At 34.2% G+C, this 72,089-nt stretch overlaps 1 protein-coding gene across 1 annotated transcript; it reads left to right on the top strand.

Annotated features, from left to right (window-relative positions):
* The first annotated feature begins 17,137 nt into the window (after positions 1 to 17,137).
* On the top strand, positions 17,138 to 53,177 carry LOC106131946 (cell adhesion molecule Dscam2). The gene is made up of 29 exons (XM_060951804.1): positions 17,138 to 17,212; positions 17,879 to 17,970; positions 19,392 to 19,543; positions 20,570 to 20,660; positions 21,058 to 21,478; positions 21,764 to 21,899; positions 23,391 to 23,510; positions 23,905 to 24,081; positions 24,377 to 24,521; positions 24,794 to 24,942; positions 25,349 to 25,514; positions 26,486 to 26,622; positions 27,672 to 27,824; positions 28,439 to 28,529; positions 28,924 to 29,006; positions 31,401 to 31,535; positions 36,219 to 36,371; positions 38,038 to 38,167; positions 38,805 to 38,989; positions 39,465 to 39,644; positions 40,245 to 40,442; positions 40,907 to 41,107; positions 41,949 to 42,109; positions 42,918 to 43,110; positions 45,698 to 45,815; positions 47,719 to 47,873; positions 48,359 to 48,472; positions 51,760 to 51,837; positions 53,149 to 53,177. Exons 1-29 carry the CDS (start codon positions 17,162 to 17,164, stop codon positions 53,175 to 53,177), a joined length of 4,194 nt encoding a protein of 1,397 aa, XP_060807787.1. The 5' UTR covers positions 17,138 to 17,161.
* Positions 53,178 to 72,089: the final 18,912 nt, after the last annotated feature.

The raw sequence follows: 72,089 nt of genomic DNA, 5'->3' as shown, positions 1-72,089 counted from the left end.
AGAACGAAGAAGAAATTTCATGTTGTCGTCTAGCATTGCAAGCTTTTTAGTACTAAAGTAAAGGTATTTGCAATGTTTATAGTATCATATTGTACTGTAAACGATTCCCATGATGTTTTTTCATCACATTTGTTATCTATTTAGTAAGTAAAGAAACCAAGTACTTATCATAAAATCTAAAAACCGATTCCAAAGTTATGAATAAACAATTTGTTCTCAAGTAACTCGGCTTGTTTAAAAAAAAGCAATAAAAATTCCGAATCCACATAAACCGATATTTCAATAAAGCGAAACAAAAGAGAAAATTGTGAAACTTATAATACCCTCTCGGAATAATGCGGGGTTGGTTCAAAGTGAAAGCGTCTTATGCGATCATCCTATTGGATATACTGAAATCTACGGGAATTCTAAAATGTTTTCTTTTTTGCCGACTTCGATAAAGGATGGGTTTGTATCTGACTTATATATAAGCCATGTGTCTAGAAATTTCGAAATTGACATGTAAAAGCATGCACATAGAATGAATATCTAGATTATTGTGCCGTGTGGTATGCGGCACATTAAAATAGAACCACTCCATATTGTTCTCATGGATGTCGTAAAAGGCGACTAAGAGATAGGCATATTAACTTAGGATTCCTCTTGTAGGCGACGGGCAGGCAACCTGTCACTATTTGAATCTCAATTCTATCGTTAAGACATGTTTGTCTTGCTGAACGTGACCTATCAGTCTTTTCGCGACTTTTAGCTCTGTCTACCCCGAAAGGGATAAAGACATGATTATATGTATGTATGTTTTCTTTTTACCGACATCGACATAGGATGAGTTTGTGTTTTTGGTTTGACATTTGACTGACTGACATATCAATGTTTAGCTTGGGTGTAGGGATTTCATGTAGATATTTCCAGGATTAAGAGTACTCTTGACCTGGTCTTTCACCAGTTCGTAACCGATTTTCTCATGGAAATTCTTATAACTTAATAGACTATATATTATACTATATAAATTAACTCTCAGCTCGGCATCCATTAGAAAGAGATAGAGTGGCTCTGTCTACCCTGCAAGGGATACAGACGTGATAATATGTACGTTCGTATGTAGAGTGGCTCTTTTATTAATGTGCCGGAATTATAATCCCTTTTTTAAGTGGTAAATCCCTGAGATCATTCATGTTAATCTATATTTCTAAAAGGATAAATCCCGTTAATATCCGTGCCAGTGATAATTTCGGGAAGTCCTCTTTAAGGGCTCTTCAAGAACACATAACGTCCTTACCAACTAATGAAGTCTTTGGCCCTAGTAATTTTTATGTTACTGCCGTATGTTGAAATATGAACAAGTCAGTCATTTTCCTCTTTTTAATTAATTTTTTTCATGGTAAACAGGAAAATAATGTTCTTTCGGTACGCGTGTCACATATAACGTCACATTTATCTTTTACGGTTTAAAAAAAACATTAAAATAAAGTGCCCGAACGACTTTAAGCACAAAATTTTAATGAGCCTTTTAAAATGAAACTGCGTATATTAGCGTCAACGACGCTCTATACGTACCATTTAATACTTGAATCAAAACGGCATCCTTATAAATTTACGTTCGTAACATTATGTACTCGTTCATATAAAAGAAGGGGGTGGGCCGGGTTCAGTTCAACCCCAACGGTAGAACGGAACGCACGCGTGCCTATGCCGAAAAGGCGCGAAATCGCGGAACTTAATTCGAAACTTGAATTTCAAAATTCCCGGCGTTGAGAAAATGGATTTTCTTTTTAAATATCTGACTGTGTGGTGTTTCTGGCCAGTGTGATTTGGATATTAATTTGGACGAAAGAGTTTTAAAATGGATTTGACTTCATGGAGATTGGTTTTAGTGTTTACTTTTTATTTCATTGGTAAGTTTTGTAAACGGAGATTTAATCCTTGGCTCTATAGCTATATATTATTTTCATTAATTCATCACATATAGTTATACGGTTTTTTCTGCAAATAAATAAAATGTTTTTCCACTACATATACATGTAATTATACCAACTCTCGAAGATTAAATATTTTACGTTTATCAAATTTTTAAACTTATTAAATATGTATGAAAATTATTATTCAGATATAGTAATGTATTTTAAAATAAATGTAAATATGTGAACATCGATAAAACAAACACATTTATCATATAAGTGTTGATTGTTCCCAATACAAAACATAGTCATAACAAAATTTCCATATTTCCGATTCACAAATATACGAAATAGACGATATCAGAAAAATGGACCTAAAAAAGTATTCGGTTATATCTGTAAACATCAAACGGAAAAGGGGTCTACTATAAAGTGTAACTGTTATGGGAGCTATTTTTTCGAACGTTAGAAAATGCTATTCGAATAACTAACTCGTGTAGTAAAGTGAGAGCCACTTTGAAAGCGATTAGCAAAATATTTAGAACTCTTGAAATTAATATATACATACACACATACATAAAATCACGCCTTTTTTCCGGAAGTATTGGTATAGGCAGAGACTACATCTTTTCACTTGCCACGATCTCTGCATACTTCCTTCGCTTCATCCACATTCATAACTCTCTTCATGCAAGCTCGCTTTATTAATATATATTTGTAACATTTTTCATAGAAATACCACTAAACCGATTGTAATGAAAATTGTCCTTCGACCGTCATGGAATTGTCCGTAAGCTGTTAAAAAGAGACAATAAAGTTTCTGAACCAGTTTGATATCAATTATTATATTAGCGCGAACATAACAATAACACATTGACCTACAGTAAAAAAATACCAGCATAAGCTAGTAAAAAATCAAACGCTTTATTCGATTGTTACAACTCCATTATAGTGTATACGCCTATCACAAGAGCGTTTTACTCCAAAAAATTGCCTTTTAGTTATTAATAAAGTAAAAAAAAAATGCTAAACAATTTGTTATATTCATTTTTGTAAACAATTAACCAGTAATTATATCTTTAATACAATAGCAACTGATATCATTCAGAAAATAAGCATCCATAATCAATAAAAAAAAATTTCATAACAGTTTATGAAAAATCGCTACAAACAAGACCGCAGCTTTACCACAACGGCTATGTTTCGGAATCAATTGTACGTTAACATCGCTGACCGCCGATAAATCCCGCTCGCAGTAAAACCGAAGCCGGTCTCCCGAAGGCTCAATTCCGGCCGAAATGACAGCAATCGTTGCTGACACACGCATAAAAAGCGGTTTCGGGTGATTTTGTTAGTATTGGAATAATATTATAGGATAGTGCCGTGTGGTTCCCGGCACCAATACAAAAAAGAATAGGACCACTCAATCTCTTTCCCATGGATGTCGTAAAAGGCGACTAAAGATAAGGCTTACAAACTTGGGATTCTTTTTTAGGCGATGGGCTAGCAACCTGTCACTAGTTGAATCTCAATTCTATCATTAAGCCAAATAGCTGAACGTGGCCATTTAGTCTATTCAAGACTGTTGGCTCTGTCTACCCCGTAAGGGATATAGACGTGACCATATGTATGTATGAATGTATTATAGGATAGATAGATAGATAAAACTCTTTTTTGCACCATAAAAGTAAGACATACAAAACAGCACAAAGCAGATAGAGATGGTACAAAGGCGGATTTATCGCTAAAGCAATCTCTTCCAGTCAACCTTTGGGTGGAAGGAAACCAAACAGGAGATTGGCGTTGGCGCAGAGCAAGATAAATAAATGTTTAAACATAATGAAATGCACACAGAATAAATATCTATATATAATACGTATAAATACGCATAAATACACAAAAATACGTATAAATACAGATAAATACGTAATAATATACTTAGGATAGAGTAGAAAGATAATGAGACCTAACGAGTTTTTTGAAACTGTCAATAGTCTAGGATCTGTGAATAGCATTTCTATACATGCATATTCAATAAGGATTTAGATTTTTGTATTTAATTTTAAACAAATAAACTAACTACACCACCGGTTTCGATAAAATTTGGCACTGAGATAAGTCTATTAGGAATATCTAATAATTAATAGGAATATTATAATTATTAGGAATATAATTATTATTATTATAATTATTAGGAATATCTGTGGTCATAGAAATACTCGTAACAACGGGAGGTCCAAAAATGTCCATCGCCTCAAAGAAGAATCCCACGTTTAAAAGCCTATCCCTAGTCGCTTTCTACGACATCCATGGGAACGAGAAGGAATATTCCTATTCTTTTTTTATTGGTGCGGGGAACCACAAGGCATCTTGCGCCGTAGATGCCTTAACAATTCTTTATTTCGATCTCGCAATCACCTTATAAACTAAATACGTATCATTTACACAAGAAAGCTCTTAAGCCGATGGTGACTTAACGACTATTAATTAAGTTGAACGGCCGGAAACGGAAAGGATGATCGTGATACAATAACGAGGATACAGGATATGCTCTAAATACATACATACATATAGTCATGTTTATATCCCTAGCAGGGTAGACAGAGCCAACTGTCTTGAAAAGACTGACTGGCCACGTTCAGCTGATTGACTTAATGATAGAATTGAGATTCAAATAGTGACAGGTTGTTAGCCCATCGCCTAAAAAAAAGATTCCCAAATTTATAAGACTATCCCTCAGTCGCCTTTTACGACATCCATGGGAACGAAGTCGAGTGGTCCTTTTCTTTTTTCTTATTGGTGCCGGGAACCACACGGCACTCTAAATGATAATGATTTTTTATAGAAATCCATTAAACTTAAATATTTTTTTTTGTTGCCGTGTAGTTCTGGCGCTTAAGAAGTTATATGATTTATAAACTTGGGGTTATTCTTGTAGGCAATGGGCTAACATTATGTCACTATTTGAATCTCAATTCCATCATAAAATCATACAGTTTTTAAGGATGTGTGTGTGTGCGTGTGTGTTTATTACTCTTTCACGCATAAACTTAGGAAAGGATTTTTATGAAATTTTGCAGTTGCATAGTATACCTACACATTAAAACACAATAATCCTTCTAATATTATAAATGCGAAAGTTTGCGAGTATATCAGGATGTCAGTATGAATGTTTGTTACTCTTTCACGCAAAAACTACTGAACCGATTACGATGAAATTTGATATGTAGGTAGATGAAGACCCAGAATATCATATAGGCTACTTTTTATTCCGGAGTTCCCGCGGGATTGATAGGGTTTCTATGCGGATGAAGTCGCGGGCGGCCTCTAGTAAGTTATACTTTAAAGAGATTTTAAATAACGTAGCACTGATAACTGCGGGCAATGCGGTTCCCGGCACCAATACAAAAAAGAATAGGACCACTCCATTTCTTTCCCATTGATGTCGTAAAAGGCGACTAAGGGATAGACTTACAAACTTGGGATTCTTTTTTAGGCGATGGGCTAGCAACCTGTTACTATTTGAATCACAATTCTATCATTAAGCCAAATAGCTGAACGTCGCCATTCAGTCTTTTCAAGTCTGTTGGCTCTGTCTACCCCGCAAGGGACATAGACGTGACCATATGTATGTATGTAACAACTGGTATCTATTAAGAGGTATGTTTTTCAAATTTATTTCAGGTAATTATTAACTTCCATCAAAAATTATTACAAATGTACGTCTACAATTTCCGGTTATTAATAACCAATATGGTTATATTCCGATTGGTAATTAACGGCATGTTTCGTCAAAGCAAACACAGTTTTCGATATACGATTCAGAATTAATGATGCATTTCGCTGTCTAGTTGTGTATGTTATTAACTCACTGAATGAACGAATTACTCAGACTGAGTTAGCCTCGAGGTAAGTTCGAAACTTGTGTTACGAGAAAGCGAGAGAGAGTGCCGTGTGGTTCCCGGCAGTGCCGTTTGGTTCTCGGCACCAATACAAAAAAGAATAATACCACTCCATCTCTTTCCCATGGATGTCGTTAAAGGCGACTAAGGGATAGGCTTACAAACTTGGGATTCTTTTTTAGGCGATGGGCTAGCAACCTGTCACTATTTGAATCTCAATACTATAATTATCAATGTAGGAAATTTTTCATAAAATATAATTATCATGTTGTTACTTTAGAAGTATATTCTTTTTGAAAAAATTAATGAGAAAAGTTCGCAATATAACTTCACCCGGGACAGGTAATAACGTGAAGTTTCACTTAGCCTATCAAAATACGCCAGCTTAGCTTCTGAAAGCTTAAAGAAAGTTATCTGGGGTACATCTCTATTGAGACAGCCTCATCTTAGAATCAAAGGGCTTTGCGTTTACTGGCGTCAAGGAGTCTTAGTATTCTAGCTTTTAAGGCGACTACCCAAAAAAAGATCGAGTATGTTTTTTTACTATATTATTTGGAAAATTTAAAAGTAAAAGTTCCGTGTGGTTTTCGCCACTTTAGAATAGAACCACTCATTGTCTTTGCAATAGATGTCGTAAAAGGCGACTAAGGGATTGTGGGCGATGAAAAAGCAACCTGTCACTATTTTAATCTTAATTCTATCATTAAGCCAAATAGCCGAAAGTGGCCTTTGAGTCTTTTGATGACTGTGGGCTCTGTCTACCCCGCAAGGGATAAAGACGTGGTTATTTGTTACCTACGTTATGTTTAATAAAAACAATTTAACTCAAACGTACGCAAATGAGTTTACTTCCGTACTAATAACAGATATAAAAGTAAGTCATTTAAATGACGTGTGCTCAACTTGATATAATTGCTCAAGTTTTAACGACAGCGCTCGTTCCAAAAGTTTCAAAGTAATACTCGTTTCAAAATTGACACGGGAGCTAGCATATTGTATTATTTTTTTAAACGGCCTTTTGAGAAAATGAGGATCCTAGTTTACCTTGAGGTGGTGAATTTACAGGTCAGTGAACTCAAAACTGAGAATGTCAAAGTTACTAAGTATGCAACTTTTAGCAGGATATATGAGAGAGAAATTATACATGGAAATAAAGTAAAAATAAAGCAAAAAATAAAAAGCAATCTTACTTAAAGCGTATGCAAATGAGTTTACTTACAGCACTAGGAACAAATATAAAAGTGAAACACTCAAATGACGTGTGCTCAACTTTATATAATTGCTCAAGTTTTAACGACAGCGCTCGTCCTGAAGTTTCGAAGTTATACTCGTTTCAATATTGACAAGAGAGTACTTACAATGTTATTTTGTCATCTTTAACAGTCAGATTTATTGACTAGTTAAATGTATTTGTATATTTTGGTTTATTATAACCCATGAGATTACTTTTATCAATATTTTAACTAAAATAGGCATTGAGTTACATAAATAATCTATACCTAAATCAGAGTAGTAGAATGTTTAGTCATCAAAATGTTTCTTCGCCACTAAAATTTGACTATATTAAATGTACTTATAGCTTTTTGTTATATAAATGGGGTCTGTCTTGGTCATGAAATATATTTTTCCGGTTTTGGAGATAAGAGATAAATAAAACTTACACTCCCTATTTGATTACCACAGTTGTAAAAAATAATATTTCAATTTCAGTTTTCGATACTGTTGGCTCTGTCTATCCTATCAGAGGTGCTATGATATTATATGTTATTACAAACCGAAATAGTGTAATTATAGATAACATCGACACAACTTAATACTTAACCTAGCAAGTTCTTTAAAACCTAGGACCTTCAAATCATTAAGCAAACTTCTTAACCGTTCGACTACGTAGTCAGTTAAACGTAAAACATGTTAGAAGCGAGTATTGACATGAGCGAAACTTCCAGGAATTTTAGTAAATTACTAAAGTTTTAACAGCGACGTGTGCAAATCTGCTTTAATTTAGATTTCCAACTGCGAGGGGCGAACATGATTTAATTCGGAGTTGGATAAATTTAATTTTAGTTCAGCTTTTATTTTACTAATTAAAATTTTGTTTCTAATTTTTTTTTTTAATTGTCTATTTATTTGAATCACAGATTTCAACTGACAACTTTTGTCGCCATTATTAAATTTTATTCACTGTTAACCGAATATATAGCGTCGCAAGGTGCCAGTCTAACAAATAGTACACAAATTAAAATTCTTCTATTACCAATATCAACCTTACATTAGTATGATTACCAATCAACATCCTTATGGTGGGAGAAAACTTCATGATGAAACCTGTTATCACGACGCCTGGATGTGTAAACATTATACAAAAAAAGTTAGGTGCCCCTGCAAAGATTGTTGAGGGCAGACGGGTGTCATTCCATGTAAAAACAAGATTTACCAAATCGGGGGTTGGATTTGATAAATCTTACTCGTAAATGAAAAACTAAAGCGGCTTCGCTTTTTATTATGACGTGTGAAACGGAACAGCGATAGTTTATCGCGCGATAAGAACGGCGTAGCGCGTGCCATATTCCGGGGCCTGAATCATAGTCATAGGCTCACTTGGGCTTTTACTCCGCAAAGGCGAAGATGCTAACGCCAGAATGCTGACAGCAGATTTACATAACAAGCTTTGTACAGACATTTTTATTAATCCGAACAAAAATCTAATATTGAAGATAATTCTATTTATAGGTACCACTTTGCTTAAATTTCGATGAGAATTTCTTCAGATATTAAATAATTTTCCCTTTTGCCAGGTAATGCGCTGTCGTCACTCGGAGATTACAGCTTCAGTGAGAAACAACTGGGAAGGTAAGAAATGAGAATTCTTACGTTATTGCTATCAAAACGAACCTACATACTCCTATGTACATATATACTAAATATTACAAAGCTGAAGATTTTGTTTGTTTGTTTGAACACGCTTATCTCAGGAACTTCTGGTTGTAATTGAAAAATTCATATTGCGTTCAAAAGACCATTTATCAAGGAAGGCTTGAGGCTATATAACATCACGCTACAACTATAAGGAGCAAAGATATAATGAAATATGTTAAAAAAACCAAGAAAATTATTCATCCTTGAGGGCTTCAATGATGCCCAAAATATCTATTCCACGATACGTATAAGTACATATAATCACAATTTTATCCCTTACGGCGAAGCATATATAACACGCTATAGAAGATGACTCAAGGCAAGGAGTGTCAGGATTTAAAAAAAATGTGTTTCTTAAAATATCGATATCGCTTGTTATGACGCTACACTTCATACGCCTAATACACATGCCGCAGATCTTTTATGTGTTCATACATTCATATAGTTACGTCTATATCCCTTACGGCGTAGACAGAGCGAAAAGTCTTGGGAAGATTAAAAGGCCACGTTCAGCTGTTTGGCTTAATGATTGAATTAAGATTTAAAAATTAACAAGTTGCTAACCCATCGCCTAACAGAAGATTGCCAAGTTCCTGGTCAAGTATCCCTTGGTCGCCTTTTACGACACCCATGGGAAAGCGATGAAGTGCACAGTCTTTACGCCGTAGATTTTTGATGTATACTTAGTCGAATTTATTTTTACTTTATTATTTTATTAATAAAAGTTTGAACTTATATCATTACACACTATATAAAAGCATTTTACGAATTCAAGGAAACTTTCAAGGTTTTCAGTCACATTGTAACTTAGCAAAACAAAACGACGGTGTTAATTAACAAAATAAAAAAATTATAACCGACTTCTAAACTCAAAATAGATACGAGTACTACTAAACTAATTTCCTTTTAGATGTTTAAATTTTCAAAACATTCTTCTTTTTTCAAAACTGTCTAACTTTTTAAAATTTCAACGGACTTATTCGGAGTGTTTCTATTCAATTTAAAAACCAGACGCCTAGTACCTAAAACTAGTCTACTTGTGATATAAGCCCAAACGACAGCACCTAAATATCCTGAATATTTGACTGATCAAACGTAAGGTCCTACAGGAACTCATAGCAACTATTCCTTTGTCAAATAGTTGGGTCCCAACACCGTATGAGTTAACCGCGGTAATACCAACTATTTTAGACACTAAATAGTTTGAGATATGAAATTACACTTGTATGTCTTTATAGCGCTTATAGTTGAAAAGAAGACAATAAGATTATAAAATAAATTAATAATTTTATACGGGACAATTTACACAGATTGAGTTAGCCTAGAAGTAAGTTCAAGACTTGTGTTACGAGATACTAACTTAACGATACTTTATTTGATAATAAATTCTTATAAAGATAACTATCTTAGACCCAGGCCAATCAGAAAAAGTTTTTTTTCTCATCATGTCCTGGCCGGGATTCGAACCCGGGACCTCCGGTGTCACAGACAAGCGTACTACCGCTGTGCCACAGAGACCGTCAAGATTATATCCTTTTTAAATTAAAATTTAAATTACGTTAAAGAAGAATCCTAGCTTTTCGCAAATCCCACCGAAACTATACTTTTTCCCGTGATAATTATGTCTTTTCACAGACTCTTAGTTATATTATAGTTACGAATAAAGATAAGCTTAACGAAACCATACACGCGTTAGGTAATGATAGCACTTATCTCTTTGCTTTACAAGTTGAATATCTTCATAAAAAACTGGATAAAGCGATATACCAGTTAGAAAGCTTAAAACCAAATCGCGTTAAGCGAGGTCTTATAGACGGACTGGGTTCTGTTATAAAGAGTATTACTGGTAATTTAGATCATTCTGACGCTTTGAGATATAATGAAGCTATTACAGTTCTTAAAGAAAATCAGCATAAAATTGCCACAGAATTAAATAGTCATATTAGTCTCAATAAGGACTGGATGGACCAACATAAGAAAGTTATTTTACAAATAATTAAAAACCAGAGTAAAGTAAATGAAACATTATACCTCTTATTACAGACTACAAATTACAGAGAAGATATCATGTTAAGATTGGCTAGATTCTCTCAGTTACTTGCCATTATCAGTGAAAATGTAGAGGATGTAACTATAGAATTAATTAGGATAGAAAATATGCTTGCTTTTGTGACAGCGTCTAGTACGCATCACTCTATGTTAGGTTACGATATATTGGGAAATATGATTAAAAGGTTAAGAGTAATATATAGTAACGACCGAGTCTTAGATATAGAAGTTAGAGAATATTACAATATAATAAAACCAGCATGTTACTATAGTAATGAACAGATAGTAATAGTTTTTAAAGTGCCTATAGTATCACCAGATATCTATGACATTTTTAAGCTCTCTATCATGCCTAATAAGAACAATTTAGTTATCATCCCCCCTTTCCCTTTAGTAGCCACAAGTAGTAATTCCTACGTGTACATAGAGGCTGAATGCCCGAAGTTATAGACTCGTTACATCTGCGAAGAAAGATTCAATCATCAGATCAAGACTGAACCCGACTGCGTATTCAAGCTTATCTCAACTCAAACCTTGGATAAATCTTGCGAACAAACTAACATCTCACTAGCGAAAGAAGCCATAGAGAAGCTGGATGATAGACACTATGCACTTGCTCTACCTCGCCCGACTCAAGTTCAACTTTCCTGCGGTCGTGAAGATTACAGTACGTTACACGGCAGCTATTTAGTAACAATTCCGCGTGGTTGCCGCCTACATACCAGAGATATCGCCATAGTTAACATCAATGATCATGTCGAAGGACAACCCATGAAGATAATACAGATATCTACTCATGAGAAGCTCACAAAGACTCATGAACTCACGTTACATCTCAACTCTATAAATCAGCAAGGACTACAAGCAGCCCAAGAAAGAGTATTACATCAAACACCCATTACCCTTAAAGAAAATTCATCTGCCAGCATTTACCATACCACATTACCGTTCTACAGCGTCACAGTCATAGTGCTCCTATTCATATCCGGAGTACTTATACGAAGATACCTATTAAGCAAAAGGACATCTCGTCTTGGAAATAAGAGCAACAACTCTAAAGATGAAAATGAAGAACCCATATACGCTGAGATTCATCCCAAACCAACTCAAGATAAATCTCAGATACCAGCAACATTTTCTCTTAAAATTCTAAAATAGTTGCTGTTCTAAGGGTGGAGGTGTTACGTAGACATCCCTAAGGCAATATGCTGACGCATCACCAACTTTGCACACGGCACTACGGACTAGATCACGCCACCACGGATTGCGACATTCAACATTCGATGCAACTGAAGTAAACGCTGACAGTGCAGCACGCGGCTGGATACGTGACTTGATGAAACGGCAAGACTTCGGGCCCCCGACACTTCACTTCGTTCCTAACATCGGTCGAACCTAGATTAAGTTTATAATTTGTAATTTCTTTAATTTTAATAAAGTTTTATATTAAACTTTGATTTTTTTAAGACCTCCGGTTGCGGCCTACGTAATTCGCGAGGACAGTCAACCAACAAATAAACTTACTTTCACATTTATTTATTTTAACTTTATGCATGTAAAATGTACAAAAAGTGAAATTCATGCCACAAGGCATTCTCTGCCAGTCGAATTTATAATATTAGTTGGCGTGTATTTTTTCCCATATTATATCCTAGTAAAATTTTATTAAAATAAATATTGATGTCGAAAAAAAAACAACTATAACTTGGTGTAAGGAGTTCCTTACTTAGTTCAAATAAAACATTCAAAAGGTTAGAAAATAAAATATGTTTCGCAATAAGAAACAGTAAAGAAGTTGAAGGGTTTTGAACTAAGCTCTCGAGGGAGTTTAAGATTCCCCTGTAAGCTCAAGTTTTCATACAATGTTCTTGTTAATAATTGTACATACATATATAAAATTTCCCCACTTTCCCCCTGGGGGGTAGGTTAAATGAATTATAGTTTTTATGTACAAATGTATGCATTTCATTCCATCTATCGCTTCAACGCTTAATCTTAAAGTTATTTTGTTAAAGAGATAACATTTAAAATTTAGACTATTATTTGTATATTAGTCCTCAATTAAATTTATATAAGAAAATATTTAGAAATATATTACGAGTACACTTATAAAATTTCGATAAAATTTTTCATATAATTAAACTAAACCTCTAACCTTTTTTCTGTAAAAAAAATCTAATTATATTGTATTATGCATCTCTTCTTCAGCAAATCACATTAAAATCCAATGCGCCACTTGGAACAAAAAGAACAATAGATGCGAAGTACAGGAGAGTCTTAAGAAATACATTGCACGTGTCCAAAAGGAGGAAAATAAATAAACTCCCCCCCTTTAGTACTTCATAAACGTGCCGCTGTGGTGTAGTAAGTATATGGTACATGTAATTTCCATGCCCTTAAAATAAATCTTAGGTTCAATCCATGATTTCTATGACCAACTACCATAGACGTCCTTTATTTTATATATTTATTTAAACTTTATGCACGTAAAATGTACAACAGGTGAACTTAATTTCAGGAATGCCAGTCGAAACTATGGACCAAACTGAGTTGGATTTTATCGCTCAAAAAAATCTATATTTCTTCATGTATCAATGACTATTTTCGAAGTTACGTTTATTAGAATTATAAAATGTTTATAAAAGGTTTTAATTTCCAAAAAATATGTGTTTATATTTATTTAATTGCCTAAAGAAATTTACTGTATCTCTACTAATATTATAAAGATGAATAGTTAGTTTGTTTGACCGCGCTAATCTCAGAAACTACTGATTAGAATTAAAAAAATATTTTTGTGTTGAATAGACCATTTATCGAGGGAGGCTTTAGGCTTTAACACATTACGCTGAAACTATTAGGAGCGAAGAAATAATGGAAATTGGGGGGAAAAAAACGGGGTAAATTAATATCCTCGAGAGCTTCTATGATGCCCTAAATTTTTCTCACGCGGACGATGTCGCGGGCACAGCTTTGTTTAATATAATGTAAATAATAAAATCTTCACTTTCTCCATTCACCTCAATTCTTGCATACTTCTTTTGTGTCATCCACATTCGATGACCTTTGATTTTTTAAATAAACTATTTACGAGTACAAATATATTGAAAAAGATTTATATATACAAATATATTGATATGTTAATAATTATTTTTTAACGGACAAAACAATCATGATTGCGCTTAAAACTATGAAATAAGAATAACATTAATAAGAATACTCAAACAATACTAATTAAAGTACATCATTAAAGGCTTTTTTATGTGTAATTTATATATATATATTGCATCAGGCAGTCACAAAATAAAGCTTAGTAGGTCTATCCTCAGTTCAAAGGCGGTGTGTAATCAGAGGAAATAAGATTCGGGTCATTGAATATGCGAGGTTCACGGAACTAAGACTTCTTGGAACCGAAAGGTCCATAAAGTATTTATATCCTACTAATATTATGTATATTTGTATGTCAGGATGTCCGTATGGATGATTGTTACTCTTTCACGCAAAAACTACTGAACCGATTACGATGTAATTTGGTATGTTATGTATTTGATATGTTTACTGAAGACCCAAAATTACACATAGGCTCCTTTTTATCCCGGAATTCCACGCGGACAAAGTCACGGGTGGCCTATAGTATAATATAAGGAAAATGATATTAAAAATGCCGTGTGGTTCTTGACACTTTAAAAGAATAGGACTACTCCATTTCTTAACTGTGGATGTCGTAAAAGGCGACTTAAGGAATGGCTAATAAATTTGGGATTTTTCTTGTAGGCTTGCAACTCGTCACTATTTGAATTTCAATAACAGCTGAAGAGCTGTAGGTATGGCTTAGTGTTGGCCTTTCATTCTTTAAAACTGTTGCTTCTATCTATCCCGCTAGGGATATAGACGTGATTATATGTATGTTACTGAAAGACCTTACTTTATATTTTAACTTTAATTTTTGGCCCCGTGGGAATTTCAATTACATGCATCAAACCCTACATGGCTTGGGAGACTTTTGACCCAGTAAGCTCTGTCTACCCTGTAAGCAGCAGTTAATAACTTTTGAAGGACGTCTCAATTGGATTTCCATTATTCTCGTAGCTTAGTGTTGTGATAGGTCTACGAAACAGCTACGGCGTAGCATGTTCTACGACAAAGTTGTCTACAAAATGCCTCTTCTACTATATTAACAAACAAAAAATACCCGTGCAGTATTTTCCAATAGTCATTTGAAAAAATAATTCCTACGTTGTACGAGGTTCTTTTTAAGAAAAATTATTTCTCACATAGTGCGAAATATAATAGTAATTTTTAAGACAATTTAAATTTGACATTTATCTGTAACAAGCTTATTTGTTTAGATTGAGATATACTTGTCTTTGTATTTGTTTAAACTTGTCGAGTTATTATAATTATGTGTCATGTCATGATGTGTGTATCACAGCTAAACGTGGCCTTTCAGTCTTATAAAGATTGGCTCTGACTACCCCGTAAGGGATTAAGACGTTATCGTATGTATGTATTAATGGTTAATTTTTTTTAAAAAAAACGAATACATGAATTGAGAACTCCTTTCTAAAGTTGGTTAAAAAGAAACAAGTTATTTATAACCCTCCCAAGTAGAAGACTTACCCCGTCTACTTATCGTCCCGTGCTCAATGATCCGCGAATTTCGTGATCAAACTGTTTCTGAAGCTTAAGGGACACAATATAAAAATATTCAACGATAACCCTTGATGGGTTATTAAGAGGGAATAATGTGATTGTCACCCAGTAGACTGTAAAAACTTGATTGTCCAAATATATAAGGTTACGTATGCTGGAATATCTTACGGGAAAACCCCGGGGCGCAGTTGGTCCCAACTTTTATAATGCGAATGTAAGTTTATTTGTTAGTTTGTTGTCTTTTCAAGCGTTATCTACTTACACGCGTTATTTACTAAACATATCTTCTTGAAATTTCGCGTATAATTAAGAATCTGGACATAGGGTCGCTTTCATCCCGGTAAAAACCAAAGTTCTCGTGGGATTTGCGAACAACCTGTATTCTTTGGAAGGTGGCGCGTGGAGGTGGAGTTAAATTCGCGCAGGCGAAGTTGCGGGTAAAAGCTAGTTCTTAATACATTTAGAAATATTTACAGAAAATTTAAGAAGAAGCAGGGACAATTATAATTGGCTAATAAGACACGGGTGGTGGATTTTGTTTAAGAGTCCGACCATTATTGACGGCCTCTGTGGCTCAGCGGTAGTACGCTTGTCTGTGACACCGGAGGTCATGATGAGAATAGAACTTTTTCTGATTGGCCTGGGTCTTGGATGTTTATCTATATACGAATTTATTATAAAATATAGTATCGTTGAGTTAGTATCTCGTAACACAAGTTTCGAACTTACTTCGAGGCTAATTCAATCAGTGTAGGTAATTTGTCCCGTATATATTTATTTATATTTATTATAAACTGTACCAAATGTTTTCATACCGCAAATGGTATGTTAAAAATTAAATATATAGAATATCGGAGAAGGATACAAAATATCTTTCATTTCGGAAAAAGTACTACTATTCCAAGGAGATTCACGGTACAATGCCCAAACGAAGTCGCCGGAAAGAGCTATTCCTGAACAATAAAGTACCTTTTCTAAGTAGACCCAAAATAGGATAAGGAAGTATGAGATGATTATATTCGTTAAAAAAAATAATTGTTACAATAACGAAATGCTGAAATACAAAACCATTTGTTACAAAAGTTCCTCAATAATATTGATTTAAAATCGCTTTTCGTGATGCAACAGTGTCGGTTTACTCGTCATTAAAAATAATTGGTTTGTTCGCAGGATTTTGCGGAGTGACCAGCGGGGTCCGGATGGAAGGAAGATTTGGAATGGTAAGATTTGTAAAAAAAAAACAATTATTATCTATTAATTTAATTATTTTGTATTTAATGTATAATGTAATTCTTTTAACGAAAATACACAGTTTTAAATTAGTTCAGGAAGAGTGGAGTTTTAGTTGCATTTGTTTTTAAGAACATTCTTCTCGTAACATTATATTTTTAAAGTACATGAACATTGTTACTATACCAATGTTATTTAAAAAATCTTGATTTACATTATGACTTCTAGACTGTCTATAAATAATTTGAAATGTAAAAGGGATTCAATATCTTTGTGTAATGTTGATGTGTTACTGGCCAGTTACAAAAAGATGTTTTTTTTTTCTTTCAACAAGGAATATTTGTGAAAAAATTAAAAATGCTTAATTCAATGAGTGCCTTTTTTGGTTATATTATTATTCAAAATTTAGGCAAAATAACATTTGGGTCTTGCAAGCGAAAAATGAAAAATACCTATGTTATCATTAGCTTTTTTTTTGCAGTTGAGCAATCAGAATTGAGGCAGAGAAGGAGTTTGCAAATGGCTATATCTCAGCATTTTTCGGAGACCAATGTTATGCCTGGAATTGATGTAAGTATGTTACATAAAATTGATCATCAGCCAATACATATAAAACTCTTACATTACTTAGTGACTAACTGACCGATGCTGTACAGCAGAGACCACTGGTTGCAATAGGTCCTTAGCAATTACTTCTTATTATTTTTATTATCCATATAAAAGGAAGCTAAGGTAATATCAATACCGAGTTCGAGTAATATAACTGATTTTCTTTCTTTCTTTTTCATTATCTTATTACCTTTATATTCTTTTAAAAAATCATAACATAAGTTACAACATAGTGTTTTAAATTGAAACTGATATAATTTATATTAAAAACATTTATATGTTCAATGTAGGCAATAAAATAATGGTAAATTGAAATTAAATATTTTTCCCAATGCTTTTTTCTGTAAACAAATACTAGGTTTACAAAAGCACGGGAACTGTTATCAATAGCTATATTATTTTAAATAAAATGAACAAATATTTTTTTTAAACTTTTGTTTTTTTTAAACTGTATTCATCATATTCGTATTCGTATTTTAAATTCAGATTTTCACTGTTGCCAGTTCAATAATGGGAATCATTTTATGATTCTCAAAAGTAATTACTTTTGACGGAGATGACGGAGTATATACCGTCCGCAAGACAATTTTAACTTTATTCATGTAGTAATAAAGTTGAATTTTTCAGGTTAGTCTTCAATGTACGGTGACAGGGCCGCATCCAGTGAGATTCATTTGGGAAAGGGACGGACTTGTTATCTCGTCCAATACAGATTCGAGGTAATTCCAACATTTTTACGTTATAAGGTCATTTCCACAACTCACAAGATATATACGATTTTGATATTTTTTTCAAACTTCGAATGACTGGTGACAAGATTTTATTTTTTGGTGAAAAAGAGAGATGCTATTAGTCCAAATTATGCTTACATTGTACTGTATTTTTTTCCGTAAAATAATAAATATAGATTGGTTTTCAAAAATTAACCGGCTTTTGCTAAATTTCAAATGGCAATTATTTTTTTAAAGCTTCATTATAGATATTAAATCTAAACGCAAAAAGGGATTATTAAGCTAGTTTGAGTCTGAGTATAAAAAATCAGACTAAGTTTTTATTTGTTAAAATAAACTATGATACAATTTAAAAAATCTATTTAGTTTTTAAATAATAATATGAGAGTCTACAAAAATCTACTTGAATAAATTTTTATACTATATTCCATGGATAGAAGTAAAGCCAAAATATGAAGTCTAAACTCAGAAATAACTTCCATTAATTAAATTCGAGGACGCTTAATAAAACATCGTGAACAATAAACTTGGAGGGTGATTCCCTAAGGCAGTAACAGACACGTGAGAAATTAAAGAATAAATGAACATCTTTACTGTGGGGCTTGTTTATTAGACATAATAATAATATTATGATAAAAGATAATTCTAAGAATTTTTTTAGCAGCCATCGCTTACAAAATATCTAGAACGTTTTACGTTTTCTTTAAATTTCCGTTGGTAGGTTACAGGCTTTTGCTTCGGGTGTCTTTTTCTATTGGTGCCGGTAACCACACGGCTATTTTCAATATCAGACGTTATAAATTAATTATAGTTATTAAATTAAAAAAATATAAAAAAATTGTGGGACGCAACGGGATGCGTACAGTTGCCTGTAAAAATACTTGACAAATACTTTTGGCTGGTATATTACCAGTTCGATTCGATTCGATTCGACCAGTGACGCGTCAGAAGAGGAATCTTACTAATGTTATTGTCTTACTTTGTTATGTGTTATTTCTCTTTTTTTTATAAAAGATTTGAGTGCGCATGACCTCAATTGACCTGGCGGTAAGCAAGGTGGTGCACGCAACCTCAAAAAGTGCATACACTCTTTCCTTGAAAATCCCCAAGTTATATGTATCGGATTTGAGAAATGCGGGGAAGAGAGATGGAGATATTTTATTTTTATTTTATTTTACAAGGAAGACCAACAGCTAATTATATGATAATACATAAACACGATACATAGCAAGGAAGCCAATTATAGGTCCTCACAAATAGAAATACAATGGTGATATAAAAGTTGAAACAAAACTAAACACGCCACTTGCAATGCTTGAAAGTCTAAGAATTAACAATATATATATAGGTACTATTTATAAAAACCACTAATCCTGTAAGTGCTATCTTAAAACATATGCCTGTTTTAGATATACCATAGGCCAAACTATGGCGCAAGATGGCGGAGTCATCACCCAGCTGAACATATCACATGTCAGGGTTGATGATGGTGGACTGTTTTCATGTGTGGCTCACCATGGAGATAATATTGCAGCTCATCATGATAGAGTCAATGTGTACGGTAAGTTTCTCAATACAATATTATAAAAAGTCAATAGTAGATGAATACTTTATTCTAGCAAATGTTCCTTTAATTATACTTAGATATACATACATACATTTATTATAATCACGACTATATCCTCCTTTGCGGGTAACACAGAACCAACAGTCTTGAAAGACTGATAGGCCACGTACAGCTGTATGGCTTGATGATGGATTTAAGATTCAAATAGTGACAGGTTGCTAGCCCATCGCCTAAATGAAGGATCCGAAGTTCCCTATCCTTTGGTCGTCTTTGCGACAGCCATGAGATTTTTCTTACTTTACGATTTCTATTAATGGATGGATGGATAGACTCGACCTTGAACAATAACAAACGACTTAGACGAAAATTTCAATTAATATTTTTTATAAATTTTAAAACGTTCCTTGGAGAATATTCAATGGGAGCGACTCTCCAGACATATTTCTAGTTTATTTTGTTACCGTAAACAAACTTAGTATTAACAATAACAATATAAATAAGCTAAAAGCTAACAAGCTTTCCGACATAATAGATTTTACACTGCTGCAAAGAAATAAGATTGAATAGAGCGGAGTTTCTTGAAAATTGAATTCTTTATTATGATGAAAAAATATATACAACATTTTCATTCACATTTTCTTGCTTATCCGTATAGTTTTTCATAATCTGGAATTCTGCGATGATCATCTGTGGTTTTATAATATTTTCTTTACATTCTGTTTTGCTTTCTGCATTTTCTTAAAGTAAGTCATATTTTTTATATGAACATTTTCTAGAATGAATATAAAGTTTATTTACCGAAAGAATGAAATATTTGTTGCTTAAATTGCGGATGTATTATTGTAAATTAAATTATATTAATTTTAATGTCTGCTATCCCACCTTTTAATTTTCACTTATTCCCTACTGATGAAGAATTTATAAAAATGCAGGAAGAAATACGATGAAAAATCTTAATAAATAAGTTTTTAATCACATAAATATATTTGTAATATCCCATTAATTCATTAACTAATTTAGGTCCACCATACATTCGGACGCTACCCCCATTCAAAGTACAAAGTGGACAAAGTGTCACTCTTCGATGCCCATATTACGGATATCCTGTGAGGTAAGTTAAGCTATGGTAATCTTTATGTCTATTTTACTGCGAAAAAATGCCAGTAATCTATAATTTGATAAACAACTTACGTACTTACAGTATTCCTACACACGTTGCCAATTTATTCTTGTTCAGTGTGTTGTTAAAAATAAAATGTATAACTATTACATATATATTATATTACATACATTTTTTTATTAATCAATATCGGGGAGACTAAAAAAATCAAGAAAAAAAAGTAAATGCCCATATATGTATGTTTGTATGTATTTATTAATGTCTGGTGTTAATTCGATCAAAAATAGAAACAATGAAGATAATTGAAATGTTCTTACCTTTCAACAAATCCTTCAAGCACAAACCGTTCAATATAGTAAAATTGTTATAAAAGCCATTAACTTTCCAGAGAAATAACATGGGAATACAAAGGGAAAGAGATCGCATCCGATGTCTCCACTCAAGCGAGTAGATTTAAGAGATTCATTAACAACACTGCTTTGCACATAGAGATATTTGGACGAAAGCCTAAATTAAGAGCTAAAAGAGATTTAGCTTCTGTCAATGATGGTGTTTTAAATATAGCTAAAGTTTCTAAGAACGATAATGGGGCATTATATGCTTGTGTAGTGAGAAGCCCTTCTGGAGAAATGGCTAAAAGACCATTGGAACTGCATGTTGTTGAACCTCCTCAATTAGAAGAGATTTTGCTGGCTTCAGATCTGCAAGAAGGACAAATCGTACAAATTCATTGTAATTTGAAGAGTGGAGATTCACCTGTTTATTATTCGTGGTTGAAAGATGGAAAGAAAATAGCGACGCATTTAAAGGTATATTTTTATTATTAGTGTTTAATTATAATAGTTATACGAGTATCGTAACGACCTAAGGCTATCATTAAAAATACAAATAAATAGATGGGTACAAAGAAAAGGTATAAAAGTACTTTCACTATCGACGAAAAACAGAAATCAATGAACCGATATAACGAAGTAATTCATAGATGTCAATATTAGTTCGTAGAATACTTTTAAAGTATCTATTTAAGGACGAAGTAATGATGTGATTACATCATCTTTTTTATCATCTGTATTATAAATTTGTGTTATTTTCAGATCGTCGAACGGAGTTTAGAAGTATTCAGTGTCCTTATAATAAAGAACGTATCTTTAGAACATTGTGGGACATACACGTGTGTGGCTGCTAACCACGTGGCTAAAGTGAACCGTACTGTCAATTTATATATCAAGGGTAAGTTCTAAATAGTTTGTTTTAATTAAACTTTTTTATAGACTGATACAAAATTGTCTTTTTATATAGTAAATTATACTAAATTTATAAATAAATTTTAAGAAAGTTTATTTACATTTACGCTTTTTTTAAACCTGAGCGACCATTTCTTTCGAACAGTCTGCTAATTTTTTTTTCTTTTTTTCATTCCCGGTTGGCCCAAACACCTTTTTTGTAATCAATTCCAATCCTACAGTTAATCCAGTGTTTAGTTGAAGTTTATCCAAACATATTTACCTAAATATGTCAATTTTGAGTACTCTATAAAAATCTGACCGTACTTTAGAATTAACTTCTAGGGAAGCACTAACAGGGAATGATGCTACCATTTTGTATAAAATTTCTAATCACGTACTAACTCGATTAACTCAGAACAGGGCAGCTAATGAAAATTATAAGGGTACGAAAGGATTTTAACCTTTTTCAGTTTTAATCTGTTCAAGGAAATTTCATTAATAGATATGCTTTTTGGATAATTTTTAATGGTAATTAACCTTACTTTTACATTATTAATTACCTACATATAAAAGATTAATTATTAAATTCAACTATTAGTAGTTTATGCTAACCAAGGTACTATTAAGTTTGTGATGTCTTAGGAAGTTCCCCGACAAAAATTCAAACCGTTTTAGAAATTTTAAATTTTTGCGGTCTTTAAAAAACAAGTTCTGAAAAAGATAAACAAATAGTTCTATATTTAACACAAATCTCAAATTTAATGGAAACGCAGTTCTAAGCATAACCTGTTCTAAAAACATTGGCCATTAAAAGTTTGCTATTACATAACATTCGAAGAGCTCTATCCCTATTTAGTTACATAATTGTTTATTGTATGTATACTCGTATGTACGGTACGTATGCATAAAATGGACAATGATACCCTTCCACCAGATTAGGATTTTTGGTTTCTGCGCATTAACTAAGAAATAATTTCAACGGTTGGGTTGATATTTCGTGCGTTTCCTGCGTAGGAATAGGAATGAACGGAGTTCATTCAAATAAAATGGCTTTTATCAAATGCATCAAAAATTCATAAGGGAATGCTGACGCCGTAATTTATTTGTCAAATATTTTCACAGTATTTACATATGTAAAGAGTCTGGCTTTAGTTAATCCTTAGTTTCTTGAGTATTCTTTAGGCGAGAGTGACTCCAACTATTTGTGAAATTCGATATACTATTGGAGACCATCAGACATTTAATATACGTTTTACGACTATGTTACTGAATTATGATACGTATCTATAGGTATAACAGCTTTTCTTTTAATTTTAAATACATGCTGACATACCCCACATAAAGTTATCTGTCAGACCCAATGGTTGACTGATAGATAATTAAATAAACTTCTAGCATTAAGTCCGCCAATTGTGCTATACATTTGTATTTTGTGGGTCAATTTAAAATACATAAGTAAAATATCTTTATGAAATAAAGAATATCTTTATAATAGTTGCACCAAAATGGAGCGAAGAGCCACAAAACACATCACTACTGTTGGGACGCAGTGGACACATATCGTGCAGTGCAAACGGGTATCCTCAACCCCAAACGCATTGGTTGAAAAGAGACGGTAAGTTACTATTTTATACTCGTCATTATCCTCCTGGAATTGACCGTTAAGAGTTATTTTTCTGATGGATGTTCACATTATAAGCAAATACTTCCAGCCACCTGGGTTTAAGTAAAAGAAGCGATTTCATCACGCTATTGCCTATGACGAATTGTTTTTCAATTAACCATTAAATTTACTTGTTAAGTCTATCCATTGTATGTAAAATATAGTATACAACTATTTTGTCTTCCCTGAAGATGTCTACTAAAGGGCAAAAGTAATTACACGAAGCGTAGTCGCAAATTTTTTTTTCTTAGTAATTCTTTTACGTTGTATCAAGCAGTTATCTACTAAATTAAAGATTATTAATAGGTACTTACACTATGTTAATGTTCATATGACAATGTTTTAGTGATATCAGAGACCTGGCGTCCAGTTTTAGAAGTAGCCGGAGGAGGAGTGCTGAGTCTATCTAATGGATCTCTTATTTTTGATTCTGTGGCTCTCTCCGATGCTGGTCTGTATACTTGTCATGTCGAAAACGGTGTTGGTGAAGCACTAAGTAAGACTATATGGATTTCTGTTAATAGTAAGTATACATACATCTTTGTTATTTTTTTAATGAATATAGTATACGATTGGGGGGGTACTGATAAAAATAGAACAGATGAACTTAATGTTCTAAAATTCTCTGCCACTAAATTTTTAGGCAAAATCTATGGTAGGTGTGAATAACAGAAGAATATATGATGATATTTAAACTAGTTGAAGACCCGTTGAAAATATTATTGTAAATTTGCTTATAAGAGATAAAATAAATTCAGACGAAACCAATATAATTGTTTAAATACAAGTACAACGTTATAAAAATAATATTGTTTCAGAACCGGTAACATTTGATGTGACATCAAGAAACCTCACATCCAAGCTAGGCCAACATGTGACTATAGAATGCCAAGCAAAAGGAGATGACCCCATCAGAATGATGTGGACGAGAAATGGGAAACCAATAAATCCTTTGACACAAAGGTAAGAATAATAATAATTTAAAATTTAATGATATTTTGGCTGATCCTAGTAAAAACCAAATCGTTGTTGAAAATACATAGGGAACCTCTTTGAAAGTATTTAATTTCTCAGAAATAAATATATAAAGAATACTCACTTTTTTGCTTGACCTATCTTTTGGTTTTCATAATATTTAATAAATATAGAGATAGCGGTGTTACGGTATTTAATGAAAAATCTTTAAAAAATTATAAACTCTCCAATATAAATTACAATGATGCTTTAATTGTCAGAGTAAAGATATTAGAAATCAAAACAGAAGATGGTATGACGAGCACTCTAGAACTACTACAGACTGAGACTAGCGATGGTGCCTTATACCAGTGTCGTGCTGGTAATCCATTTGGAGCAGACGTTTATAGTGTTCAACTAACTATTTTAGGTAAGTTCACTCCAATATACATATTCAAAATTGCAATGTTAAATGAATCACATCCTTCTTGAAGTAGAAACATGCTTGACTTTGTAGTCAGAGCGTTTGATTTCACATCACATTATTAAAATTCATTGAGATTATGACATTTTGAATCAGGTGCCTTAAGGATTGTGTGCAAATTACTAGTAAAGTCTATCAAATCAGTTAACATGTACAGTGACTATCAAATCAAATTAACTGAAAGTTTCTTCCATCCAAATTCGAAACTCAAATTTGATAATTAACAAGATTTCCCAGTGTACTTCCATTTACTTATACATACCTTCCTATAGAATATAATATATATATATATATATATAATTCTCGAATAAAGCGTCACAATCAATGTTGATAATACTTATCTTTCTTGTAGAACCTCCTTCTCCACCGACTGACCTATCAGTGGACTCAGTGAAGAGTAGGTCTGCGAAGTTGTCATGGAGAGACATGGCCAGATCTTTAGCTCAATATTACAGCTTGCAGATAACGAGCAGCCAAAGATTATCGTGGAACACTGCTAGGACTATTAATGTTACCAGGTACGTATAATTATTAAGTTTTGACAAATATTTTCCTTGTTTTGTGAACTTTTAAAGTAGCTTTTTATGTTCATTAAAATTGCACAATTTGAGCTAGGCCCAATCAAAATGTGAATTAAGTATGTGTTAAAACAACATAGTTTCGATTTAATTAACAAATGAAGCATAACATTTCCATGAAATTTCCTAATTTAATCATATTGAGGTTATAAATTCTGGTTGGTTTTACTACATTTTTAATGTTAAATACGGTTTAAAAATAACATTTTAGTATCGCAACTCTTTCAACTCTTGATCTCCATGATAGATAATTATTTTATGTGACAAATAATGCCTCTGTAAAGTAAACAGGTTTTTTTTATTTCTATCCCTTATTAATTCCGTATAGAAACGTGATATTTGCTGTCTTTTGCTTGAAAAATCAATACATTTCAATTACGTTAAAAGAACTGGTCAAAGAAGCGCCATAGTGAGTCACAAATTATTAAAATTTACGAAATGCTACATGAAAGAAATCAGTGATATAAGAGAATATTATACTGGTATTGATAACAGATGAAAATAGAATAATTTATGTTAATTTAGGTCGGAACGATAATTGGAAATGCTATGAATATTTTCAATTTAAGAACATGTTTAGGTGATAAAAATATAGGTTAAATAAATATGCCTTTAAAAATAAAATACCTTAGAATAATAATTAAAATAATTTGTAATGTATAAACTAATATTAAAACATTTCTATGTCAAATTTTATTTTTCGATAATAATAATAGTGATACCATTTTATTTATGATTAAATAAATTGGATCCTGAATATTTATCTATAATAACGTTGAAATAGTATCCCATGTAACAGAGTTTCAGAACTTACTTTCAGGCAAGCTCCATCTTTGTGATTTTGTCCTATATACCTTTGCTAATAATGTAGTTTCGAAAATTCCTGCCACTCATTCTAATAACTACTCTAGGTTAGAAGACATACGTCACACAATAGATATAGAAGATTTGCAGCCGTCCACTGCTTATAGTGCCCGAGTCGCCGGTGGAAATCAGGCAGATTTGAGTCATTACTCAACACCTGTTAGATTTACAACTACTGAAGAAGGTGGGTATTATTATATTATTTTTTTTTTACATACATATAATCACGTCTATATCCCTTGCGGGGTAGACAGACCCAACAGTATTGAAAAGACTGACCACTTTCAGCTATTTGGCTTTAAAATGGAATTGAGATTCAAATAGTGACAGGTTGCTAGCCCATCGCCTTAAAGAAGAATCCCAAGTTTATAAGCTTACCCCTTAGTCGCCTTTTACGACATCCATGGGAAATAGATGGAGTGGTCCTATTCTTTTTTCTATTGATGCCGGAAACCACACGGCACTCTATTGGTGCCGGGAACCACACGGCACATTTTATTTTTCATAATAATAATTCTAAATGCATAGATCAACTATCTGTATTATGCATAACGTAGATAGGTTATAATTCCATTTACTAGGAAACTAGTCTATAATGCTTTTATCATTAGAATAAATAATTTACTCGGAGCTCGCATATTGCTCGCTTGCAAAATGAACTGCTGAATATGAAAAGTGCAAATTTAAAGTAATTTTGCTTTTGAAGACTTAACATGATTAAGTTATAAAGAATGGAAATGAAGGATTTTTAATTATAATAGCTGATCCAAATAAATAATCAAGTCTGATTTATAATTATGATGTAGTTGTTATACAAATATATGTATATTATGAACTTACTAGCTCTAATTAAATTTTGAGTGGCTATAAAATAAACAGATTATTTTTGTTGGTAAGCAAATCATACGTACAATTGCAATTAGGTTTAGTAATTATATAAAAAATATATATATTTTGAAAAAAAAATGCAGGACCCCAGAGAACTCCGATATAAGCTAATGGTTTAAATTATTAATTCGTTTGTTCGTACAGTCAAAATCAATGTAAAATATACACCAAATAAAAAAAGACTATGTCAAAAGAATATTTCAAAAGGCTATTATTTCTCAAAGTTATAGCATTATTAGTTTCTGATTAAATATTTTCGAGTGTGATAACTTATTTTGTTAACTGTACGTTCAAGAATATTGAGATGTGGAAATGTTTAATCAAATTATTTTATCACATTCTTAGCTCCATCATCACCACCTTTAGGAGTTCAAATAGAACAAACTGAGAGTCCAGGAGAGCTCAGGATAAAATGGCTACCGCCACCGTCTGACGCTCACAACGGTCTTATAATAGGCTATAGATTGAGAGCTGTCCCTCAACTTAGTGGTGTAAAAGGTAAGTACTCGCATGTAGTGAATGAGGTTCTATTAAAATAATCATGTGGATAAAGCTAACGGATTATGCAAGAGAAGTTCTAAGTGAAAAGGCTATTACCTACCTTCTCTTTAAAAACAGTTTCACGAAAAGATTGATGAATTTGGATGAAGCAAAGGAAATATGCTAAGTTTGTGGTAAGTGGAAAGATGTGGACTTTATAATAAGATTGATAAATATGGATGAATGAATAGAAGTATGCAAGGATCGTCGCAAGTGGAAAAATGCAGTTACCTCCTCCCTTATTACAAAGAAGTATTCCTCCTTTTCTTCAAGATCATTGTAAATAAAAAGATGCAGTCTTTGCCTTCCTCTTAAAAAAGCGTTTTTTTTCTCCTCTCGTAAATCCAAGTTACATTTTTCTGGAAAGAAGTCCAGGGTACCTGATTCAGAGGCGTGATTATATGCATCTTTTTAAAATGATATACCTATTTAGCGTATATACATAAATAAATCACGCCTTTTTCCAGGGACAGTAGTTAGAGACCACATCTATTCACTTAGCAAGGGATCGTCACATACCTCTTTCCTATTATGTGTATCCTGTGCCTATTAAAACGCTTCTTATTTTGCAGAAGTCGAAGAGTCAAGTGACAAAATTATAAAAACATCGTCGTTATATTCGAAACAGGAGACAGTAATAACTGGACTGCTCAAAGGCGTACGGTAAGTGCTTTGCAAATAGAAATAGAGATTTGTAAAATTGTTCAATGCAATAGAATCATTTTTTTTTTATAACAGATTGTTTATTTAATTTATATTTTGCTCTTTTTATTTGGCACCATTAATTATTTACCTTATTTTATTTAATATTTTAGCTACTTAATTTTTAAACTTTATATAACTACTAAAACGTAAATATTCACATTATTTATAGATTGGGTTCGTGTTTTTCATATTTTTAAGAACATTTTTTTATTTCATTTTAAAAAACTGTAAGTATTTTTCCTCCCTTCCTTCCCTACTAAATAAACTATAAGTATTTTTTTTCTTTTTCTTGTTTCGACGATACATTAATTTGACAGTGTGTAATGAAGGTCAATGATTTTTTTGTCAATAGGTATGCAGTTTCAGTAGCGGCCTTTAACAGCGCTGGAGTCGGCCCGTTCTCCATTCCTTTGTTCCAAGATACCAGAGAAGGCGGTAAGTTGGCGTTTTTTGTTATTATAGTTTTAAACCGGGAGCTTCGTTACCGTGGGTAATTTCAGGTAGAAAAGGTTTTTCTCCCTGAAATTACACACTTTTTTTAATTAAATTATTATATTCTGAAAAATCAGTTCTATTCGTCTGCTTTTATTATAATAGGTTTTCTTAGTTTGAGAATAAAAAATGAGCTACATTTATAAGTATGAACTATATTTTAAATATGGTGGTATTTTTCCCAGTTTAAGTTATATGATTATGGAAAAACCAACAAGGATTCACAAACTGTCTTCTTATTATAAAAAAAATCTGTTACAATACCGATTTTCCATAGATCTTATTATAGAGTTTTATAAACTTGCTTCCTACCATTTTTATACCTACTAAATGTAATTCTTTACTTAACCCAAAGATAACTTTAAGTATTTGTTTTCACGCTATCACGGATCCTAAGTTAGAAACGCGAATTTTCACACAAGAAAGTTTTATGAGAAAGCTGTTTAGAGCTTTGTCCTGTATCTGAAACTTGAGTGCTATAAGTAAACAACAAACACACACTGTTTTCGAAAATAATGTCACATTTACCAAACATTTTCAAGATAAATTTAGATTTACCATCAAATAAATCAATATATTTTATTAATAAATTTTTCTGACTTTGGAATTGGACTCTATATCTTTCTCAAGGTTATCGTAAAAGGTGATTAAGGGATAGGCTTATAAACTTAGGATTCTTCTTGTAGGCGATGGTCCAACAATCTGTCAGTATTTGAATCTCAATTTCATCATTGAGCAATACGCATCTGTTGGCTCTTTATACCCCGTAAGGGATAAAGACATGATGATATGTATGTACGTACGTGTAATTAATTTTACGGAAAGAAAGAGGAAGACCTAGATTGACATATCTTCATCTTTAATCGGGGACGGTCAGGAGTATGAACGGATCGTGGCAAGTGGAAAGGTAGTCTCTGTCTACTCCCTCGGGGAGTAGGCATGGTTTTATGTACTCTAGTATATCTTAAGAATCTAAATCTTAAACTGTGAGAAGCGAAAACACAGATTGAAGAGATTAAAATAACGATGGAAAATGTTATCACCATAACATGCTTAAAAATCTCTTTTCACAATTTCAACGTGATCTTTCTTAAAAGAAATGGCACTCGTTGCAAAACTTCCCCAATTTTCTTATTCTTAACTCATGCAAAATTACAAGGCAGAGTGTTATTACGACCCGCGATTCTTTCGCACTCAAAGAACTCTGTCCGAAAAAAAAATAAAGACAGAGCGGCTTATATCTTTAAAGTGATGGGGTATGTAGCAATCTGTCACTCTCTAAATCTCAATGAAAATATATAACTATCATATAAATATAATCTATGCTCAGGGCTAATGAATATATTTGTTGTTATATAGTGGAAATGGATCTTAATTCTGTAGGATCAACCAACGTCTTTTTTTCTAGAATTTTAACATCTTTTGCTAAATTTTATGTCGAAATCCATAAAGAGTTACGCAGTCTCTGTGGAGTTATGAGTTTACAAATATAAATATTACACGAATTCAAGACGTCTTTAATTTTTTGCACTGTGAGTTAAGAATTTGAAATTTCGTCAACAAGTGTAACACGTAAATTAGGAAAATTTTCACTTCTACCGACAAAGTTGTGTCATAAAGCTTTATCGCGTTCATTACGTCTTCGAAGTTCCTTATTGTTGTTATAATTACTTTTTCACCTTTTGTAACAGTCCATTTTTGTTTTAACAAAAAGTTGGATCATAATTTTAAAGGTCATTTACATTTTCGTCGGGTTTTTTAACTCATCTTTCACCTCGAATTACGTTTAGGATTGGAGTTTTAATTGCTGTGCGTTTATACTTTTTATTTTGGGTGTCCCCCGGGAGGTGAATTTAGTTTGTATTAATTTTATTCGTAAATATATCGTATATACGTAAAATATTTTAATGAATGTCGTTAGAAAATCAATTTCAATATCTTGACATAATACGACCTGATCATAAAATGCTCTGTAAGAAAATGGTTTTCAGATAATTGAATTGGGTAATTGAGGTTTTCACACAAAGCGAATCCCGTCTGGCCGACGCAACCTTGCAGGTGAAGCTAACTTACATGATCATGTTTATATATTCCAGTTCCTGAACATCTAGGCTTCTCTCATAGTGATTTACCTCACTACCCCCCAAAGGGATATAGACGTAACTACATGTATGTATGTGTATATTAACATCACTGTAAGGAAGAGATTCTTCTATTCTAGTACCTTAACCCTTCGACTGCCGACGCTCTCAGTAATCTGTCCCTGTTTTTAATTCAAATTAATTAATAATTTATTTTAACCTTATCAATTGTTTAAACCCACAATTTTGTCACCAGCACCAGAAGAAGGCCCATCGTCGGTGGAGTGTGGAGGGGTAACATCAACGGCTTTGCGAGTCAGCTGGCAACCCATCCCACCACACAAACAAGCTGGTGCCCTTGTCGGGTACATCGTCCTTTACGCTGCCCAGGGTAAGTTTGTAGTGTGACGTCACAAGCCCTCAATAAATCATGTAACCTTATTGTATTAGTTCATTGACTGTTATAAACTAGATTAAGAGATCTAGATAAACAACCTAAGTAGCACCTCCACCACCATTCTATGTTCTATTTAAAATACTTACTAGTTACTGTTTGTCATCGAACCTATAACTTCCTGGTTGTTTCATTGTGAACACTCCCGTATTACATCATATGGCGACCCTGCCAGGATCCCTTCTTGGTTTCATAAATATACACGACTGACGCTGCATTGTCATTGTGGTTGATCAAAACTCCCCAAATCAACGTGCTTGCATGAAGGGAGAAATGAATATGGATGAAGCGAAAGTATTCTGGGACTGATTTTAAACTTTCGCGTTGCATTATTCATTCATTCATAAAATCATGTCTATATCCTTTGCGTAAGGCAGAGGCAGCAGTCTTGAAAGACTGATAGGCGTTGCATTATATTATTCATAAATAATACAGGTATTAATTAAGGACGTCCTGGTAAAGGGTCAGGTCAAAAGTACCCGAAACCGCCGAGCTTGTATGAATGTGGATGAAGCGAAGGAAGTATGCAGAGATCGTGGCAAGTGGGAACATGTAGTCTCTGCCTGCTCTTCCGGGAAAGAGTCATGATATATATCCCGTTTTATTAAGGTGGTAAAGCAAACTTCGTTATTGGATCTCGCTCCTTCCTTAAGCTTGCCTTAGCACTAAAGCTATCTATAATCTGAACGGAATTTCGTCACATCAGCCGATTAAGCCCTTATATATAAACTACTACAATAGCGCTGAAACTTTGCGACTTTGTTGTAACTTGAGCTATATAAGATCTTAGCGGTTCTCAATGTAATAATAATAAAGAACATTTTGTTATTTCATAGAGTAATTTGTAGCGATCATTTTTATAATTTACTCTTTTGCACTTTCTTTCACTTCATCCATATTCATAACTCTTGCAAACTCGCCGGTTAATGGTTCTTTTGTAATCTACTTATTTATTTTTTCAAGTCACAGAAATGAATTTAAGTGATAGGAATACATACTTAATCAATTGATGACTTTTCTTTTTTTAACGTGTGAAGAGACATAGTACGGGTAGCCGGACAGGTTATGTGTAACCACAGGGTGCTACGGCTTACCGCTTTGGCGCCAGGAGTGTAGGAGTTACCCTCACTCACATTCCTGGACGTCGGCCTCTTATTGGATCATGGTCACACATTCAGTTGACAGAATGTGCAGGTTTCCTCACGATCTTGTCACTCACCGTTAGAGCACTCAATCTATATACATAACTCTGAAGAGTCATTGTTTAACCGAGGTAGGATTTGAACCTGTATCCCCACACGCATCACATAACCGTTCGACCACCGACGTTTTTTTCCGAATTCACTCAACATTATCAAAAATAGTTGATTGAAACGAAACTAAACAAACCATATTTTATTTGAAATCATGGTCATGCAACATGACCAGTATCGGACTAACCTAATTCCTCTGTAATTATATTAGTTCCCTCGTTAATTAAATGGAAAATTGGGACTTGACGTCGCAGGCTATCGGGGCGTGATTGATCGAGTAATTTGCAATTAACTCTGATAGTTTGTCAAATCACTAGTGAATACACTTGGGTGAATCGCTAATCTGTCCTTTCAAAATTTTATTTTAGCAGATTATGTTATAAGTAAGTAAGTAAATGCTTTATTGTTCACTAAAGGAGTACATTACAAATATATATAATTTGTTTCTTTTATAACTATGTACTTACTATTTTCTTGTTACTGTGTAAATTTCTGTGCAAAAAAGATATTACAAACACACAAACAAACAAACAAATATAAAACAGTACATTTCAAAGGCGGGCTTATCCCTAAGTGGGATCATGTCATGTATATTTTCTAAGACTTTGTCAACATTCCTGCTCTCTTGTTCGCTTAAGTAAAATTTAGACGAACATAGACTACATACATACTATCAATAATTAAGGACTTCCTGGTAACGAAGGCGTAGACTACACTTGCCAAGGTTTAGGTACTATGATCTCAGGTCATGCCAAGAGTAACCAAAACTGCCGATCTTGCATGAAGAGAGTTATGAATGTGGATAAAGCGAAAGAAGTATGCAAATCTATCTATAGCTTTTCACTTTCGACACAAAAACGTGATACATACATACATATAATCACGTCTATATCCCTTGCGGGGTAGACAGAGCTAACAGTCTTGTAAAGACTGATAGGCCACGTTCAGCTGTTTGGCTTTAAGATAGAATTGAGATTCAAATAGTGAAAGGTTGCTAGCCCATCGCCTAAAAGAAAACCAAGTTTATAAGCCTACCCCTTAGTCGCCTTTTACGACATCCATGGGAAAGAGATGGAGTGGTCCTATTCTTTTTTCTGTTGGTGCCGGGAACCACACGGCAAAAAAAAACGTGATGTGTTAATATATAAAAGTTTGACGTATGTTGACTAACGCAGCTCGATTTTCGACGTTTCATTTGTTTCCACAAATATCAGTTTAAATTAATGTTTGTTTTCGATAGATGATTTGCTTGTGTTTAATTTTGGTAACGGCAATTATATTTAATTGGCTTTATTAAAAGCGATATGTTTATTTGTTCGAAACTTCATTGGGCAAGATAACATATAAAATTGTCAGTTATGGTTTCAGAAATTTTATTTTAACCACAAAACTGTCACCACGTGATAATGATCCACGTGCACTTTGCTAGTTTTTATACCACTAAATAATGATTCGATCTTTTATGAAACTGTTGGCTCTATCTAACCCGTAAGAGATAAATACGTGATAATATGCATGTACTTAAAAAGGCCATCGACAAAAGTCGGAGATAAAAATAAAACTGGATACAAAGCCGGGACTAATCAGTACATATATAGAAAAAGGTCTATTCAAAGAGGCTCTCGACTCAATATGTAGAATAGAGGTTAGCAAACTTCATAATCCTTTGATCACGGAACCGGGAATATCCTCGGGATGTTTTCTATAGAAAATATAGCTTTCTGCAGACTATTTAAAGAACGGCTACGAAAAGCGAATCGGAAACGTGCATCGGAGATTTTTTGCTTTAATTAGAAAAATATCCTTGATTTAAAGGACGATGGCTAAAATTAAATGATTTTTTTATGAAAAACAAATGCTTTTTGATTTATTTTTCTAAATACATAATTCTATAGTAATATGTATAAGAAATGCAAAAGTCTGTCATCTATATTTGACGCTTTCACGGATTAACCGTACGACCAATTTTGGCGAAATTTTGTTTGAGCAGGAATATAGCTAACTCTGTCTGACGTGTTATGGACATTCCCACGAGGGAGAAAGAAAACTAAATGTATGTTTATCAAAAACTAGTGAGACGCAAAGGAAATACAAAAATACAAAAAAGAATAGGACCACTCCATCTCTTTCCCATGGATGTCGTACAAGGCGATTAAGGGATAGGCTTATAAAATTGCGATCCTTTTTTTAGGCGATGGGCTAGCAACCTGTCACTATTTGGATCTGAATTCCATCATTAAGCCGAGCAGCTGAATGTGGCCATTCAGTCTTTTCGGGACTGTTGGCTCTGTCTACCCTGTAAGGGATATAGACGTGACTATATGTATGTATGCAAAGGATAACCTAGTCGAATTAATTTTCTGTTAGCGGCCGAAAGGCGAAATAACTAAAGTTTTAAAACGTCGTTTGTAATAGACTGTGGGTTGTGGGACTCCGTTCAACTTTGACACCGCGGTCGAGTTTGAAACATCGCCAATTTTGGGACGTATGGTTTCTGTGTACATTAAATTGATATTCTCGACAAAATATAATGTTTTCACACCAACGTATTAAACCTTGAGCACTAGAATAGAAAAGAATAGATTTATTTACAAAATTGGATACAATGTATCACTTATTGACGTCACATCACTTAAATCTAATTATAACTGCTACCGCTTCCAAAGCGCATGTGTAGAAGAAGCGGCGGAACAAACTGCACTGCAACATTTTCACCGGACGTCAATTTACAAATATGGATCTCTTAAATCTAAATCGTGGACGAATGCACAATGAAATATAGAAATCTCGTTATCGTAATTCTAATTTAGTTTGACGTCTATCAATTTGATCCACCGGTCTATTGTTCCAAACATGTCTCAATTTGTCCACGTTAATCTTACTTATCATCAAAAATTCGATAACTCAGACGTACTTTTGATTTTTGAACCTTTTATTAATGAAATTAAGTATAAATGTCGTATTTCGGAGACACATTAAATTCAAATATTACGATTTATATATTATCCTATAAAGCATTAAGTGCGCCTATTGTACACTTTATATAATTTAAGACCAAAAAGTTTTAAATAATCGTCGTTGAAATGTCCGTGTGGTTCCCGGCACCAATACAAAAAAGAATAGGACCACTCCAGCTCTTTCCCATGGATGTCGTAAAAGGCGACTAAGGGATAGGCTTACAAACTTGGGATTATTTTATAAGCGATGGGCTGGCAACCAGACACTATTTGAATCTCAGTTCTATCATTAAGCCGAATAGCTGAACGTGGCTGAATTTAGTCTTTTCAAGACTGTTGGCTCGTTCTACCCCGCAAGGGATATAGACGTGACCATATGTATGTAAATTGAATCCCCATTTGTTTATCAGGTCGACAGTGGCTCAACGCTACATCGCTCGTCACGGAATTACGTCTGCAAGGCTTGTTGAAGTTCACTAACTACACGATCAAAGTGGCTGGCTTCTCAAACTACGGACTCGGGCCATTCTCCTTTCCTATTGTCTGCGCTACGTTGCAGGACGGTGAGTTAGCAAGTCAGACGGATTAGCTGTTCAACTTGGAGTGGACAGTTAAACATATAAATTTTGTATATATCTTTGTGACGTTTAGATATAACCTTGCAGGTGGGTAAGGGTGATGAGAGATATTTTAAAAATTAATAGAATATGTAACGACAATCTTTATAAGGCTAGTTTTACAATTTTTAAGAGAGCATGGGTTTGGCTATAGACACGAGATCCAGCAAGTAGCCACCATAGGACAGCAAGCTACTTAATTTGGTGTGCGCTGAAGTAGACCAAAGGAAATCGATATAAAGGGTCCCCGGGCGGTGAAGAGGGTACAGAGTAGACCGCAGCGGTACGACTTCAAATCTTTCACAGTGTTTTTTTTTTATTTTTTCTTAAAAAAAAATTACTCTGTTACGCAAAAAAAGTGTATGCTCCAATCCATATAATTATGATGAATATGCCTTCATTTTTAATACACCTTGCACAAAAGAATTGGTTGTCGACAACATATAGCTAAAATAACGTCTAATCGAGCCATGTGATAATATTATGAAACCATAAATAATGTTTTGAGGACTTATGTAGTACTCTAATCTTTTTCCAGCGACTTCGTCTGCGTCTTCGTCTCTCTCTTCGTCCCCCCTATTCGCAATTAAAAGAAGCTTATGTTGTTTCTCAAGGTCAACGCTATCTCTGTACCAAATTTCATCAAAATCTGTGATTTAGAGGTGAAAACGTAACAGACAGGCAGAGTTACTTTCGCATTTATAATATTAGTAGAAATCTGTAACTTGCGTTCTTTTTACATATTTTTTTATGTAAAAAATATCGCCTTTCGCCACCAACTTAATTTAAACTTGGTCCATAAATAGACTGAAAAGATCAAATCAAAGTTTCCAACTCATCGGGAAGTAAATAGAAAAGCCGTCGTATTTTTCATCTGAACTAGGTACGGAGAAAATGCTCACTGGAGAGGGCACGCTGAGAGTATGGTGAAGAACAAAATAGCGCACATCAAATTAACCACAAAGCCTTTCTAGTGTTGAATAATCCTTAGAAATGATAGTAAACCACACAATTTTACATGGCAACTTTGTACAAAAAGGAAATGCACAATTACGATACTCTACCATTTTATGATGACTTTTGACATATCATGGTAACATCCTACTAATATTATAAATGCGAAAGTTTGTGAGTATGTCAGGATGTCAGTATGGATGTTTGTTACTCTTTCACGCAAAAACTATTGAACCGATTACGATGACATTTGGTATGTGGGTAGCTGAAGACCCAGAATAACACATAGACTACTCTTTATTTCCCACGGGATTGATAGGGTTTCCATGCGGACGAAGTCGCGGGCGGCCTCTAGTCATCGCATAAATCTGTATGGATTATATTAGATAGGTATTGAGATACTTTAAGTAGAAATCTTATTTTGGGACCAAGTCAATCTACTCGATGGATGAAGATATTATTTTCGATTTAAGATTAATATGTAGGTAATCTTTAGCCGGTTATAAAAGATTATTCAACTCCCTACCAAGTCCTGTTCTGTATCTACTTTAAAAATATGTGCCCATGCCCTCTCCACTGAATAATTCCTCCGCGATCTAAACCAACTAACAAGTTTGAAGTAGGAGGAAGTGCTTCGAGTTTTTAATGTGATTCACAGTGCCAGACGCGCCCGCAGAAATAAAACTATTGGCGCAGTCTTCAAACACTCTGCTGGTAAGCTGGAAAAAACCGAGCCAGCCTAATGGAAGGCTGTTGCACTATACTGTTTACTGCAAACCTACAGCAAGGTGAGATGATTTTTTTTTTATTTAATTTTTGATCATTCTTTACGGTTTATATGTACAAGATTTTATCATATTTTGTAATAAAATTTGAAACGTAAAGCTTTGTTGACAATGTAATATTACTTTTATAATGGTAAGGCTCAAGTAACACATTTGTGTCCGTAATTGATGCCATTATATTCTCCATAGGAATCGAAATAAAATTCTTGATCTCTTTGAAGTTGCGATAGGTTTTCTTCTATTTTTTCTGGAGTAAAGTTTTTTAAATTTTGCCGTATGGTTCCCGGCTCCAAAAAAAAATTATATGACCACTCCGTCCCATTTCCATTGATGTCGTAAAAGACGACTAATAAACTTGGAATTCTTATTTAAGACGATGGGCTAGCAACCCGACACTATTTAAATCCCAATTCTACTCGTATCATTAAGCCAAACAGCCGAACGTGACCTATCAATCTTTTCAAGACTGTTAGTTCTGTCTACCCCGCAAAGGATATAGACGTGATTGTATGTATGTATGTATTTGTATGTATGTAAGGTTTTTAAAACAAAAATTGTGTTATGGACTGAAATCTTAGAGAATTTTATATTTCAATTTTTATAGTCATCTTCTTGACATAAACCATATTTTCTTCAACAGCAACGATGGACCACAAACCATAAGAACAGATGCACAGCAAGCTTACGAAGCATACGAGAGAACCCAGGCTATAGAACTAAAGGGCCTGACCGATGGAAGACAGTATGATGTTTGGGTTACAGCAAGCACTGCAGTAGGCGAGGGTCCTGATAGCAAACATGTAACCAATATACCTTCTCAGAAAGGTAATAACAATTTCTTTTAGGTAAAAGATTTTCCATTCCAGTGTGTATATGACTTTATCATGTAACTTTAATATCGTGAGGAAACAATCAATCTAGGATCACGATTCATGATCCAAGTCGTACTCCCAGGCTACTCTTCAGAGACGTGGGGATTTAATTGGAATTAACGCCAATAGTGAGAAGAAAAATTGAAACTTAGTTTTTTTTATTATTCAATACTAGAGGCCGCCCGCGACTTCGTCCGCGTGGAATTAATCCCGCGGGAACTCCGGTATAAAAAGCCTATATGTTATTCAGGGTCTTCAGCTACCTAAATACCAAATTTCATCGTAATCGGTTCAGTAGTTTTTGCGTGAAAGAGTAACAAACATCCATACTGACATTCTAACAAATTTTCTCATTTAAAATATTAGTAGGATTGGATTAGGCATTTGTCTTCCATCACACCTGTATTAATTATCATTTCCCTTGACAGTGGTAGCAGGAGTAGCTTCATTAAGTGGCGAAGTGACAGTAGCAGTAAGAAACTCCTTACTCCTGGAATGCAGGAGCGTGGGGTCCCCACCACCAAGAACCGTGTGGTACCATAACCAGAACATCATCACTCACCACCCGAGGTTCACTAGGAATAATGATGACAGTTTACTGATCAAGAGTACGTTGTGAATTGATATTAACAACTTTGTCTTTTTATAATTTAAAATACAATCCAAAGAATCTATAAGTAGTATAGTAGTGTAGTATAATGTAGTTTAGTATCAATATCCTTCTGTGCCTGACAGTGTCGCCGTGTAGTGATTTTTTATTTTTATTTTATGTTATTTGGAATACATCCAGTCATATATCTTGTAAAAATCTCATTTAGTTACTTTAGACCATTTACATGCTAAGTGTAGCAAAATGCTTAAATGTGACGAAAATAACTGAATTAGACGTTGAGTTGATTCTAATCTTTGCTGCACTAAAACAAATGCTACTACTAATGCGAAAATTCGAGCCAATTAAAAAAACAAATAGGTAATGAAAAGGGAGTAAGAGGCAATAAAATTTTATGGGTTTGTGTAATTTTTGTAGTAGAACTATGTTAGCCAAAGAAGTCGGTAGTGTTAGATATGGAATTATCTAAGACATTTACTACCACAAACATCATATTAATTATTTTAAAACTTGGTTAATTTTTTTTTTTATCATTCCAATTTTGATACTCACAACCATGTAGGAACGAGTAGATCACCAATTGTCTCATTTCTTCTAGGTATCGACCAATCCCTTAGCGGCAACTACACGTGCCTAGCCAAGAACCTCTACGGATCAGATTCCGTAGTCTATGCAGTAAGGGTTCTACCTCTGCCTGATCCACCAGCCATCAGGGCGACTCCCTATAAAGACTATATTGTAGTGGAATGGGATGATATAAGGAGCTTTGGGAATGACTCATTGGCTTATGGAATAAGTGAGTAATGGTTTGAGACTTTTGTGTTTCTGGGAATTTGTTAGTAGGGTGTTTCAGTGTTCTTTAGTTAAAACTGTTTCTGAAAAATTTTGCGATTAGGACAAAAAGTTTTGAATTTTCATGCAGCCGACTATATCATTTATCAAATGAATGTAGAATGTACTAAATGTCTTGGTCTTAGAACTAAAAACGCAGTAGAGAAAGTGAAGAGAGAAAGTAGAAAAGCGGTTCTCAGGCCCTGAGGAATAAGGGCGGAACTGGTAAAAAGCCAAGATAAGAGAGAGATGTAAATTGTTCTATATTAACAAATGTATACCTGTTCAGTTTTATTTATTATTGGCCAATATCTTATTTGTCAACAAAACAGGTGTGACAAAAACTCATAATGATAATTAGGTTAGGTTAGGTAAGGCATTAATTATGAAACCTAATTACTTCTAATCTTGAAAATGAATTTCACCAAGGTTACAACCTCACCTGGCGTGAAGAAGACGGACCTTGGCAAGAAGCCTGGCCCGTGGCTCGTGAGACCAGACTTCCTGGTCTTCAACAGCATACCCTTGCTGGCCTCAAATGTGGCACTAAATACTCAATACGGGTCACTGCTACAGATAATGTTGGTACTTCAGCGCCTGCACATGTTGATGTTACAACACAGGGAGGTGGTAAGTGTTTTGAGTAATGTTATAATGATGGATAAATGATAAATAAATAAGATGAATTGGTCGTTGAGAGGAAAGTAACCCGATAAACATAGAACATATAAAATGCCAATGCAAATGAAAACGATGTAAAAGAAGACATAAAAGACTTGACTTGACAATAGATATTCTAGATAATTATCAAGAGACATCATCAATGTAGTTACCTATATAAATGATATAATACAAATTAAAACAATACTTACCGTAGAACTCGGAATAATAAAACACAATAGAAATGGTATATTGTACTTGAAATTATAAAAATGATGTTATAAAAGTGTCAAATATATCACAAAATTTACAAAATGAAAGCGTATGGTGTCATAACCATCTTTTGCGTCGTGACATTCACCAGTAGTTACCACCTCTATAGTCTTATATTATTCCGAATTCTATCAATGAAATAGTACCTAACTACGCCCCTTTCGAAATGTCATTACTTAACCGCATTTTAGATACGATGTTACCATTGATTTTCGCGATTGGATTGTAATTGGATCTGACTAGTCAATCCATTAACGTAATTTGTTCTTATATATTTTAAGTAGTTGAATCTTTGATCTAGCAAACGTTGTTTAACTATTAATCTTGAGGTAAGTTTGATGTGATCAAAAACATTATCATTTCTACAATACAGTACAAGTATAACATTTATATCGGCGTGTACATATATCTAAGAAACAATATTGGTAAGGTTACCCTGAGCTGCAAAGTCAGGCAGGACTCGCTCCATGTAAAATCCTGATTTAGACAATCCAGGAATGTTGTCATAGGCGTTAGAAGGACGATGATTGTGTTTTAGCTCCTGTTTCTCCACAATCAACTGACTGGTTATGGAGCAACGCTACCCACATTTACATCCAGCTGAGTGGGTGGGATGATGGCGGCTGTGACGTTACAAAATGGGAGGTGGACTACAGACTTCTCGGATCCAATTCTTGGCATAGAGCAGAAAATAGGGCGGTAAGTAAAGAAATTTCTTCCTTATCATGTAAATTTTAATGTCAAGTTTAAATTTAATAGTAGGAACAGAGAAAACCTCATTTGTACGTACGAAAATGTGGTCATTTTTATTAATATGACTTGACGTAAACTGAAGCGTTATTAATAAGATTGGGAACGTGAATGGCAAATTCCAGAAATAACCGTCACAAAAATGAAACCGTCAGAATGTCCGTCCATTCACCAAATTAATTTAGAGATGGATTCCATTTAGATACGCGCGAAAAATGGTAATAAAATTATATAAGCATGAGAGGCTGTTGAAAATTGTTTCTGAAGAAACGCTTATTTGTATTTTATAATGACTTATTGGATTAAGTCGATAACTTCGTCCGCGTAAAAATATAATTACCGTTTTTTTCTCAGACCCGCAGGAATTTCAAGATATTCTAATATTAGTGCTTTTATCCTTTTTTACCTTTAAAATCTTAATCTTATCTTCACTTTCCGAGAACATTCACAAGAGGTTCGGCATTTTTAACATTTTAAATCTAAGATAATAATTATTCAATTATTTTGAGAAATTACTTTTAGCTCTTTTTATTACAAATCTTTCATTTTATATTTTGATTTTCGATTGTTAATGTTATGTCTTATCTTATACTTAACGTTCTCGGTAGAATTTCCGAAAATCCTTTTTGATGATCCCTAAAAATCTCCAAAGAATATAGGTACTTATTATAAAATTTTGTCTATGTTAGTCATACAATCGAACTAGATTGATAATCTTGTTTCTTAATTTAATCTTATGATACTGACTTTTTCCTAGCCCATGGATTTAAACTTAGGCTGGAACTACATGGAAGGGCATTACCAAGCACCACCACTCCGCTCCATGCCAACCTCTTACGCAGTCGGATCTCTCGCTCCCGCCAACTGGTATCAGCTACGAGTGACTGCGACAAACGATGCCGGCGTAGCTTCTACTGTTTATACGTATGCCACGAAGAACGTTGATGGAGGTAAGTTCTTATGCTGTATTTTCTTTGATTTATAGTTAAAAAAGTAAAAATCAATTAATGAAATAATCGTCACGTCACTTATCTGAAGAGGAGCTATGTATGCCATAAGTTGAAGTGCAAGTCTTGAAGTTAAAATAAAACACGTTTGAGCCACTCCAATTATTATCAACTGGGTTTTGTTGTTTTCCGCCCCAAGGGTTGTTGGAGATGTTATTTTAGATTCTCGTATTATAATTTCGTCGATAATTTGATTGAGTGATCGATCGATACCCAAAACATTTTCGCTTGAAAATTATTGTATATTTTTATAAGGAACTAAAGCATTTTACAATACTTTCTTACAATGATTTTTTTTACGGAAACAAGCTTTACAGCTTCGTTCCATAAAAATGTCATATGACATTTTATATATGTCATATATATCAATGGTTTTGTCTAAGTATATCTAAATAAATATATACGGGACTTGTGTAACTGTACCAAATATTATCAAAATCCGTTGAGTGGTCTTGTAATGTTCATTAAAAATAAATATATGAATCTTTTCTGTTCATAATTAGCATTAGGTGTGTGTGATCCGCGAAGTACCTGTGGAGAATTATGTGTTAGTTTTATATATCGGTTAAGAACTGTTAAGAAAACCTTCAATTTGGCGATGGACTGGCCATCTTAATCTCAATTCATTAAGTCATTTAGTTGAACGTGGCCTTCGAGTTTTCGAAAAACTATCTCGATCAACCCCGTAAAAGATATGTAAGAACTGACATGAAGATACACTATTAAAATGTTGTCCTAAGTCACTGAACTATAAAATTAAATTTCGCAATGTAAATAGTTTGAAAATTACTTGAATAGACCTTATCAAATGCCGTCCAAAATTTAATCAATCCATCAAACCATACACTGAACATTGGCCCGTTAATTCGCCATCAAAACTTTACCTATTACAAACTGACAGACTACGGAATGACGTCATCAATTTAAGTTCGAACGTCAGGATTAGTAGCAAATTGTTGAAGCTTTAGACATATTTCGAAGGTCCCTGTTATTATGTCATAGAGATAAGTCTAGCTAGATACCTTATGGATCCGATTAAAAAGCGTCATGCGTTAGTTTGTATTCTACTGCGGTCATGTAGTAATGACTCTTTTTCTGAGTTATAATACACTAGCTGTGCCCATGAATTCGTCCGCGTGGAATAGTTATTTTGGGCAGCTTGATGTTATATAGCCTAAAGCCTTCCTCTATAAATGGCCTATTCATCACAAAAATATTTTTTCAATTCGAAAAAGTAGTTCCTGAGATTAGCGCGTTCAAACAAACAAACTCTTCAGCTTTATAATATTAGTATAGATTAGTGTTAATGTTAATCGATGTTTTTAAGATGAAGGAAAATATCATGAGGAACCTTGCACATTCAGGTCAATGGATGTGTGATCATTCTACAGAGTGGGTTCGACAAAAATCCTAGTATCGTAGACATACGAGTAGGCAAACCCCGGGTTCCCCTCGCTCACTCCTTGCGTACTTAAGGTAATTAATTGCTTTTGATGGAAGTCTTTTCGATAATAATAAATAGCTATTGTCACTGTCATTACCATAAACTGAAGTTTCAAAACCTTTCTGCATCTGCAAACTTATCGTAAATATTTCATGAACTAGTGTATCTAACTTGATTATGTCTGTGGCGAAGTATCAGACATGTTTGAAAGGTACTCTGCAATATAACTTAGTTTGTCATTACGGATATTAGCTTCTTGTTGGCAAGGAGACTTGAGATTAAATTTATAATTACATGCAAATTTTACATCCACTCTCTCTTCGAAGCATAATTTATATTACATTATTTATTGTACTAGGTTTTGAGATATGTAGTCCGTTGAAAGATAATGCATTTCTATGTTATGAAAATATAATTGATGTTAATGAATGAACTTTTACAGTCAGGAAAATTATTTTTATATCAGACGCTCACAGAATTAAGTTTTCACTCTAATTGTTTTGTTAACATTTCTTGGAATTCAAACAATAAGTTCCTTATAAATTTTGAGGCTAAAAAGTGAAAAAATAGGAATACACCTGTTACGTAACTTTTAACACTGTACAGTCGCTTGTAGAGAACCATGACCAAACAAACTATAACCATTAAAAGAAAATTTCATATGCGCCTGTAGGTACATAAGTATTCAAGTAACTGAGTGACTGCAGTTTAAATTATTTCTTGAATATAGACATTTTATAAATAAATAATAATTATTACCGTATATATCCCTTACGGGTTAGACAGAGCCAATAGTTATCCACGTTCAGCTGGATGGTTTAATGATGGAATTGAGATTCAGAAAGTACAAGACTTAAATAGCTAGCCATTATCTAGCGATGATAGACTTAAATATAAGTTTCTGCTACCATAGCATGGCACGCGCGACGCCATTTCTATCGCGCGAATAACTACGCTGTTTCGCTTTTTATTATGACGTAAAACAGCGACAGCGATAGTCTTTCGCGCGATAAAAATGGCGAGCGGCGCGTGCGTCGCGCGTACAGGGCTGGAGAAGTTCTAGTAATATCATTCCTATTGTTTTAGAGGAAATCGGACCACCTTCGGAGTTCCTCGACCTCAACATGCTGGTCATCATATGCAGTTCCATCTTGCTCGTGGTTTGTTTGTCTGCCTTCTTCTGTATACTGATAAGAAGACACCGGTGAGTTATTTTTGTTTTATAAACAGAAAATAAACAAGAGATATACATATGTACGTAAAATTACTTCTCTCTCCCGGAGTGGAAGGCAAAGACTAAATTGAACAAGATTATTTTTTATATAATTTTCAATAAATTCATCTCGTTTTTCAGACGAATTATTTTGCATACGTACATACATAATCACGTAAAGAAGAATCCCATTATAAGCCTATTTCTTAGACGCCTTTTACGACATCCATGGGCACGAGATAAAGTGGTCCTATTCTTATCTTTTTTGAACCATTTTCAATAAAATAAAATCCATTGTTCAGACGAATTATTTTGCATATGACAGACATTGCGCAAAAAAAGATTGTCTAGTTGTTGTCTGCGATACAGTTCGTCCTGGGTTCGAATCCCGGTCAGGGCATGTTGAGAAACGATCTTTTTCTGATTGGCTTACCTATGTCTTAAATGTTCATCTGTTGTAAGTTTATTTATTATTAAATATAGTATTGTTGAGTTATTGTCTCATAACACAAGTCTCTAACTTACTACGAAGCCAACTTAATGTGTGTATTTCTTCCGTATATTTGCAGAAAAATACATACGCTTTGCTGGTCCTGAAAATAGCTTTCATGATTTTTTTATTGATACGCTTTAAATGTGCCAAAGGACCTTAATTTAGTCTCTTTTCCCTTGTAGTGTCCCATTAAGTTCCTCGGGGACATAGCTATCGGTTTATTATGTCATAAGAAAGGTAATAGAAATGACATTGTGCCATTCGGGTCATTTCCTTTGCATTTGAAACGCTACTCAAGTTACTTTGTAACATTCTGTGGTAAATATATTATCGCTCAATAGCGAAGGTATAGAAGGAGAACTTATAATTCTTGGGGCGTAACATTATTTCCGTTATCTTTTATTTTTGTTAATGAAAAAAATCGTTTAATGTCTGCATGTAAGGGTAGCCAAAAATAATTGTATCATTAAACTAAATTTATAAAAATAAAATAGAAATTATTGACCAACTAGCTTTTAGCCATTATTATTTATTAGAAGTATGCAGAGATCGTGGCAAGTGGAAAGAGGTAGTCTCTGCCTACCCCTCCGGGAAAGAGGCGTGATTTTATGTATGTATGTATGTAGCTTTTAGCCGCGCCTCCGCACAAGCGAATTTAACGCCACCTATAAAAGAATACAGGCTTTTCGCAAATCCCACGGGAACTGAATTACTGACCGGGATGAAAGGTACCATATGTCCTTCTCCGGACTCTCAGTTACTTATATGCGAAATTTTAACAAAATTGGTTCAGTAGATAACGCGTTAAGATGTTACAAACAAACAAAGTTACTTTCGCATTTATAATATTAGGACATATCTTTTTCATATTCCTAACGAGACAAGTCTGTACCTTCGTTATTGTATAACATTAGCTTAAATTACATTAATTCCTCTTACATTACTTTGTGAGTTTGCGGAGGACCAATCTGAATGTAATTAGACGTTTTAATTTAAATGGCTGCTGTAACTATGTACTTAAGGTAAAGTTTAATTGAATCTTCGGGAAATCCTCTGATGAGTTTTCTTGAGTATATGTAAGTATTTTACGTGGTCATTTTGTTGTAAAATCTCACTACAAATAATGTGTCAGTCACCTTTTTAATGTTGCTTTACATACATAGAGTCACGTCGATATCCCGTGTGGGGTAGAAAGAGCACAATAGTCTTGAAAAAACTGAAAGGGCACGTTTAAGTATATAGTAATGATGGAATTGTTATTCAAATAATGACAGGTTACTAGCCCATCGCCTACAAGAAGAATCCCAAGTCAATAAGACTTTTCCTTAGTCGCCTTTCACGTCTATCGTCTTTGACTGGTCTTTGTCAATGAAATTGAGGTAAATGTTTCATTTTCTATAGGCAAAACTTCTCATCTCAATATCGCCACTCGATCGCCGAAGAGGTGAAATCCAGAAACGAGAGCGTGGCGTCACATTCCGAACACAAGGAGCGGTATGCGCACGCGCCGAGAATCTACACATCGCCTATACATCCGAGAAAGTGTAGTAAAAATGGTGAGTTATTTTTTTATTTCTCATTAATATTTTCCCCTCTTTACATGAGATTGAAGTGTAATAATAAATTGACACAGTATGTTATTTCATGTCATTGCCGCCTCACTAGTACGCCACCTTGGAAAAAAAATCTATTAACAGAAAGGCTTTTTTAGACGATTGACTAGCGACTTGCCTCTATCTGAATCTCAATTCCATCACATATGTTTCAATTTATTGTATTTCTTACTTAGGTCTTCAAAAAAAAGTCTTATATTACCCAAAAATTGGTTTGTTCCTAGAGGTTGACTAGTAGATCCGTCCTTTTACTTTTTTCCTTTCAAATGTGCTTATTAGCTTTTAGAGCTTCCATACAATCTATTTTCGTTTCAATTTGATTGGAAATTTGAGAAAATTTAATCGATATTCAAAAGTACGTTTGTATGAAACCTTTAGCGAACACGAAGTTCAACAGTAGTGATTAAAGTGTTATTTCCCTTATCTAGAAATGTTCGAGATAAGCCCTTACGCGGAGTTCGCCTTAGGGTTCCGCTCGTTCGACCACGTGGAGAACCAAGACTTGCCGAGTCGGTTGCCCAGCAGGCCGAGATTCGATACTGGTAAGCTTTTGTTCCATATTAATGTTTGTAGAGAATGAACGCAGAAACTAATGGACCGATTTTGACGAAATTTTGTACAGTGATAGAATAGACTTTCGCGAGTAACGAATTATTTTTCCACGATTTTATGGTCTTCTGTTGACAAAATTTATACATGGATACCTACTTAAATCATTTCAACTTTTAAATTTATCAACCTGAAACTATCCTACTGATATTATAAATGCGAAAGTTTGTGAGTATGTCAGGATGTCAGTATGGATGTTTGTTACTCTTTCACGCAAAAACTACTGAATCGATTACGATGAAATTTGGTATGTAGGTAGCTGAAGGCCCAGAATAACATATCCCTTTTTATCCCGGACTTCCCGCGGGTATGACGCAGGCGGCCTCTATAAAATGAAATAAAGAAAAAGCCTTTATTATTTTCTAGAAATTTCATACCTGTACTTTTTTCTGTGGGATGTATTGTTAATATAGAGATTGTACTTATAGTGTCAATAAGTATCTTTAATTTGAAACCCCCAATCCTAAGGGAAAACATCTGACCTTATCTGGGCGTGTAAAAAGTCTTAGACAGAAGCCAGTAAACAAATAAACTCGAATCCCATTGTTATTTCTATTGTTTTAATTGCTACCTATCAAACGTTTAATTGTTGGCTATAATCTTTTGCCTTCCAAACGATGACGCTCCTCGTAAAAGAGCGCGTTACTATGTCTTCATTAAAATTAATTTATTGGTGCTCATTTGCTTGGTGAAGGACATTTTCAAGAGTTACCTTTTCCGTCTCTCTTTTAAATGATACTGGCATTTCCCCCGACTCCGACCTCAGAATTTTTATTTTATTTTTTCTCAGAATCTCATTACATCAAGTCCAGTAATATTAACTGACTGAATAATCGCTTGTGCTCAACCAAAACTATTAGAAGTGAAGAGCGTATAAAAGTTTATATTTTTCTTACAATACGAGTACAATAACTCTTTAGTGCACCAAAATCAACAGCAAAAAATGCAGGTATATGTATATACATACATACATACATATGGTCACGTCTATATCCCTTGTGGGGTAGACAGAGCCAACAGTCTTAAAAAGACTGATAGGCCACGCTTAGCTTTATTCGGCTTTATGATAGAATTGAGACCCAAATAGTGACAGGTTGCTAGCCCATTGCCTAAAAAAGGAATCCCAAGTTTGTAAGCCTATCCCTTAGTCGCCTTTTACGACATCCATGGGAAAGAGATAAAGTGATCCTATTCTTTTTTGTACTGGTGCCGGGAACCACACGGCATGTATACATTGCAGCCAAAAGCGACCTTATCAAGGGACGATCTGTCCAGAATATTATAAGGTATTTTTTTATAAAGTTTGCGCACACAAAAGTTCGTACAAAAGATATAATATTAAAATTCTCTCTGTAACATCGTATTCAGACAAAGCTGAGTAATTGAATTTCGTTTTGGAGCTAAAATTGTGTTAGCATGAATTATGACTTCGCTAATTTATGTCCCGTACTGATTAATATTGTTTTGTTAAGAAGTTATTACATAGTCATAATAAAAATTTTAATTGCAATATTATACTCGTATTGTATTTTGTACGATTGTATACTAGCCATCCATAGCTGCGTCCGCATAAAAAGTAGGTACCCTATGTCCCTCTCCGCATTCCACACTATATGTATGCTAAATTTCACGGATATCGGCTCAGTGGTTTTGACGTGAAAGACGGACAACCAAACAAACACACTTCACATTTATAATATTAGTACTTAACTAGTTTAAGAGACAAAACAATTTTAAATTGAAGCCCACCACAGCTACCTAAACTTTTGTATCGAAATAAAGTCACTTTATAAAGTAATAAATATCACCACCTCCTTTGATATTTCAGAAAGCCAACAGATTAAGGCCAAATCCCTTCTAACTGAGTCATTAATTTTATTAAATTGGATAGAGATGAATGGTGAAATAAACTGTGACAGTTGAAAGCGACTGAATCAGGATCTCATTTTCAACAGTTGAGAACTTTTTAATAAGATCCGTTCTGATATGATTTTAAATTCATTTCTTGTGAAGGTACATTCGAGACCTTCAGTTTCTTCTTTGTGTACCTTGAAAGGGATAATATATACATATATTCACGTCTTTATCCTCTACGGAGGAGACAGGTCTTGAAAAAATTAGTTTAGATGTATGGCTGAATGATAAAATTGAGATTCAAATAGTATTAAGTTGCTACCCCATCGATTAAAAGAAGAATCCCAAGTTAATTATGTTTTATATTATGTGATGTGATGTTATATATGTATGTATATATTTAACGTGCCGTGTGGTTCCCGGCACCATTACAAAAAAGAATGGGACCACTCCATCTCTTTCCCATGGATGTCGTAAAAGACGACTAAGGGATAGGTTTATAAACTTAGGATTTCTCTTTTAGGCGATGGGTAGCAACCTGTCACTATTTGAATCTCAGTTCTATCATTAAGCCAAATAGCTGAACGTGGCCATTCAGTCTTTTCAAGACTGTTGGCTCTGTCAACCCCGCAAGGGATATAGACGTGACCATGTGTATGTGTGTGTGTTTGTGTGTGTATATTTAACTCAAACATTACATTTCATAACAGTCCTAACAAGAATTGACATCACACAAGAGGTCGGTAATAGAAGTTCCCCAAAACAATATTTACATTAGAAAAGTTTTAATTTAGAGTGACGCTATGCCAACCCTACTCAGCGGTACGCCAAGAGAAACTTTTTGCTCAACCTTAATTATCGGTTGAATGTACTCTTGAAGGTAAATTTAATTATCTGTAAGAATTTCTTTAATAATAATTGCGGTAATTGACCCTTTTTTATAAACTCTTTCCGCGACATATTTCTTTAAAGTTATTGCTTATTACACACTTAGATACCTTAAGATTAAGTTTCTTTTATTATTTCTTACTATTTAAGGGGGAACTTAAATTTATTTCGGCGTTTTTAATTGCATACTTTTTTTTTATTTTAGTCTTAAGAATCACTGATTGCAATTGATGATTTCATTCTGTAATGTCTGACTATAAAAAGTTCCAACCTGTCACTATTTGAATCTCAATTCCATCACTTAGCCACACAGCTAAACGTTTGTTACTCTTTCTCGTAAAAGCTACTGAACGGTTTTTCAGGAAACTTTGCAGTAAGTAATATAGTTAAAATTTAAGATAGAAAAAGTCGCGGGCAAAGCTAGTTGTGTTAAAAAAACCGACAAACTATGAAGTAAATAAATTTCTGTTTGTTACAGAAACCAGTTTTCAAAATCGCTCCGAGTCTGATGACAGTGACAGCACATCAAAGGCTACTGTTTCGGCGATGCCTCGAAGTAAGTTAATTTTAATGTGAATTGATTGATATAAAAGTAATTTTAGTTGTTAACTTTTAAAAAGAGATGTGTATGTTTTAACTCACACAGTGAACTCGCCACAGATTTAAAGATGAAGATTTATAAACAGCATAAATCAATCCATCTTATGTGTTATTTAAAACTAACCAAAGTAGGAAAATTTTTAATATGTAGAGTGAAGTGAAGAAAAATAACGTAGAATTTCTAACAAAATAAAAGTCTTTGAAATAGTAGTTAGTCAAAACTCCTCTCCTATACTTATTTTTGCTGACTATCGTTCTTGATTGATAAACAAACAAGAATTCGTACCGGTTCAAATAGAAAAACGGGACAAACGGACAAACAACCGTATTTATTCAGACTGTCGATAGTTTAAGGCTCACACGGCGTTTGTTGATTTTTACTTCATACTCGTACACACTACATACTTTTGATGTCGTATTATTCATTTTCAAAAAAAGTATTTCCAATTTTCATGGAAAATTGTATTGTAATTGTAATGGTGCCGTGTGGTTCCCGGCACCATTACAAAAAAGAATAGGACCACTTAATCTCTTTCCCACGGATGTCGTAAAAGGCGACTAAGGGATAGGCTTATAAACTTGAGATTCCTCTTTTAGGCGATGGGCTAGCAACCTGTCACTATTTGAATCTTAATTCTATCACTCAGCCAATAGCTGAGCGTGGCCTATCAGTCTTTTCAAGACTGGTGGATCTGTCTACCCCGCTAGGGATATAGACGTGATCATATGTATGTATGTATGTTCATGGAAAATCAGCAGAAGAAATCGCCTCAGCAAAGTGAGAGAAATAATTGTATGTCTATCCAAATTAATTTAGTTGGCACTACTGCCAAATCCGATGTTGCCACATTTGTCACATTATTTAGGTGATTTATGCACATATTGGTTGCCAAACGATGTTTTAACTAAGCCTTGAAATAATATGATTATAGCATTGTACTTTAAAACTATCACCAATAAATGATGTTTTTTTCGTACACTGCGCGTTTTAAAATAATAAAAAAAATATAAGCTTTCAATTTATATAATTAAAATCTGCATTTGCCTACGTTTTCGCTTGTGAAATATAATTTTTTTTAAGATTTATTAAAAAAAAATATCATTCCCTTAAATCTCTGGATACATGGATTGGACTCTATAATAAACTAAAATTGACTAACATAATTGTGATAATTGAAAAAGATATATCTATGGAGATAAATGAAAAAAAAAGAAACCAATTCATTTTACAAAATTTTAATTAAGTTTATATTTTCTGTTGTTCCAGGACACTGCCGAACGCCACATCACAGATAACGTCAAAATTAAAAGAAAAATAATTACAGAAAATAATTATGTATAAAATTTTATAACATTTACATTACTTGAACTTGTTAATTTTAACTGTTGAAGCATATCAATAATATGAAACAGTTTTTTTTAATATTTAAACTATTCTATAATTCGAAGGAATCAAATCTGCGTTTATTTATTTATTATAGTTAATATAAGACTGATGTTTTAAAATAATATAAGACATTTACCGTTTTCTATAAATCTGTTTTTTAAGTGTCACATGATTATTTCAGATTTACCGATTAAAAATTAATCAAATTAAATTTTACCTACTCAAAATTGGTAACTTAATCATTCATTAATCATTTTTTTTACTCATTCTTTTTTACATTCTATTTATTTTTCTCTATAGAATTAACAATACTTGCGTCAAAATAAAGATTTTTTCATAAAATGTTATCATTATATAAAAACGATACAAATAATATTATTTTAACGGATTGTCAAACAAAAATTATCTAGTCAACTTCCAAACATACAATAAGAACATAGATATAAATTTCATTATAGATAATCTAGCGTTAACGTGAAATTGGTAATAAATGTTTAAAGTACTTATTTTGGTGCTTTATTTACAACCTCTTTGTATCTAAAGGGATTAAAAATGCTAATAAAAAACGTTGCTGCGCTAACGCACGATGGTCGGGTAAAGCTAAGACATATACATATACTTTAATAAGACATATACAAGATTGTTGGCTCTGTCTACCCCGCAAGGGATATAGACGTGATTATATGTATGTATATACCTTGATCAAACCCGACACATCCTGGTGAAAGGTCAGGTCATGAGAGATGAGCAAAAAGAAGTACGCAGCGATCTGTCTACCACTACGGAAAAAGGTCGTGATTTTGTTGCTCTTTTCTTGCAAACACACTGTTTTATCACTACATATTCTATCCATCCATATAGTCACGTCTATATCCCTTTCCAGGGTAGACAGAGCTAACAGTCTTGAAAAGACTGATAGGCCACGTTCAGATTTTTGGCTTGATGATAGAATTAAGATTCAAATAGTGACAGGTTGCTAGCCCAACGCCTAAGAAGAAACCCAAGTTTATAAGCCTATCTTTAAGTCGCCTTTTAAGACATCAATGGGAAAGAGACGGAGTGGTCTTATTCTTTTTTTTTTATTGGTGCCGGGCACCACACGGCACTACATATTCCAATTTTAATTTCCAGCTGTCATATTTAAAAATAGAATAGCGGTCGCTTCGGTTTCCGCTAGGAACGAATTTAATGACTGGACTACATCGATAACATAATATAATACATAACCCAATCCCACTGAAATAAATACTACAAGTTTATTACATTGACATACATATATCTGAACAAATTTATCTTCATACAAGGGGTTATCTGACACCCGAAACATAACTCAAGCCAATATGTGCCATTCGGTACGGCCCTAATATTACTGTCCCAGCTATTAAATCATCCTTATAATTAAAGACTACTCGCCGTGACCACTGACTTATAATACGCTGGATAGTTATGTTCCTCAGTAAAAGTTGCAGATTTCTGACGTCGCTTTGTGTATGAAGTATAGTTACAAAGTTAGTTTTTCCTACAGAAGTTAGAGGAGAAAAATAATCAGTTTAAAATTATGTACTATATTAATGAACATAAAATTAAGAATATTTGACAATAAAATATGGTTCCCGGTACCAATAGAAAAAAGAATAGGACCACTCCATCACTTTCCCATGGATGTCGTAAAAGGCGACTAAGGGATATGCTATAAAACATGTGATTCTTCTTTTAGGCGATGGGCTAGCAACCTATCACTATTTGAATCTCAATTTCTATCATTAAGCCAAACAGCTGAACGTGGCCTATCAGTCTTTTCAAGACTGTTGGCTCTGCCTATCCCACAAAGGATATAGACGTGACCGTATGTATGTATGTATGACAATAAAATTGTATTTCTAACAAACAATACCATGGCAACCGTTGCTATGGCGTATACCAAGAAGGTTGCCTTCACCTGACATACCCAATCCAGGATCATGATTTCAGATGGACCTAGGGCACCTCTTCAGAGAGGTGAGGAGGTAACCGGGACTAATGCTAGGCGAACATAGTTGACGCTGGATTAGCCTTCAAGCACATATGTCTTGCTTTTTGATCATTTTTTATTGAGTTAGCAAACTTGTAATTTTGTTATTAATGTATCTTCACCCATTTTTCCCGTTTTTTATTTATTACTAGTAGGAATATATATAATTATGTGTAACAGTGGAGTATTAGAAGTCTTAAAAAACTTTTCTTTATTTTAAAAATCTAACTATTTCACTTTCTCGTGAATTTTTCGGTTCGTGTTTTATTTCAAAGAAAACATTTACTTCTTAATTCTGTCCAGGAGAATAGAGATCTATGGCGCGATAGTTTTTACTTCGAAACTTGGGGACACCGTAATTCAACAGCGGGTCCCGTTAAATCACCCAACTTGGGTAAATAAATACGTTGAGTTTGGATGTAAATTACGGTTAAAACTGCGATTTTATTCCTGAGAGACTTTTCTATATCAATATAGGTGCAGTGAAATAAAGTGAGTAGGTATATAAAATTTTATGATTGAGGCCAGAGTAAGGAGGTCAGGTTAGGAAATAAAAATGATATAACTTACTACTTGAGTTTGGCAAACAGATGCGCGACTTACTTTAAAACTAACCGTCATTTTATTTTACGTAGACTTGTAAAAGTTTGCGTACCTAGTACATTTTGAATGATTTCCACCGAGATTCTATGATATAAAACAAAACATAATTTATTCTTAGAACTGACCGGTAACAAAAAAGAGGTATTTGTATAAAAATTAAAAAATCTTTTTGCAAAAGATTCCAAAAGTTACGTTGTGATATGACCAATGCTCCAATTTCAGCGTCGTACATTTCACTAGTTTGTCTTTAATCACTTTAACTTCGCTAAAACATCATCCTCTCCCGAAGGACTCAATTATACAACTCTTGTGTTACTTGAGCACTCCACTTATAGGGATATACATATTTACAGACACTGCAATAACTATTATTTTTGATAAAAGAACAATACGAGCGTACCTTTATCATATCGGGATGTTTTAGCGAAAAGTCAGGTCAAGCAAGAGTATTAAATCAACTAACTAGCTTGCTTAGCTAGAATGTGGATGAACCGGAAGAATTGTGTAGAGGTTGGTGACAAATGGAGAGATGTAGTCTCTGCCTACCCCTTCAGGACAAGACTTCGAGCATAACTGAAATTATGGATGCCAGCTGCATATCTGAGTCCACACATATCACTAGTTTGTCCTTAATCAAATTAACTTCGCTAAAACATCAGACGCGCCCGATGGATAATTATACAACTCCTATGGCATTTGGAAATCTTGCAAATGCATCTGGAAGCTTCTAAATTAATCATTAGTTTTGCTAATAACTTAATCAACTCTGGGATGTCTTAGCGAAAAGTCAGATCAAGAATACCTTAAAACTGGCTTTCATGAAGAGATTTATAAATGATAATGAACCGCAAGAAGTAAGCAGGAATCGAGACAAGTGAAAATATGTAGCTTCTACCTATCTTCGGAACAAAAATGCCAGCATAGTTGCAACATCCATTTAACCCTCAAATTTCACTAGTTTGTCTTTAATCACATTACCGTCACTAAAACATCACTGCTTCCAGCGGACTCCATTATGCAACTCCAGCTGTATTTGAGCACTCCAATTTATCGGGAAATATTGCAGCTGCTGAAATAACCTATGCGGATAATAACTGGATCATAATCGTGTAATTAGAATGAAATTATGTCGATACTAACATTATAAAAGTAAAAGTGTGTTTGTTTGTCTGTCTTTCACGTCAAAACGACTAAACGGAGCTTTATGAAAATTTGCATATGCATATAGCGTGGACGGAAAAGAACATAGGGTATCTTTTTCGTGGGCGGGGTCACAGGCGAAAGTTAGTTAGAAAATACACTTAATCTCGCTATAGATGAACATGAAGCTAACTTGCCGTATTTATGTGCCGGCAACCACACGGCACATAATTACGATAAGAGATTTCCTCCTGATAAAGCATACTTTGATATCATCCCACTGAACGTGGCCCTTCAGTCTTTTCGAGACTGTTATCTCTATGATATAGGTTTGCATGTATTATTTTCATGTTCTCAAAAGCGGACCCCTAGTTTTAATGTCAACTGTCCATACAACATGTAACAACAGTGTGACGAGAACTCTAGACTGAACCGTCAAAATCTAGAACAGAATTTAGGATTCTATTCAACTGAGGCGATCGATCAAAGCTCACATATCGAGTTACTGAATAGAAACGTTGAACGCTCCATCTTCATTCATCAAATGTACCTTGCGATTAGTAATACATGTAGCGGGTTTTGTTTCAGTAAGTCTATGTTAATCTTTGTAACAATTTCCTGAGTAAGTATGTAAATATAATATAATATAACCCAATGTTTGATATAAATATACATTCATACATATTAACACGTCTTTATAAGTCCACAAACAGTCTTGAAAATACTAGAAGGTCGCGTTCAGCTGTATGTCTTAATGATGGAATTAAGATTCGGAAGAAAGGTTGCGGAGGTTAGACGGGAGTCGCTCGTGTAAAAACTTGACTTACCCAATCTAGGATCCATGGTCAAAATGATAGCACCTCCAAAGAAAAGAGGATGCAACCGAGACTAAAGCCAAGAGGAAGAAACAGAGGTTTAATGTTTACTGTAAGTAAAGGGTATTGTAGCGGGAGCGATAATTCGGCTCGACCGCCACCAAAGGGAAGATCTTCCGCCAGGCTAGGTGTTATGACTGGAGAACCGCGGACGATGTTGAGTCGGAGGTTGTATATATTGCTTCAATCCATGAAATCTTTGAAATCGCGATTTAGATTCTTCGCTGCTATTGGCTGAGCGGGTCAATTTCTTCACGATGATTGACAGTAGTTGTTTGATTGGATGTTGTGACGAGTGGCGTAGAGATGTCGCCACAGTATGTATAGTATCTAAAAAAGTCTCACTCCGAATGGACTGCATCGCAATTGTAATACTGTACCTAGTTTGTCAATTTGAAATGTAGATTGTCCTTAACTCAGCGCTATTGTTGTTTCAACTGATTGTGTTTCAAATAATAGCAAGGCTACCATTGTTCTGCTTTCGTATACAAAGCGTGGATATCACATGGTTAAAAGATGATCTCAAATTTTCTATGATTTATACGCTGTTGCTAGAAAAGCGGTAGTGAATATAAAATCTCATCTCAAAATAAATTGCAAATTTTCTCTTCTAATCAACCATACACATAGTTCCGTCTAATATTCTCTGCGTGGTAGACAGAGCCAAAAGTCTCAGATTGAAAGCGTTCAGCAGTATTGCGAAAGGATGATATAAGTACTTAAACATATGTCGTACTTAATATACTTTTGTGTGTTTATACTTAAGGTAGATATGTGTTAATGCCTACCCTTTCGGGAAACAGGCGTGATTTATGTATGTATGTATGCTTTAGGTACATCCATACTAATATTATGAATGTTAAATCCGTGTGGTTCCCGGAACTTTTGAACGAGACTACTTCAAATCTTTTCCGTGGATGTCGTACTAGGCGATTAAGGCTTCCCCTTATTCGCCTACTACGACATCTGAGACTACCGCAGGTAGACTGTTAGCAAATGGTATTAGCATTAAGTACGCCTATTGTACTCTACAAAATTGTAATTATTACAATAAAGCAGAAATAAATAAAACATAGCAACTGAACGAACTTATCACTAAAAGCAATCTCTTCCAGGTAAACTATATATAAAGGCAGCCTTTCTGACACGTAAGTTCACTTCGAAGCTTGCATATATGCAAATTGGGTTCCTTCTCAGGTGAAGCACCTAAGCAACTGTTCCGTACAAAACTTAACAAGATTCACGAGGCTTCTTTTCACATTACACGAGCTCAACATGAAATCCAGCGTACGTGACATCCATTAGACTTAAGTGTTGTGATACATATATACATACATAAATATACTATCAATAAATATACACTCACTCGTATTTTGATACCTTGCTTAGAATACAAGGCTTGACGTTTTAGTAGAATTGAAAAGGTTGTACTTGTGGTAATTATTTTCACAATTGCTAAAGGTTTCAAGCAAATAAATGAATTTGCGCACCTCGGTACGAACCTTTTTTTTGAGGTCAACTTACACAGATTTAGTTAGCCTCGATGTGATTCGAAACTTGGATCACGAGTTAGGTTAGGATCTCGTGATAAAAGTTTCGAACTAACTACTATATTGTATAAAAAATACTTAACGATATATACATATAAATATATATAAATATCAAAAGACCCAGGCCAATCACAAAAAGTTCGTTACTCATCTTGCCCTTGCCAGGATTTGAACCTACTGAGTCACAAAACAGCGCACTACCACTACACACTACGCCACAGAGGCTGTCAAACATGATTTTTTGATCATGAACTCAAAGGTCTATATAGTATTTGCTTTGAACTTGCCATTCATTCTTGAATTACTAAAGGCCGTCTTGAAAGACTGACAGGCCACGTTCAGCTGTATAATTTGTATTTTTTTTTTAATGACATGAGCTCTGACTGTCAGCACTTTCAACACTAGATAAAGGGCCATAGAACCCTTATACATTATCTTTAAAACTTTATATCTTTTTACTCTACTTAAAACCATACTCCTCAATCCAAAACAACTATTAAATCTAAAATGGCAAGCAAAAGCATAACAAATTGACGTAGCAAATAAAGAGATGCAAAAGTATATTTTTATAGTCCAAATAAAAATGCTAGCGTCTGGATTGGAGAAATGAATACGTTTTAAAAGGGAATACATTTCTATTCGTGTCCCAACAGCGTGGCTTCCCGTATTGAATTCCAAATGCACCTGCATTTGTTGGTATCATTGCAGGATCTGTTTGTTAAAAAATATGTTTTTTCTTATTAAATTATATCATTGATTTTAATAATCATATGTATATCTTTTTTATGCCGTTGGAGCACTTTGGAATAGGACCACTCTATATCTCTTTCCCATGGATGTTGTAAAAGGCTAATAATTTTGGGATTGTTCTTGTAAGCGATGGGCTCACAACCTGTCATTTTTTTAATCTGAATTACATCTAAAGCCCAACAGCTATTTTTCAAACTGACATCTCAGTCTTTTCAAAACTATTGGCACTGTCTATCCCACAAGGGATATAGACGTGATTATATGTAGTCTTTCTTTTTTCATTTATTCATATACATAAAACCATCCGGCTGAACGTGACCGTAGTTTTCGAGAAATTAACTGTCTACCAAATGAGGGACATTAGTTTTTAAAACATATTCTATGATTTTAAAACATAGAATACTGACAAATCCCTCCCCACGTCTTTGGCCACATTTATAACTTATCATGCAAGCTCGTTGGTATAGAGTACACTTAACCAGCCCGTTCACCATTACTTTCCCGATTCCACCAAGATAAGTTCCTGACCTTCCCTTCCGTCTTCTCATCTGTTTTTTTAACAATATACCTCGTGCAAAGCCGAGGACAAAAGCCAGTAAATCTTCGAATAACCGACCATTATACTAAACCCCTCCGGTATTGTTACCATGTATAAGCTAGACGGAGAATGATGTCGTGTTACCGCATCCCGACAACCTATCAAGAGAATTGCACTGTCTAGCAAATTGGGCGTAGCAATTAAATCTTCTACATATTCATAGAGGACCTGGACGTGTATTGCAATAGGATATTTTACTTAAAGATCTGAGAGCGTTGATGGTCGAATCGGTAAGGTGCCCGGTTAAAATGCGTGATGCGCAGAAAGGCACAGGTTTCAAATCCCACCTCGGCCATGTAACCCAATGACTATTTTTAAAGTTGATATTAGTTTGAATACTAAAAGATGCTCTTAGGTTGAGTGAAAAACATTGTGAGATAATCCTGCACATTCTGGCATCTGGATGTGGTGTACCCATGATCAATCCAATACGGGTTAGGTTGCCCTGCAAAAAGGTTGCGAAGGTCAGATGGGGGGGTTGCTTCGTGTAAAAACTTAATTCTCTGAATCTAGGATCCATGGTCAAAGGCATATACCCCAGGCTCCTCTCCAGAGAGGTGACGATGCACCCGAAACTAAAGCCAGATGGAAGAAGTAGGTAAAAGTCTGAGTTAAAATTAGCTAAAAAAAGTAATTCTTAACTACGTTTTTCCATGGCCTACAAAAAGAATCTCAATTTTTTAAGACTTTACCTTAGTCGTCTTTTACTTCATCCATGGAAAAGAAATGAAGTGGTCCTATTCTTAAGGTTATACATTTTTTCCCAAGGAATTTTTTTCATAGTTAGGCATTACAAATGATGTACAAATCTATACTAATATTATAAAGCTCAAGAGTTTGTTTGTTTGAACGCGTTAATCTCAGGAACTTCTGGTTCGAATTGAATTGCGTTGAATAGACCATTTATCGAGGCTTTAGGCTATATAACGTCACGCTGCAACTTTAATTATTCATCCTTGAGGGCTTCAATGATACTCAAAATAACTACTCCACGCGGACTAAGTTGCGGGCACAGCTAGTAAAATATACAACCCTATATAAAATTACCAATAGACATTGTCAAATCGTATTAGTAAATCAGTGTAATCCGCTGCTATAAGTCTGGCAAGCCACTCGGCCTCACAAACTACCTCATTTGCTAAGATTGGACATCCATCCGGCCCTACTTCATTTAGTGATCAATAGGAGGCAAGATCATTCAGTACTTACTGGAGATAAAGGTTAAGGTATTATCTACACTTATATTATAAACTAGTTGATGCACACTACTTCGTTCGCGTAGATATTTCTATGGTCCATCGTCAAGTGTAAAATATAAAAACTTAATAAAATATTTTTTATCACATTAATGATGATGACCGTGTGGTTCCCGGCACCAATAAAAAAAAAGAATAGGACCACTCTATCTCGTTCCCATGGATGTCGTAAAAGGCGACTAAGGGATAAGCTTTTAAATTTGGGATTCTTCTTTTAGATTAGATGAAGGGATAGCAACCTGTCACTATTTGAATCTCAATTCTATCGTTAAGCCAAACAACTGACCGCGGCCTATCAGTCTTTTCGAGACTGTTGGCTCTGTCTACCCCGCAAGGGATATAGACGTGATTATATGTATGTATCTATGTAATAAATAAACAAAACTATTCAACTTCTATAGACACAGGATAGAACAAACTAACTGGTATTGATCACCATACATAATTAATGTGCAATGATCCAATTGGGCTCTCATTAGCAGTGATTCTGTTATCTCGTTACGCATGTTGCATTAGACGCTTAATGAGACTTAATTTAGATGAATTAGCCTGATTTAGCTGGGGCTAACTATGATACTACTCGCTAAAGATGATATACGTGCTAGTCTTCACTCTGAGGACGCTAACAAAGAGAAAGTTAAAAAGAGGCGTAGAAGGTGCAACTGGGCATCTCCAAAGACGAGTACCTAAGGGATGATTTGCTAATCTGTTGCCTAATCCTTCGGAAAATTTAATGCATGATTTATATCATTACGACAATTTTTTATTTTAAGTATGTGAATATATATAAGCTGGTTATAGTTGTTATTCTAACTGTAACCAGGTTTTTTTTAATGGTTCAACACAAATTTTGCATAACCCGATATTTTTACAGCCCCCTTTTACAGCATAATACTTTATTCACATGTCTTAAAATTGGCTCTAAGGAAGAAAGTCCGCTTATTTACAGAGCAATTAAGCAAACCTCCCATCGCAAAAGAAGGAAAAAAAGCAGGTAAATTCATTCCAGCGCGGTGAGCACTTAAGAACTATTCTCATTAAGGCAAACGTATTCGATTTAATTAAGTTAATTTTATTTAAATACATAAATAAATGCTTTTATATAAATATAACTACTAGTTCACCCACAATTTATGATAAGGCCGTGAAAAAGGAACAGTCAGACAGATTTAAAAAAAGCTTTCGCTTTTTAAATATAGACGTGTTATGATTTGTAATAGACTGACTGAATGACTGGATTTGTAATGGACTGCAACGGATTTGCCGTGTGGTTCCCAGCATCAATACAAAATAATAGGAATACTCCATGTCTTTACCATGGATGTCGTAAAAGGCGACTAAGGGTTAGGCTTACAAACTTGGGATTCATTTGAATCTCAATTCTATCATTAAGCCAAATAGCTGAACGTGGCCATTCAATCTTTTCAAGACTGTTGGCTCTGTCTACCCCGCAAGGGATATAGACGTGACCATATGTATGTACATATGTATGGACTGGCCTCAAATGAATTGAAACATGTAAAATTACAATGTTGTTTTATTTTCTTTAAACAAAAAATTGGACACCAAATTATATACATTAGTAATGAAAATGAAATGAAAAACCAGTTTTATTAGTAGTAGGTATCTACTACTAATAAAACTCTTACCTCAATACCAAAATTTTAAAATAGGCTACCAACCCACTATTTCTGAATTTGAGTACCATACTACCACCCAGTAAAAAACGTAATTTGAATGTTGTGACTAAAAGCTCAGTCTATGATAAAGTCTTGTATATAAAGGAATAGAAAGATAAGTATTGAAATTTTATTATTATAAAATAATTAATATTAGTGTATTTTATTTAATTAGGTATATTTGAGTAATTGTTTAAGATAATACATAAATTTTGACTTATTGTAATAAGTTTAGGATAAATTGAATCAGTGTCAATAAACATTTATTTTCATATAAAAAAAAAGTATTGAAATTGATATTCCCCCAGATTTTCATCTCCCACACGATTTTATGCCGGTGCAACGTAAAGCGACAATTGTACGAGTCCCGAGAAATCCCCAGACGTCTTGTTTGTAGTGCTATTGTCGGGAAGATACCTGGATACATTATTTCAATAGAAATAAGAGAAACACACGTTTCTTTCGTTTCTGAATGAAGAACTTTCAACCGTGTAATAATGTTGAATTGTTCTTTTTTGAATTGGCCTTTTTTGATTTTAATGTTAGTAAAACACAAGTCTACATTTATTCTCTCTCTCATCGTTGCGTGTTCCGAATTTAATAATTAACCGTAATGTTTTGTAGACTATTAGACATTTTCCCTTGAAGAAACTTGCACATACAGTTCTTGAATGTGCAGGTTTCCTCACGATGGGCAGGGCATCGGTTGGCTTCAGTCAAACTGAAGATTACTCAGAAAAGAGTCATTCGTACTGAGGTAGGATTTGAACCTGTGATCTCCACGCGCACTATTCACGTATTTGACTTGGGAACCTTATCCATTCAACCACCAACGCTCCAACTCACAATCTCTTATACCTGTATGCAAAACTAGTGGCGAACTTAGAACTATCGCGAAAACTTTCTATTAACAAACTATTGTAAAAACTAACGTAACCGTTTTAAAAATTCTATTGACAAATTCTTACATACCTTTTAAATATAATCAAAATCAGACGAACGATGCAAAATTAATCGCGTTACAAATATACAAAGAAATTTTAGTCTCGTGCCAATTTGATTCGTAGACCTCACTCATTTCGTTCGCTCGTTCGGTCAATGATAAACGTTGTAATAAGTATCTAACACACTTGCCTAATTAAAAGTGCGGGTACTCCACGAGGCGCTTCCATATTCATGGTCTGCATTAGTTAATTGATAGCGATGCAGATGGCGGCACCGTGCCACATTTGACAGGACACATCTTGTCCCCAGTAAGTGCCTTTACGGCTTTCGGAGTGGATTATCTACTTAGTAACATGTGGGGCTGTAATAGGCTGAAGGTTACCATAATTCAAGTACATACCTTATCTTAGTCTAAGTTCTAGTTGTATTTTTTTTTCCTTGATGTACGTAAATATATAAATAAATACCTTAATATCACGTCTTTGTTCTATATGCAACGGAGCCAACAACTTTGAAAATACTGAAAGATCACGATTATCGTTAGGGCTTTATGATGGAATTGAAATTCAAATAAGTATATATAAGTATAAGTATATAAGTTTATTGCTCACCATAATCAATTACAGTTAAGTTAAATAGAACAATATAAAAAACTTAATTACAAATAGTAACAGTGGATCACCACAGCGTGTTATCATAAATCGCTCATAGGTCATAGGTCGCTCGCCCATCGCCTGAAAGAATAAGCTTTATTAACGTCAACCTTACTCTCCAGCTACGAGAAAAGAGAACCAGCTTACACTAATTCTATTTTTTCGCTACCAGGCCGGTATGGAAACTAGTAAAAGTCAATCAAGGGAAATACTAAACGTAGGGTTTTTATAGACGAAAGGCTAGCAGCGTGGCTACAGCTGAACATGACCTTTTATTCTTTTCAAGAATTGTTGGCCCTTTCTATCCCGTAAGGGATAAAGACGTGATTATATATATAACTAAAGAAACATTAAAAACAACAGATTCATTCGAATATAAGTAATGTTTTTCCTTTTAAATTAAACTCGCTACAGTCACTTTGTCTCAATATTGTTTTCTTATTTATTACAAGTGAGAACATTCAAGATTAAACTTTAGACGTAACAGAATAAATGTTAAGTTGATAAAACAACGCCACTCTTGAAAGTTAGGCGTCTGCTTACAATCGAATACTTTTTTATTTAATTGCAAATAAGATTCTTGCCGTTTCAATAAATTTACAAGTCGGTTTAATACTGGGATTTATTTTGATACTCGAATGGATGTTATTGATATTGTTCTGAGACGATATAACTTGATATAACATAACACATTTAAAAATTTAAAAGAGTTCAAAGATTACTATCACTTGTTCTTCCTCCTGACTTAAGTCCCGGTTGCATCCTCACCTCTCTGGAGAGAAGCCCGGGGTATGCCTTTGACCATGGATCCTAGATTGGGTGAGTCAGGGTTTTACACGAAGCAACCTCCTTCTGTACTCTGCAACCTTTGCAGGTAAGCCTAACCCGTATTGGATTCATGGTGTATTGGATCTATGGTATCATATCAATCACAATTGGTACGAATCTTTTAAATGAGTTAATTTTCGTTTACATACTTAAACTGTTTAAATACTAACTGATAACTTCTTTATCACTTTATTTACTTCACTTTATTAAGTCCTCTTGATTAGACAATTTTTTGTTTCAATATTTTTAAATATCTTATAGCAACTTAAACATTAGTGAAGGAACTATAATTCTGATAAATACTATCCGTTAACGTAATAACGTTGTAAAAGGCAATTATTTGAGGGAATGGAACTGCTCACAAGAATTAACAAAATTAATCTGAATTCAATGCGTCATTTCGTTTTACGCGTGTGTTAAGAATAACATACCTACATACATTATCACGTCTAAGTCCAGACAGAGCCAACAGGCTTAAGAAGACCGAAAAGCCACGTTTAGCTGTTTGTTGGAATTGAGGTTCAAATAGTGGATGGTTGGCCTGCCCATCGCCTACAAGAAGAATCTTAAATTTAAAAATTAAGTATCTAGTTTGAAATAATAATATATACATACATATATGATCACGTCTATATCCCTAGCGGGGTAGACAGAGCCACCAGTCTTGAAAAGACTGATAGGCCACGCTCAGCTGTTTGGCTTAGTGACAGAATTGAGATTCAAATAGTGACAGGTTGCTAGCCCACATCGACTAAAAGAGGAATCCCAAGTTTATAAGCATATCCCTTAGTCGCCTTTTACGACATCCGTGGGAAGAGATGGAGTGGTCCTATTCTTTTTTGTAATGGTGCCGGGAACCACACGGCACGGCGAAATGATAATATTTGCTGAAGTATTTCTTGTAATTTTATCCTGAACTCCTTACTGATTTAGAGGCATCTAACAACGAAATAAACATGTAGACACGAATATATAACTTTTGGTCGTAGGCATGATTACCTAATTGGACAAAAAAAATAGTATAAAAATTAGTTTAATATAGAAATTATTTAAGGCTACCGGGCGGTTGCCTAAACTAAGTAATTAATACCGGAAATACACAAAGTTATTGAACAAATTGTAATCAACTTCACCAACACAGAGTTAATTCAAAACCGAAGTTTCGTCTTATTCATAGGATTTACATGAATTTAACGTTGAAAATTATAACTGTTAAACTCGCTATGGCGACGAAAGAAACAACTTCAGAAAGCATTATATCCTTTTGAATGATGTTCTGAAACTTTATAAGTACCTAGCTGCTTTTGGGAGACTTTGAAAATTTGTCTTAGGAATATTCTTCTCTTATTTTCTTTGAATTGATGAAAAAGGATGGAGGAAATTTACTAATTAATAGTTTTATTCTACTTACAAACTTCACTGAAACCGCGGGCAAAAGCTAATATAATAAGAGCATTATACTAAGTAGGGTATAAAAAAAGCTTAAAATATAACACCGCGTAAAAAAAACGTGCGTAAACGAAAATTTTAAAATGTATCATTTTAATGTCCACCAAGCATGAACCATGTTGTAAAAAATGTAGTTAAAACGTAATTCGTCAACAAACAATTAACCTTTTTTTATCGCGACACCTATTTACATAAAAATGGCCATTTTAAAAGGGCCGTCGTAATTTATTCGAGTGCAGAGAACAAAATAAATTAGCCCTAACGCTGTAAAGACAAGCTATAATTTTTAATTGAAATGAACTCTTTGTATTAAAATCTTTATCTGTCCATACTAGTAATAGTAGTTAGTATCTCGTAACACAAGTCTCGAACTTACTTTGAGGCTAACTCAATCTGTGTAATTTGTCCCGTATATATTTATTATTTATTTATACTTACACTTAATACGCTCGATGCTCCGCCCGCATATAACAAAAAACATCCCCGTTCCCGCGGGAATTTCGGGAAATCCCTTTCTGTACTCGTAAATTTCATTGGAATCAATTGATTGAAATTTAAAGTTTCTAGAGCCGGCGATTTCGGCTGTGCATTGTCTGTCAATCAGTCATTAACGGAAAAGTGTTATTTTATGCAGAATATAAAGACAATAGATTTTAGTGAAATCTTTCAAAGTTTTGCAATTTTTAGTCACAATAATACTTTTCATTTATTTCCATTAATGCAAATTAATCAATGTTTTACAAAACAGAATAAATAAAAATAAATTAAGACAAACAACGAGTTTCCCGGAAACATACCATTATGCTTTAGACAGCTTTTACTGTAAAATATTTTTCATGAAATATGTATTTATCATTAACTTTTTCATTCAAAAGCTATCAGCTTTAGGGCGCGGATCCAGCGCAACGCACGAAACGAACGCGCGTCAAGCTACGCTTCGCAAGAAAATATATGTAACCAACAGCCCGCCACTTCGTTCGCCAGTAAAGTTCGCCTGTAAGTTTATCCACGCATTGCTTAACAACCAATCCACGACACCACTAAAAACTTAGCTCCGAAGACAACACCACTAATTCGAATTGAAATTACTTAAGAACGAGTGACTACTCTCGCGCAACGCGTGGCCGTGCACATAGTGTGCGCTGCGGTGGGTCCACGCCTTTATAAAATATACGGAGCGAGCTTTAATCTCGGACTAATATCGATTCGGATTTATTCATGGAAAGCTCGAAAAAGCGCATGCCGTCAAAGCTTCATGAAAATCTAATCGTGATCACACGGGAGTCTCTTATATAGTTCACTGTCAGTGTAGGGTGTTTACATTTTGGTGCAATTTCGGATTTTTCATGTTTTTAATACGGTATCATTAAATTGATAAAATTAAGTAAATCTGCATATTTGGGCCGTTAAATGTGTAATCAAAATTCAATAGATTTTTGTAGATATTATAAATGCGAAAGTAAGTTTATTTGTTTGTTTGTTATCTGTTCACGAGTTATTCACTGACTTAATCTTCCCGATATAGATGAATGTATAATTAAGAGACTGGAAAAAGGCATAGGGTACCTTGCAACCCGGTAAAAAATGTGCGAAAAGTCTGTATTTTTGTAGGTGATGTAAAATTCGTTGGTTTTTTTTTTGGTACCGTTTAATTCGTCACTTTTTGTAGGCGGTGCTACATTCGTCACTTTTTTGTAGATGGCGTTGAATTCGTCGCTTTTGTAAATGGCACTTAAATCACGCGGGCGAAGTTGCGGATACAAGCTAGTAACACAACAAAATCATGGTCACCCTACCTAGTCGGCCAATATTCGTATACATGCATTATTCAGTTTCATTACTTCGCTCAACAATAAATCGAACTGCTTTTACTCACCTCCCTCTTGTTTATTGCTGTAAATGTGTTTCAGGCGGCCATATTTTGTTTTTGGATTGTTTTCTAAAAGTTGCGTACCGTGTGGTTTCCGGCACTTTAGAATACTCCATATATTTCTCATGGATATCGTAAAAGGCGACTAAAGGATATGCTTATGAACTTGGGATTCCTCATGAAGGCGATTTGCTAGCAACCTGTCACTATTTGCATCTCAATCCTTCTATGAAGCCATACAGCTTAACGTGGTTTTTCAGTCTTTTCGAAAACGAACTCTATCTGCCCCGCAAGGTATATAGACGTGACTATATTGATGTAAGTATATGTAGCGAATAAATACATATTTCCAGTTTATTCATGTAATAATGACTCTTTACTAAGTAATGTCACTTCGATTGGTTTTCGACGCTGTAATGGTACTCAAAACTGCATTGCACATTCATGCAAGAGCTCCTCCTACGATCATCATCAGCAGTCTCCGAACTCCTATAAGCAGTCCCTGAACTACTCTTTTGATACATACATACATACATACATATGGTCACGTCTATATCCCTTGCGGGGTAGACAGAGCCAACAGTCTTGAAAGATTGAATGGCCATGTTCCGCTATTTGGCTTAATGATAGAATTGAGATTCAAATAGTGACAGGTTGCTAGCCCATCGCCTAAAAAAGAATCCCAAGTTTGTTAGCCTATCCCTTAGTCGCCTTTTACGACATCCATGGGAAAAAGATGGAGTGGTCCTATTCTTTTTTGTATTGGTGCCGGGAACCACACGGCACTAATCGTGCCGTGATTCGATTTGATCGTCATAAAAAGTCGCCGAACTCCATACAAGTCAAAACGCAACCAGTAAAAATTAAGTAAAACGACTAATCAGCCTATAACTTATAAAACAAAATACTTTTTATTTCACTCCTTAGGGAAATCCAAGACGCGATAAGCTACTAAGTGAAAGAAAAAAGGGTCACTAAGTGAATATTTCCTTAATGTATGAGAAAAAGATTTGTTTCATCATTCAATAGAAATGCCTGTAAGAGCCATTAAGTTAATCCGCTTACACCCTCTACTATGAAGAGAGGTTCGGATGCGATATGGATGATTATGTTTGAGTTACATTACGGGGTAAGACTTCACATTTACATTAATTTTTATTCACGTTTTAATATTTCTTATCATATTTTTACTACGATACAACTTGGGGCGAAAACACATTTTTTTGTATGTATGTATATTTGTAACACGATAACATTCATTCATTTATATTCATATTGTCACGTCTATGTCCCTTGCGGGGTAGCCACAGCCAACAGTCTCACAGAAACGGTCACGATCAGCTGTATGGCTTAACGATGCAATTGAGATTCAAGTAGTGACAGATTGCTAGCCCATCGCCTAAAAGAAGAATCCCATGTTTATTTTGTAAGTATTTTATTCGTTAGTCGCTTTTTACGACATTGGAAAGAGAGGGAGTAGTCCTATATCTAAAACAAGCAATGGATACACTAACACATAAATCCACACTACTCCAATACAAAATACTCTATAATGCGAGTAACAGGCGAGAGAGAAAAAGTAATCAGGAATAAGGACTCTGTAGCGATAAGGAACCACTTTGTAGCGATAAATTAATATGATTCCAGATCAGTAGACTCGGTTCATAACGCTCTTTGGATTATTTTTTTTATGGTTCAGTTGACACTGTTAAGAAACGACAATTACTATAGATACACGTAAAACTTAATAGTCTTAATGATAAACTTGGTATTGTTATTTTCTCTCTGTGTTAGGATCTCTATTAATCTTTTTAGCTCTGTCTACCCCGTAAGGGATAAAGACGCGTATATATTTTGATCACGCTATGGTTTTGACTTATATGAAAAGTGGGTCATTTGCCATGGTGAGGCGGTGCACTTTCTTCTCGCTCCTGGTGTTAAACCAAAAGGTTCCGGGTTCAATCACCGGTCATGTTGTGATGAAAAAAGAGCTTTTTAGATTGGCCTAGGTCTTGGATGTTTATTACAATGTAAACTTTTTGAATTTAGTATATGATTGAGTATTAAGTATAACACAAATCTCGAATTCATTTTCGGGCTAGCTCAATGTGTGTGATTTGTCAAAAAAAAAACTTTAATCTAAGCATACAGAACCTTCAGCGTATCATAAATACTTCAATTTGCCTGTTTTTCCTCATTTTTGCTGATGTAGCCTTTATTACCATCATTTTAACACGATGGAATAATTTTAGCCGATTTGTAAGCATAACTTCGTGTACACCGTAAAATGGCGCCTTTCTTTAAAGATACAATATACTTTAGTAATTTACCAGTTATGTAGTAATAGACTATTCCACCAAAGTGTCTATTAATAACCCAAAATTTACAGCTGGTCAAATACGATTTTCTAATGCAGGTATAAAAGATATTTATAAAGAGTTACGTTAGCAAGTAGTTCAATTATTGACATGCGACATTCATTTCCATTAAATTTACTTTCAACGTAGTCGCGTTTCAATAGATGATCGGTAAAATGTGGTTTATAGAAGTTTTTAAATTTTATTTAGTTACGGCTTTAATCTTCATTAGCTTATCAATCAAGATTGAAGGAGCT

The sequence above is a fragment of the Amyelois transitella genome, chromosome 26 (genome assembly GCF_032362555.1).
Source record: "Amyelois transitella isolate CPQ chromosome 26, ilAmyTran1.1, whole genome shotgun sequence".
Taxonomy (NCBI): Eukaryota; Metazoa; Arthropoda; class Insecta; order Lepidoptera; family Pyralidae; genus Amyelois; species Amyelois transitella.
The sequence above is the reverse complement of the archived record's forward strand: the minus strand, read 5'-3'. Positions and strand labels throughout refer to the sequence as shown.

Bases quoted from the DNA above. Each gene is read 5' to 3' on its own strand.
- LOC106131946 (XM_060951804.1), top strand. From the start codon at position 17,162: ATGGCTATATCTCAGCATTTTTCGGAGACCAATGTTATGCCTGGAATT. The intron at 17,213-17,878 runs GTAAGTATGTTA...TGAATTTTTCAG, and splicing joins ATGTTATGCCTGGAATTGAT to GTTAGTCTTCAATGTACGGT. The intron at 24,943-25,348 runs GTAAGTTCACTC...TCTTTCTTGTAG, and splicing joins TGTTCAACTAACTATTTTAG to AACCTCCTTCTCCACCGACT.